The following is a 72,089-nucleotide window of genomic DNA, read 5'->3' as shown; positions in this document are numbered from 1 at the left end:
AACTATATTTCCACAATCTCGAAAGCATAATCCAAAGATTCTACAAACAAATGAAAAGATACCAAAATTTGATCGAGAGTCATACATGAAAGAGATTGATACAGTGGCAATGAGTGAACAAATGTTATAAAATGGAACATTCTTGTTGGGCCCTCAATCTACTGCCCTCGAAGAAACACCCTAATTCCAATTGAATCAAATTCAAAACAACTAAAGCAAGTTAATGTTACTGTCATTGGATACCTTGAAAAACATACATCCTATACATCCTCTAAACCTTAGTGAAAATCCTAATCCACTAACACACTAACAATTCCCTCTACCAAATTGTGACATTCCAATGAGTAGTGCAAAACCACAACACTAACATACATAAAAAAGCATTCCAATTCCTATTCCAAAGTAAAATATTGGATAGTTACCATGGAATTTCAAGACCTAAAAATAACAATTAACCTTCTTCAATAGGTTTCATATCCAAAGCTCTAAAACCGCAATGATGCCCAAAACAAACCCCAACCATAATGGAAAATCAATCCTTAGCGACATAACCATAGAAAATCATAGATGAAGGCACAACAGTCCAAAACAACAAAATTGGGCCTGGAGGTTGTTGAAGAGAGAAAAGAGGGCCAACTTCGGGGGAGAGATCAAAGTCACGAACACCAATCATCCAAGCGTGATATATTTACCTTACGAGAGACAACTAAAGAAAATGAGGGATGAAGGTCCAACCTTGCAGGACGGAAGACAAAACCATGGTGGAAACAGAGGTTGTGGAAGAGAAAGTCATTTGATGGTGTGGTGTAACATCCTGGCCGGATATTACTAATTTACATAAAATAAAGTAAAATAATATTAAATATGTCATTATTATTCAAAGTTCTTTCCCAAAACGCAGGAAAATTAAAACTTTACTAAAATGTCCCAAAATTCAAAACCATAAATAAATTCCATGTTTACATAGTTCAAAAATGATCAACTAAATATTTACAAAATAGTCAAATATAGTCTATAAAACTTCCCAAGCTAACCCCTCTCCGGCTTTAAGTGTCACCAGCTCCACCTGAAACAACGTCTGCTCCCGTGTAACGAATTACACGATCATCGCCAAACACACACAGAAAGGGTGAGCTCATATAACAATATAAACATATAATTTAATACATAGAAGTTCACTCCCAAATTAATTTATTTCAGTCAATGCTTAACCAAGAAACCTTATTGTCTTAAGGTTTCCAACCCACAATTTCATGACCGTGGACCCAGGATATATATGCTTCCACGAACCTGCCCGCTCGTGGTCCTCCCTCTATGAACCTCCTCGCTCGTAGTCCAACTCTAGGGACCTCCCCGCCCGTAGTCCAACATACATGATCCAACAACAACTACGGAACATACAAATCTCTCCGCTCGTATCCTCACACGAGAGCATCATAATATGAACCTCCCCGCTCATATTATCACGTGTTCACCACCAGCCATGAACCTACCCGCTCATGACACAGTCAAGCACCTCCTCATCCAAGTCCATATCGTAACACATTAAAACGAAATTAAGAAAAACACACTGCCTATATAAGATACATACTCAAGCTGGTCTTAGGGATTCCAATGCTTCCACGAACCTGTCCGCTCGTGGTCCAACTCTACGGACCTTTCTACCCGTAGTCCAACTCTACGAACCTACCCACTCGTAGTCCAACATGCGTGAACACCTACTATGAACCTCCCCGCTCATAGCAGCCTCAAGTATGAGCACGGAACATACGAACCTCCTCGATCGTATCCCCACACAAGAGTATAACATATATGGACCTCCCCGCCCGCATCAATCACGCATCTCAAATCTCCGTTACGAACCTCCTCGCTCATAACTAATCCAACATATCCCTAACCAAGCCCTCAAACCCATCCATGCAAATCCATTTGCAATGGATCCTTGCCCATGCATTATCGTCTGGCGTTGCTAAAGCGCCACCAGGCGAAATGGAAGTGTAGACCGCTTGGCGGTTTCATAACACCGTCAGGCATCACGACACATAAAGCTTCCCTATTTTTGGTTATTGTTTGGCAGTTCACTCTGCACCGTTAGGGGCTACACCAGTAATGTGACACTACTGGTTTTAGGTACTTTAATTAAGTTCCTAGCATCCAACAATTTAATTCTCAAACATCCAGAATCCAAAATATGCATTCATATATTTCATATACTTAAATTTATAACATCACAACTTATATGCATCATTCAAGTATAATCACACATCTATCCCTTTATAAATTCATATAAAACCATGAAAATAAAGTGTTATACCTAACACAATCATAAACAATCAAACAATATACAACCCAGGAAGAATACATAATCATTGCCCCAAAATATCATACAGACAATAAAGTAGTAATGATGATAATAATAAAAATAACAATAACAACAATAATAATGATAATAATTATAATATTAATAAAATGAAACAATAAAAATAATAATAAAATAAAATGAAACAATAATACTAATAAGATAAAATAATAATAATAATAATAATAATAATAATAATAAAATAAAGCAATAATAATTATAATAAAATCATAAATAAAATAAAACAAGTATAAAATTAAAAATAATAATAAAATAGTATAATCATAATCATAATAAAATAATTATAATTATAATAATAGTAAAATAGTAATAGAAATAATAATAATAATAATAATAATAATGACAATAAAAATAATAATAATAATAATAATAATAATAATATAAATAACAATAATAATTATTATAATACTAATAATAATAATAGTAAAAGAAAAGAAAAGAAAATAATAATAATAAATAATAATAATAATAATAATATTAAAATATAGTAAAATTATTAATAATAATAAGAATAATTATAATGATAATAGTAATAATAATAACAATATTCAAATAAAATAATAATAATAATAATAATATTAAGGAACATAATAATAATAGTAATAACAATAATAATAATGATAAGAATAATAATAATAATAATAGTAGTAAATGTTGGTAGGGGGAGCTACTTCACCTATGAATGAAGAATGATTTTGATGATGTCTACTTGTTTAGAATAAAACATAGCTTGGTCTAGTTAGGATATGCATTAGGAAAATAGCTTCTCTTTATCAGATGTATTTTAGGCCTGTTGTGTAATCTTGCATATGATTAGTTTTTTAACTAATGGATTAGCTGTGAGTATGGCACCAAGGAAGTGAAAATATACCCACGATAATCGATTAGGTAAATTGCTAATCAATTAGTGATAGCATAAAACTTTGTATAAAAGCTGTTTTTAGAATCTGTTTGGAGACAAGAGAAAATTGATAAATCATGCAGTTTTTCCTTCTGAGAGAGAATCTTCTGATAGTCACAAAGAGATTGAATAGTCTGGAAGATCACTCAAGTGCAGATCCAAGAAGATTGATGGTTGATTCTACCATGATGGGTCTTGCTTGAATCAAGGAGCTTTTTGTCAAATCTGCACAACATAGGTGTATTCGTTTCTTGATTTTGTTTACTGTATTTCTGATTACAGTTGCTTCAGTGTTTGAAGTGTGGACCTAGGTGCAATTGTGTGGATGCATTGCTCCTAGGGGGAGTTCTTGATTGGTAGATCAAGTTCTTGGGTTTTTAGGGTCTAGAATTATATAGGTGTGCTTGTAATTCTTGAATCCTATCTGTTTAGTGGAATCCTCCTAAGTGTGTTACTTAGGAGAAGACTGGATGTAGATTCGCCCTGAATCGAACCAGTATAAATTGTGTGTCTTGCTTCTTTCTTCTCTCCCATAATCTTTCTTGATTGATTTAAACAGTCCATTAACCTAGAACTGTGAAATTGATTAATTGAGCTTTAAAACCTAAAGATTCATTCAAGATTCATCTTAAACCAGATAAAAGCCTATTAATCAATTCAGATCCCTTTGTGGTTAAGATAATTAGACAGATCTGATTTTAACAGTAAACTAAAATAACAATAATAATAATAAATAATAATAATAATAATAATAATAATAATAATAATAATAAATGTGTTGGGTTTAGAAGAAGAGCTCTAAACATGTACCCTAAAAGTCGAATGCAACTAAAGTCAATTAATTAAATACCAACCTAAATTAATAAAATCACCTCTGCAATCCCCATTTATAAACCCCTTTCTATAACTATTCTCTTCCCCTCTTATATAATATATTAAAAATTATTAATTATACCACATCATAATTTCTATATAGAAAAAAAAAAACACTACCAAAGAAAATTATTAATTATTCTAAAACCTTAACTGCAGCATACCAAAAGTTTAGTTACTACCAAAGCTTAATACCCAAAAGCTACAAGTCATATATAATATCAAATACAACAAAAAAAAAAGGAAAGAAAGCCAACCACACTTCTAACCTTCTTTAAATATATATATTTATATTAAAAATAAACTATTTAGTATAATCGATACTCTACACCAAAGCAAATAATTTTTTTCCTTTTTTTTCTTTAATATTATATAAATTACCATATGATGAATGTCATAAAATATCCTCCTAAAATATTATAACATACCATAACACCACATTTATCTACTTTTTCATATAACAAAAAAAATGAAAGCTTTAGAGTTCGACCCCAAATCATGCTGTTGTAAAAGAAAAACATAAACCCTAACCTTTCCTTTGCATCATTCACCCACAAATCAAGAAAATCTCAATGCATTCATGCTATATTAGATTTTGTATCACTAAAATTCATCAATCACATACTTAACATTCAAATGAATATTTGATGATACTATATCACCATTACAATCAAAATTTCTAAAATATAAAACAAATGCATCACATATATTTTTTTTATTGTAAACAATAATTCAATCAAACAAAACTTAAAATCTTCTTTCAAAGGAAGAGATTAAACTAGTCAGCTCCCCTTACCTGGAATTCCCCCGCTCCAATTGTGCTCCTAACATTCCTTTTTGCCCCATTTTTAGTGCTCTCACATTCTCCCTTAGCAGTTGTACCAAAAACCCCTCCAATTCCCACTAACCCTCCTTTTAAATCTCATTTTCAGCCCTTAAAATACTTTACTAAGATTAAAATACGAAAATTTAAAACAAAATATTAATGGCCATCAAATGACCATTCTCCCTCATGCCAAAGAAAAGATTTGGCAAAAGGAACCTATCTCACATCCCCCAAGATTCAAACCCACAACCATATAATTTCAAAGCAAGTGTACAACCAATTCAACCAACTCACATTTCATGATAATTCCTATACATCTAGGATTATATTATCACTCATCACGGCCCAATATTTTATTAAAAATAATAAACAATTAAATTAACATATAATTGGCATACACATGACTCAAACCCAAGTCCTCTTAACACAACCAAGTACTCTTAACCACTTGAGCTAGTACTATTTCTTGTCTTCTCTCTCCACATTAATTAACTTAAGGATTCTTGTCGTCGCATTTATTAAATAAATATTTATTTTTTTTTCCTGGGTCTTACATGTGGACGAAGGCATTGCGATGAAACATGGACATTGAAGTTGTGGTTGAGAAGAGGAAGAAAATGTGCAGAGAGAAATTGAGGAAGATGATAATTTGAAAGCGTGAAATTAGTGAAGATAGGAAGGAACAAGTAACGGTTTGAGTTTGAATGTCATTCTTTGTTATGTACGTCAGTGGATGGAGGAAGAGGGAGAACATAAGCGCGAAATGAAAATGGACCAAAAACCAGGATTTCTCTCCTTTGACACACGAAAAAGCTTTTGAAAATTAAAAAAAATTTGAAAACAGTTGCCACACAAGTTTGTCAAAATATCATTTCTCTTTTTCAGTGGCGGATCTTGCTCAATAATGTTAGGGGAGTCAAAAAATATACTCAAAATTTATATTTTTAATTATTATCACTAATACAATAAAAATTAATACATAATTTAGTATAATTGTAACTACAAAACAAATTACACATATCTAAAGTATTGTTTTTTCAGATTCTTGAACTCATCAATAATTAAATCAAAACTAAAATTTTTAGCTATCTTTTTAAAATAAATATGAAAACCTTTCTAAAGAATTAATACAAAATTTCTCATGCAATTCGTTGAACCTTAAGAAAAGATCCTCTAATTGAACAATATGATCATTAGTATTATGCTTCAGAATAGGTAAAAAACTGAATTTGTCTTGTTTTCATCTTCACATGTAGCTTCCCTTTTATCACTTTAAAATAATGAATCTATTATTTTGTTCTTCATCAATATTTATCACAATCTAATACAAAATTGAGAGTTCCTAAAAAAGATTAAAATCAAAAAATAAGTTATCACAATCTAATAAAAAAATGAGAGTTCCTAAAAAAATCTATGATAATGAAATCACAATTAAAAATTAGTTATGAAAAAACACATCGTACATTACTTTTACTTATATTTTCATAAAAAATTAACATAAGAATCATGAGATAAAAAAATAATGCTAACTATTAAACAAATATTTCATGATCAAGTAAGTCAAGAGAATTACATTCTTTCTTCAATAGTGAAAGAAAACAAATAAAATGAAAGAAAAAAAAAGTGTTTGTGTCTAACTTTTTTTTTTCAAAAAAAAAAGAAAAACAGAAGAAAATAATGTTAGAAATATTAATATAATTTTAAAAAAATAAATAAAATATTGTTGTTACTAGGGTTTTAATACAATGTTAATTCCAGATTTAAATTCTATTTATGTATAAACAGTTTTTATTCTTTTCATTGATTTGAAATTAATTTTGGTTTAAATCAGTTTGATGGCCATTTACTCTTGTGTCTCCTTTTCTCACCTATAAATATCACCTAGTTTCATAAGGAATAGACACACAACAAACACTAGAGTTCTTCCTCTCAAAAGTGTTCTTCTTTTCCTTCTCTATATTATCTCTTAAAACACTGGTGTTCATAAGGTTCAGAGATCCTTCGCTGCACTCGATCGATCTGACGGATTGTTGTATCTTGGGGGAGGAGCGCATAATATTGAGTATTGCCCTATGCAGTGGGGGCGTTTTCTCTCTAAGGATAGTGCTCAGCGTGCCTCAACCCAGACTTACTTTATCCTTATCTCATTTACATATTTACATTATCTTTATATTGTTATTGTTTATTATAAGAACAATTTGACTTGATCATCTCTTTTATCCATATTTCTATATTATTTCTGGTTTATCATTATTTCTAACATTCTTAGAGAGAAAAATATTAATTATAAATATATATATATATATATATATATATATATAATTCTTTTTCTTATTATGTTTGCCATGGATATGATTAAGTCACTCTCAAGTAAGCCTGATAAGCCTGAAAAGTTTACAGGTGAAAATTTTTTCTATTGGCAACAACAGATGAGGTTTTGGCTCATTGAAATAGGATTATTTTGTGTGATTTCTAAAACTACTGATTCTTCTATCATATTAAGTGATTCTTCTTCTTCTTCTGATACTTCTGATAAAGATATTTTATGTCATGGACATATTTTAAGTGCTTTGTCTGATAATATTTATAAAATATTTTGCCACACCAAAACTGCTATTGAGTTATGGGAAGCACGTGAACTTAAATATGGATCTGCAGAAAAAGTTTTATCTAGATATTCTTGTGAAAAAGTTATTGAATTTCAAATGGTTGATAATAAACTCATTTCTAATCAAATTCATGAGTTTGAAAATATTGTCTATGACATGAAATTAAAAAATATTATTTTACCAGACATTATGCTTGTGGCTCTTTTGATCTCTAAGTTACCTCCTTCTTGGTCTGATTGTGCTTGAAGTTTAAAACATAAGCCCAAAAATTTCTCTTTTGATGATTTGCTTGTGTGTCTTCGTATTGAGGTAAAACGTCATTTTTCTCAAAATTCTGTTCAAAATTCTCAGTTTAAAGCCTTTTTTGTTGAGAACTCTTACAAGTCTAATCTAAACAATTCAAAAGACATGGTTTTAATAAAAATAAGTTTACTAAAAAACCTTCTTTCTCTAAACCAAAGAATAACTTTTCTTATAACAACAATAAAAATAAAGATAAAAGTATGGGGAATGAGATGTTTTGTTTTGTTTGTGGGCGAACTAATCATCTAGCCAAAAATTGCTTTCAGCGTCATCGCGAACCTGTGTCTAATTCCAAACCTAAAGCTAATACTATTACTATGGGTGTTGCCTCTGATTTCCCATCTGAAAGGTACCATGTCACTAGCCCTGAGTTAAATTATGTTTTTAACTCAAAAGATTGGTTTATAGACTCTGGGGCTAATGTTCATGTGTGTGCTGATAAAAAAATATTTTCTCTATATCAGGAAACAAGCACACGTACTGTGGGTATGGGAAATGGGAGCATCGCACATGTTCTAGGAGAGGATCAAGTGAAATTAGAGTTGTCTTCTAGAAATTATCTTATTTTAAATGAAGTCTTTCATGTTTCTGAAATTAGAAAAAATCTCATAAGTACTTCTTTGTTAGTACAACAAGGTTACAAAGTTGTTTTTGAGTCCAATAGAGTTGTTATTACTAAACATGGTGTTTTTATTGGTAAAGGATATATTTGTGATGGTTTGTTTAAATTAAGTCTTATGCCTTTTTCTTCTAATAAAATATATGATAGTACTTCATTGACTATTACCAATGTTGAAAGTTGTGATATGTGGCATGCTAGACTAGGCCATATAAATTTAAATTCTATTAGAAGAATGATGTCTCTTAATCTTATTCCTAAATATTCTATTGATTTGAAGAAAAAATGTGAAATATGTGTTCAATCAAAGCAACCAAGAAAAGGTTTGCATACATGCATGAAAAAGAAAACTAATCTACTTGAATTGATACATAGTGATGTATGTGATAGTAATGATGTTTTAACACGTGGTGGTAAAAGATATTTTATTACTTTTATTGATGATTTCTCCAAATATTGTTATGTGTATTTAATAAACCACAAACATGAATTTTTTGAAAAATTCAAAATATATAAATCTGAGGTAGAAAATCAATTAGAAAGAACAATTAAAATCCTTTGTTCTGATAGAGGGGGTGGATATACATCTTTAGAAATGAATGCTTTTTGTGAAACTCATGGTATTATTCATGAAACAACACCTCCCTATAGTCCTCAATCTAATGGTGTAGCTAAAAGAAAAAATAGAACTTTGCTTGATATGGTGAATGTTATGCTTACAAGTTCTGGTTTGCCAAAAAATATGTGGGGTGAAGCTTTATATTCAGCTTGTTATATTCTCAATAGAATTCCTTATAAAGATTGTGATAAAACTCCTTATGAGTTATGGAAGCAAAGAGAACCTTTACTAAAATATTTTAAAGTGTGGAGGTGTCTTGCAAAGGTTAATATACCACCTAATAAGAAAAGAAAATTAGGAATTAAAACAATTGATTGTGTTTTTATTGGTTACTCTCTGCATAGCACCACTTATAGATTTTTGGTTATTAATTCTGAAGTGAATGAAATCTCTAATAATACTATTATCGAATCTAGAGATGCAGTTTTCTTTGAAAATATTTTTCCTTTAAAAAATAAAATGACTAAAACTATTTATGATACTTCTACTTTTGGTTTGCCTTTTGGTGGTAATGTTATTTGTGATGGTTCTAGTTTTGTTTTTCCTTCAAGTGAAAATGCTAATAAAAGTATTCAAAATGAGCCAAGAAAGAGTAAAAGAAAAAGAAAAGCTAAAGATTTTGGACCTGACTTTTATTCTTTTATGCTTGAAGATGATCCTAAAACTTTTGGTGAAGCAATGAGATCTATTGATGCTCCTTTTTGGAAAGAAGCTATTAATAATGAAATGAATTCTCTTAAAGAAAATAACACTTGGTTTTTAACTGATCTTCCTCCTGGTTGTAGAAGTATTGGATGTAAATGGATTTTTAGGAAAAAATTAAGGACTGATGGGTCTGTAGATAAATTTAAGGCGAGACTTGTTGTTATTGGTTGCCAACAAGTAGAAGGTGTAGATTTCTTTGATACATATTCACCTGTTTCAAAAATCACTACCATTAGAGATTTGATTGCTCTTGCTTGCATTTTTAATTTACAAATTCATCAAATGGATGTTAAAACTGCATTTTTAAATGGTGATTTGGAAGAGGAAATATATATGAAACAACCTGAGGGCTTTATTGAGTCAGGGAAAGAAAATAAAATGTGTAAACTTGTTAAGTCTTTATATGGTTTAAAACAAGCACCAAAGCAATGGCATGAAAAATTTGATGAAGTTATTATTTCATATGGTTTTCATATTAATAATAGTGATAAATGTGTGTATGTAAAACAATATGATGATGGTGTTTATGCTATTTTATGCTTGTATGTAGATGACATATTAATATTTGGTAGCAACATAGATGTTATAAATGATGTGAAACATATGTTGTCCAGTAATTTTGATATGAAAGACCTTGGTCATGTTGATGTTATTTTGGGTATTAAGATTTTACAAAAAGATGGTGATATTATGTTAACGCAGTCTCATTATGTTGAGAAATTATTGAAGAAATTTAATTATTCTGATGTGAAACCTGTTTTAACGCCTTTTGACCCATCTATTAAACTAAATAAAAATTTAGGTGAAGGCATTTCTTCTCATAAATATTCTCAAATTACTGGTTCCTTATTACATTTGACAAATTTCTCTAGACCTGATATTGCATATGCAGTTGGTAGATTAGGGAAATATACACATAATCCTGATCATTCTCATTGGACTGCTTTAAAACGAGTGTTTAAATATTTGAAGGGAAACATTAATTATGGAATTCATTATAAAAAATTTCCTGTTGTTATTGAAGGATATACTGATGCAAATTGGATTTCTGATTCTGATGAAACAAAGTCAACCACTGGTTATGTTTTTACTTTGGGTGGAAGTGCAGTATCATGGAAATCTGCTAAACAATCTATTATTTCACGATCTACCATGGAACAAGAGATTATTGCTTTAGATACTGCTACTGCTAAGACAAAGTTTATTAAAAGTTTTCTATATGATTTACCATTGTTAAATAAACCCATACCTCCTATTTCAATGCATTGTGATAGTCAAGCTGCCATATCTAAAGTTTCTAGCAAAAACTTTAATGAAAAAAGAAGGCGTCTCAAAGTGAGACATAAATCTATTAGAAACTTAATTACTAATGGTATTATTTCTCTTGACTTTGTCAGGTCAAAAAGAAATATTGCGGATCCGCTTACTAAAGGGTTGACGCGTCAACAAGTACTTGAGTCGTCGAGGGGAATGAGACTAAAGCCCATAAATTAGTTGCAACAATGGACACCCATCTCCACATGAATGGCGATCCCATGGAATGGAGTTCAAGGGGTAACAACGAAGTTGTTTGTTGACTAAAGTACACCAATTGATTTGATTAAATGTTATGTCTCATTCCTATGGCGAGGTGTATTATAAATTGTGACAATAATAAGGTTGAGGTATATGTATTATTATGTTTTTTTTGTAAAATGCCTCTTAGTAAACCCAATGACAATTTTGTAGGGGTGTGAGTCACAAACCACCCTTTGAGGGTTTATCTAGTGAGTGTGATGGTGGGGCCGCCATTGTGAGACATGGGCAAAGTCTCTAAATGACACTCATGACACAAGATACATGCACAAGGACGTAACGTGCAACCACTGATTAGAACCTATAATGAACATCAATATTGTATGTGTTATTTACTAAAACCCGGTTACAGGGGATGTAGTTCAAGACAATCAAGTCTCTGCATTTTCTCGGGTGAAAGTTTATAAGCACTAGGTGTAAGGCTCAAACCCGGAAGGTTCCTTATACTGAAATACAATATTTTGTTTTAAAAAATAATATTTGTTTTTAATTATGTGGGGGATTGTTAGAAATATTAATATAATTTAAAAATAAATAAATAAAATATTGTTGTTACTGGGGTTTTATTACAATGTTAATTCTATATTTAAATTATATTTATGTATAAACAGTTTTTATTCTTTTCATTGATTTGAAATTAATTTTGGTTTAAATCAGTTTGATGGCCATTTACTATTGTGTCTCTTTTTCTCACCTATAAATACCACCTAGTTTCATAAGGAATAGACAAAACAAACACTAGAGTTCTTCCTCTCAAAAGTGTTCTTCTTTTCCTTCTCTATATTATCTCTTAAAACAGTGGTGTTCATAAGGTTCAGAGATCCTTCGCTGCACTCGATCGATCTGACAGGTTATTGTATCTTGGGGGAGGAGCGCATAATATTGAGTATTGTCCTGTGCAGTGGGGGCGTTTTCTCTCTAAGGATAGCGCTCAGCGTGCCTCAACCCAGGCTTACTCTATCCTTATCTCATTTACATATTTACATTATCTTTATATTGTTATTGTTTGTTATAAGAACAATTTGACTTGATAATCTCTTTTATCCATATTTCTATATTGTTTCTGGTTTATCATTATTTCTAACAAATAAGAGATGAGTCTAATATCTAGAAAACTCAAAAAAAAAATGCATCTTAATAAATATTTTTAATTTTTATTATATTTGATTTTATGTTTTATCATTTATTATTATTAAATGTTATTCTTTATAAAAAAATACCTAATTTAATAATTATAAGTTTTTAAGATAAACTACATATAATTTAAAAATTGTGGGGAGGAAATTGTTAGTTTCAATATTTGAAGCTATAAATTTTAATGCAAAATAATATTAAATTTAAAAATTGCTTAATACAAAACTTATTTATTATTTAAAAAAAATAGTTATGTATATTTTAAAAATTATACATGTGTGTATTTAAATTAAATTTTATGTATAAATATAGGCTTTGTTTATTAACCAAGAAAATAAATGTGAAAACCCACCCTTTATACTGATCAAACTATTGAAAACATCAATATTTTAGTGCCATATATCTTGCACCTTTTTTCTTAACCATGTGCTTTAGCTCAACACCACATAAACAAATATAAAAAATCTAGGTCACTTTCAATGCTCACACATCTTATCGTTGTCCACCAAATTATAAGCAACCAAAACTCTTTCTCTTTCATTCATGTGTATATAAAGATGACCTTTAAATTTTGAAAGTTTTGGTAGAGTTAGTTTTTATACATCAATAGTTATTAAATTGTTGTCTTCTTGCTATTGTTTCATTTAATAAATAAAATAATTACGTATTTTGATATAGTCTTTATTTGACTAAAATATTTAAATGTTATTATTATTACAATTTAATAATTTAATTACTTATTTAAGAAAGTTATTAGGAAAAGTTTGATTTGACATACTTAAGCATGTATTTGCTAAAGTTGATTTACTGTGTATGAGGAAGGATGAGCGAGTGATTGAATGGATTTAAATTGTTTGTTTTAAGAAATTGAACGGATTTGTGTGGTCGGATATAAAAAAAGTACTATTTTTCTATCGACGCATAATGGAGAGATGAGAGCTCATCACTTCCATTTTTCCAGTTTTGTCCATTTCTTTTCAAGGAATGGAAATTTAAAAAGAACAAGAAAAATCAATATACATCATATAATCAATTTTTCATTTTATTATATATATATATATATATATTTATATATATAATATAATGTAATAAAATAATTATAAAATAAATTGTATTTTTGTAATTTTAAATAATAACTTCAATTTTATTTTAAAATAATTTTTATTATTTATATTCAAATTTATATCACTTTTATCCTCAAGGATACAATGATAATCATATAATTTTAGCAATTAATTTTTTTTTAATTTATCATATTCGTCAAATCTTATCCAAATTTTCATCTCAAATATACTCAAATCATAATATTTATATGTTAATTCAAACAATATCATAATCCACTCTCGATCCCCTCAAATTCATCCACTCACTCTCTTTCAAATCTTTTTCCCAATGCAAACACACCTTAAAGGTTAGAAAGATATCTCCAAATATTTTGAAAATTACTATTATTTTATCATATATTTATAGTAATCATTTATTTATAGTAATCATTTTATTAAAAGCATAGTTTTAGTTATTGTTTGTTGATATACATCTTAAATACTTAAAAGTCTACATAATTTTTTTATGAAATTTTTTCCTTTTTATATATTATTACTTAATATATTGATCGACTCTTTTAAAAGTTTTTCCTACAAGAAAATTCCTAAATGATGATAATTTTAGCGATCAAATATATGTTTAGGGACTAATTTAGAAACTAATTTCTTAATTAGAGACCAATTTTTGAATAGCCAAAGGACTTTGCCCCTGCATCTATGAAACTCATAAAAATTGTTGGGTTCATATACATGATTTTCCTTTGGAAGGCGATTATTTCCATTGTACATGGAATTGACACATCTTTAACTCTAGATAATTACACCAAGAATAAGTCTCATGGATTTTTTTGCTTGTGTATTAATTGATGTTGATTTGTTATCTGAATTACCAGATTTTGGTATAAAGGTCAAGATTTGCATTTTTATACTAATGTAGAGTATGAGAAATTGTCTCTATTTTGTTCAAATTGTAAAATGATTGGTCATGACTTATATAATTGTAAAAATTAGCACAAGATGTTAAAGCTAATTCCGGTGGCGAGAAAACAATTGGTGCAAAAATACAATAACATTATCATCCTAAGGGTGACATTGCTTCTCAAGATTTGGTTCTTGTGACTCAATCTATTCTAGTAGTACAACCTGTGTTGGAGCCTATAGTACAACCTCAGTGGAGTTGGGCAGAGCTTGTGGTGGAGCCTGTGGTGCGGCCACCAGTGTAACTTAAGGTGCAACCTATTGTTGAGTCGGTGGTAAAGTCTATGGTGCAACTTGTGATGCAACAATTTGTGGTGTAGCAAGTCTAGCAGCTGATGCAACCTGTTATGGTTAAGTTTGTTATGTTGTTGCTTATTGGACAATCTTATCATGTTGTTATAGTTTAGCCTAATAATATTCATCTTATGAGTATATCTTCTTCTATTAATAATCTAAATGTTTCTAATGATAGTAAGCCAGTGGAGTTTGTTTTCTTAACTGATATGTCTTCTATAGAGGATTTCACTCCCATTGCAAATAGTTTGCAAGGCTTACAACAACTTGATTCACATTATAATAATTTTGAGACAATTCTTAATTCTTTGTTGCTTAAGGAAGTTCATCCTGCAAAGGAATTCAATTTAGCTTTTAAATGGATAGATATGGTTCATGAAGGAGAAGATTCTAATACTAAAACAACTGATGAGCCAATTCAAACTACTAGGAAGTCCCACAAGGGTAAACCACCAAAGAAAGTAAATATCAAATCCTTCAAAGCAGAGATTTCTAATAAACACTAATAATTTTTATGAGATTATGGTTTTTGGATAAAAGTTTCACATATCTGTTGTGGTTAAGTTTGTTATGTTGCTGCTTACTGGACAATCTTATCATGTTGTTATAGTTTAGCCTAATAATATGCATCTTATGAGTATATATTTTTTCTGTTAATAATCTAAATGTTTTTAACGATAATAAGCTAGTGGAGTCTGTTTTCTTAACTAATATGTCTTCTATAGAGGATTTCACTCCCATTGCAAATAATTTGCAAGGCTTACATCAACTTGATTCACATTATAATAATTTTGAGACAATTCCTAATTCTTTGTTGTTTAAGGAAGTTCATCCTACAAAGGAATTCAATTTAGCTTTTAAATGGATAGATATGGTTCATGAAGGAGAAGATTCTAATACTAAAACAAGTGGTGAGCCAATTCAAACTACTAGGAAGCCCCACAAGGGTAAACAACCAAATAAAGTAAATATCAAATCCTTCATAGTAAAGACTTCTAATAAACACTAATAAGTTTGAATAGACTGTGGTTTCTGGGTAAAAGTTTCACATATTTGATATTACTGATTAGTTTATTTCATTTGATGTTATGATCAATGGTGACAGCAGTGGCGGACCTTTGAAGGTCCGCAGGGGGGCCATGGCCCCCTAAGACTTTTTAATTTTTTTTAAAATATTTTAAAAACTTTTTAGATTTATTTTTATTTTTTTATAAAATATAATATTTAATATTAATAAATAATAAAATTAAAAATTAAACATAATAAAGAATAATAAAATTTATTGAGATATTTTTTTGTTCTTTCTCATTTTAAGTTTCTCACGTATTGTATTTATTTATTACTCTTGCATTTCTTGTTTTTTGTTTTAAAAAAGAAATAGAAAGTTAGACATAAATTCATTCTCTCGCTCTCAGTTTTCATCCGTTCTCTTCTAAGATAACAAAAAAAAAGTAACTTTCTCCTTTCTCTTGATAGGAAAATATTAGTTTGATATTTAGTTTATTTTTTTCATCTGATGAGTTTCTTTGTATATTTTTTTATGAATATCAGAAGAGAAGTTATGTACTATATGTTTTTTCATAATCATTTCTTAAATGTGACTTCATTATCACGTTTTTATAGTAATTACGTCTCTCAATTTTTGATTAGATTTTGATAAATTATTTTTTACTTATTTTTGTAAACAGGTATATTGATGAAAAAGTAAAATAATAGATTTATTTTTCTTAAGTGATAAAAGGGAAGATATCATTGAAGATGAAAATAATACAAATTTACTTTTTTTTACCTATTTTCAAGCATGATACTAGAAATTCAATTGTTGAATTAGAAAACCATTTATTAAGATTCAAAGAATTATAAGTGAAAAGTTTCATATTAATTCTTTTGAATCATAGGCAAAATGTTTCATATTAATTCTTTGGAACTTATTATAAGAAAATGTTCTCAAATATGAGAATATACATGGAAAGAGATGAAATTAGAAAAAAAATATTTAAAATGAGTTTCATATCAAATACAATTTCAAAACTATAATGTTTTTAAGGAAAAACATATCAGGATTCCAATACTAAATTATATATACTTTTGTTATATTAGTAATAATAATTAAATATATAAAATTTGAGTATATTATTTTGGCCCCTCCAAATTTTTTGATCAAGATCCGCCATTGGGTGACAGATTGTTCGTGTTTTATACTAATGCATGACATATGGATTCCAAAGTTTGTCATGTTCTTTGTGATGAAAGTCATTATGTGGATAAGTTAGTTATCCTCGATTTTGTTAATAGGGAACAACTTAACTGGTCTCCATGTATTTAACATAAAAGTAAAATAATAATTTAAAATATTAACATAATTTTATATGTCATGCAACATATACATGTCAATGTAAGAAATACCTTTTGTGACAACAATGAAATAGTTTCAAAGAATCATAAATTCTATGTAAAAAGTGGAACTCTTACGATTAAGGATGGCAACATGGTAGGACGAGGACGAGTTTTGCTATCCCATACTCATCACCATAGAAAAAATTCATCCTCATCCCCACACCCAAACCCAACGACTATCAAACTTTTGTCTCATCTATATCTCCACCGGGTAGCGGATATAATCTCGTACCTATACCCGTACCAGTTTTACTACTTCAATATTAATTTTAATTAGTTTTTATAAAATAATAAAAATTACGGTAAAGGAATCAAATATTCAATATTAGGAGGATGATTGTTTCTTCATTATCAAATACTTTAAAATAAATTATAATAGTTTACATTTTAGATTAGAATACCATAAAAAATTTCATGAGAACCAAACATTAATGAAATCTAGTTGATAAAATTTAAAAATATTTTTAAAAAAATATAAAAGAAAAACAAATATTCAAATTAAAATATACAAATAAACAAATTAACAAACAAACATTCTACATGATGAAAATAAACAACAAATCAAAATATTAAAAAATTAACAAATGTGTCTTAGAAACAATTTGAGAGACTATTGAAAGAAATTTCACAAAGGAAAACAAATGTATAATTAAGGGTATGATAAGATGAAAAATACCTTAGAGATCGAAGAAAACTTTTCAAATATCAAGATATATACTTAATGGTTGAGAAATAACGAAAATTGTTTTAGCGAAATAAAAGAGTTCTTGAAATGAAACAAAAATTATTAATAATAAGTAAAAATACTTTCTTTTTTTTATATTACATATTAAATGAAAGGTTTATGCTATTAAACACTTAAATTGAGAGTATTAAATATTTTCATGTGAAAGAAAAATATACAATAAATAAAAATATTAAAAAATAATAAAAATATTCAAATATAAGACATAATTTTTTTAATTGACATACATTATTTTAACATAATTATACATAAAGATTATGATAAAATGAAAAATATAGTAAAGATGCGAATGAGTTTCATGACAAACAAAATAATTAGAAGAAATAAAAAATAGAGGTGTATATATATATATATATATATATATATATATTGTTACTTAATTAATTGTGAATATTTTAATAATTTAAACGGGACGGAGATATGAGATATGGCAGGAACATGTATTATGGCAGGGATATGTACATTCCCATATCATCCCCATATCCAATTGTAAAAGTCAGGAATTCTCTATACCCATGTCCAGTCAATGCAGGGATTCTCCATCAAAACGGGGACGAGTTTAGGCAATACCCACGAAGACGAGTTTATTTGTGATCTCTACTTACGACGAACTTTATGGTATAAATTTCTATAATAGTTAAATAACATAAGATGTATATAAGATAAAAAAAATACCTAAAGAAAGTAGTTAAAAAAGTAATGAATTAAATATATTTTTAGTTCCTACATTTGGATGCAAAATTAAAATTCGTTTTTGTGTCAAAATTGTGATATATTTTGGTACCCAAAATGAATATTATCATTTTTAACATTTAGGTTAAAATTAACCCTTAGGTTAAAATGATTATATTAATTGATTTTTTAAATTTGTGAACCAAGATATATCACACTTTGAGAAATAAATAAATTTCAATTTTACATGTAAATTCAGAACCAAACATATACTTAACCCAAAAATAATTTTATTATTAATTGTCATAAACTATAAACTCATATATCTATCATACCATTAAGTTCATATTTAAAATAGCATATACAGGTCTATGATGAAAAGTTTTAACTTTTTTATATTGGATAGCTAGTTTTTTTTTTACCATAAAATATGATATCGAAAATATAATATGATATTAATATATATATATAAAATTATTCTTCACTTGATGAAGAAGTGGATAATGGCAAATTGTGTGTGAACATATTATTTTCCATTTACAGTAGCTACATTTCTCAGCTGTCCTCCCAATTTGGTTAGAATCAGTTAAAAGCAGAGCCCTCTAATATTAGATGTTACACAACATCAGCACAAACAGAAGTTCAGAACCAAACTGTCCTGAAGGAGAAAACGGTTTATGATTTGAATTTGATTTTGATTAATGTTTGGTTGTAGTTGGAAATGTGAATGAAAAATCGCCAAAGTTGATTTTTCCTCACGGATAATATGGACACAACCACGCCAGGCCCATCTGAAAGTGACCCCTTAAGCGACCCAAGCCACCAAACAGATCCTTGGTGGGCCCCACACAGCTCACAACGTCTCCAACACAGAAAAGAAAAACCCAAAACGACACTGCCAAATCATAAAACGCAGAATCTAGAGGGAGAAGACTTAACCAATGAAACTTTAGTATTTGATAGAGCAATTCCTGGCCACTACTTCAGATACGTTTTCACTCACACGTGTCGCACGCATGAGACCCACCCTCCAATTCTTGACCAATCGCATACCCACGTGACGTCACGTGCAATCGACCCCGTCCCATACCATACCATTTCTCTACCCATCTTACTCTGTTTCTTTTACTTTCTCGAAACTCCGTTACTGTTTTGCTTTGGTGAAGGTCCGTGCTGCTTCTTCGTCTTCGTTTTTTTTACTTGTTGCATGTCTGTTGATCAGTGAAGTGCGAAGCGATGCCATTTCGTTCTCAACTTAGTTTGATAGAGTGCGTTTCTCTGTGATCTCAAGGGAATCCAGCGATGATTGTGTTAATGCGGTGCCTGATACTTGATTCTAGTTTCGGTTTTGCGAGTTTGTTTCCTCGAATTATATGAGATGTTTGATTGGAACGACGAAGAGGTGTGTACTTTTTTTCAACATTTTACTTTTCTCTTGGAATTTTTTAGTTTAATTTTTTCGTTAGTATGTGATCCAGTTTCTAGTGTAATTTTGTTGGTATTAGTAGACCTGCTTAGGTTCTCGTTGAAATGAATTTGATGATTTGTTGTGTGTCAGTGCGTGGTGGTTGGAATATGAAATATTACTGGATTGAGGTGAGGGATGTTGTTTGTTTAGCTGTAAAATTACTTTTCTTCTTGGTTACATGCTTATTTCGTGCAAATATTGGGATGTCGTGGAGGCCTAACCCTTATCTATAGATAGGTAGAGAGAGACAAATATTGCTCAATATTAGTTTGTTTAGATGGGCACAGCGTTCTTTACACTAGTGACTTGGGTGATGACAAAGTCGTGATATGGTCAAATGCATGAGACGACCTATTAGCCTTCTGTAGGAAGAAGCCCTGGAAACTAAGTCACCATCATGACCATCCAATTTGAGATTTGGATCCAGGGGAGTGGAAGATGGCGTGGCACTAAAAAGACACTGTCATTGTAATCAGGGAACTAAGGCACTTGGCTTACTCATGAGAGCTGCTATTTTACGTGAAATATGCGTATGAATTATTATTGAACCAACCCAACTGAAACGTCAATAATAACAAGGGTTATGGTGAACCCAAAATGCAACTATGTTTATATAGGTGTTCTGTATTCTGCTACTGGACCTGAGAATAGAAAAGAGAAATTAAAATCAGTGTTTAAGCAGAGGAGAAAAGAATACTGCCAGAGAAGGGGAGAATTTTAAGAAAAGATTGTTACTAGATTTCTGTCATGCCTTTCCCAATACGAAATCCTTCCATTTATTGTTAGTTTTCTTCTTATGTGTGGCATGCCTGACATGTGCCTTTTCTGGATTAGTTGACACGTGTCTTGATGACCTTATACTCATTACAATAAGTCTCACCCCAATCTCACCGATTATGATCCTTCGTAGACTGGGAAAAATGCTTTGAGAGTCCAAGCAAGAGAAAGAACCAAATCATTCTCTAAACCGTTGAATGAAATTTTACTTCAGCAGTTGAGATCCACAGATCCACCGTGGCAGGTTGAAGAAGAATGAGAGGAGAAGGAAACATTAAGAGAAAGAGAGATTCTTTGGTTGTTGAACCTTGGAGCCACCATGCATTGCCGACAGTTGAAATAGGTAGTAGAAAGTTGTGAAGAGAAAATTGATGAACAATTTATTTTCTCGGGAAAGGGAATTTTGAGTATAAAGAATGAAAAAAGAAGGGAAGAGAATAGAGATCTCAGTTAGCAGGATCTGCAGTGGATGAGTAGAGGGATTAGTGATGGAAGTTTCAAGTATCGTCAGAGGTAGTATGAGGTCTGGGAGTGCATCCAGAACTGTGTGATGTGCAAGTACAGAGTGGTTCCTATGTCAACAGTAAATAAATAATAATCGTGCTTTGGCTGGTTGAACCCATTGGCGAGTAAGATGGATACTTTTTCACAAAAGCACTGCTTTGAAGCTTGCCTTAAGCCATAATGACTTTTTCAATTTTTATTGTAAGTGGAATATCCTAATGATAAATGCCTGTAGAAATAATTCTCTATTCAAGAAAACATGCTTGACCTCTAACCATAAAAGGTGTCACTTTTTGGCCACTGCAACCGCTAACAAAACTTGAACAGAAGTGAGATTTGCCACAGGTGAAAATGTGTCTGAAATCTATTCCAGCTTGTTGTGTGTATCTGTCCACCACCAAACAGGACTTGTATTCATCATTGTTACCGTCTGGTTTACATTTCAGCTTATATATCCAATGACATCCAATGCAATTTTTGTTGTGATGAAGTGGTGTGGTGTTATGAACCAAGTTTAAACTCTAAATCGTGTAATTACTCCTTCATAGCTCTTCTCCATTCTGGATATATTACTGCCTGATGGCAATATGTGAGTTAATAGGTAGTGGAAATTTGACAGTTTCTGTTAAATGGGGAAGGTTTAGCTTAGACAAGGAAGTTTTGGTTAGGATAAGAGATGTTGTTTGAATGGGTAAGATAGGAATAATCTTTTGGGTCGGCTGGGGTTTTGATTAGTCAAATTGATGGTCATAATGTTTGGATCGGACCTTGGATTGAAGGTGATTTTAAGTATGCTGTGCAGGTGAGTAATTGTAGGATCAAGTGTTGTTGAATGGCCACAACAAAAATCAGTAGTTAAACCAAAACGCCATCACTTATTGAATCATGTTGTTATGTACTTCAATCTAAAGTTCCTATTTCTTTTGTGGGAGAATGTGTCTCTATAGCTGCTTATATCATCAATTGACTTCCTTCTCTTGTCTTAAAACAATAGTTACTCCTTAAGCTTTTGTATCACAAACTAATTTAGTATGGGTCGATGAGAGCTTTTGGTTTCCTGTGCTATGGAGCCATGTTAAAATCACAGGGAGACAAGTTCACTCCTTAGGCATCATCTGTAGTCTTGATTTGCTATCCACTTCTTTACAAGTCTATATGCTCTAATACTATATCAGAACAAAAGCTCAGTGAAGGATGAAGTAAACAATTGAATCAAACATTTAAAAGCAAACAAAAAATGCATTCTCTCAACTATATATATATATATATATATATATATATATATATATATATATATATATATATATATATATATAGGGTGACAACTGACTGATTTATAGCGAGAAGTAACCGAGTGACTATTTAAGAACTATGCTAAATCTGATAATTAAGTGCATAAATTTAAAGGGGGAAAAGGGTATCTTGAATTTGAATTTTTTTACTACCGGTTAGGAATATCTTTGAAAGGTTTTCAGTTAGGGTAAAATCATGTCTTACTTTGAAGGGGAAAGGCCTTCAAGAATAGAATCAACATGTTTAGCAAGAAGAACTAGACAACCAATGCTAGCTAATTCATCAACAATAGACTTGATGCGACTTAAGTAATCATGCATGGTCTACGTGTCATGGGACTGATTGCAAAGATCAATACGGAGTTGACAAGCACGAGCTTTAGTTTGGTTAGAGAAATATTCGTGAATATGCTCCCAGACCTGATAGGAGTGAATGACAACAATAACACGATATGAGACACCCTTGGAAAGGGTAGACTACAACCAGGTAAGCAAGATTTGGTCTTGGACTTCCCACTTTTCATAAGTAGGATTTACAGTTCCAGAATCACAATCACGTTCAAAAAGAAACCAGGGAAGAATAACGGGATTAACAACAAACTAATGGAGTTTGTGGGCTTTAATTACAGGTTCAACTTGTTGCTTCCAGTGGAGATAATTGGAATTGTTAGAATCTGTTTTATTATTTGTATTAATTCTATCAGGATTTGTGTTTTATTATTTCCTTATTTAGCAGATTATAATTGCAGTGTATGATGGTATCCCTAAATTATAGGGATTTGATTGTCTAGGTGCTATTATTATATTTCCTAAAATAGGATTCTAGCCTTGTATATAGGAATTGTATTCTCAGAATAATATATTGAACAATTCTACCCTAAATTATGAGATGGCATCAAAGCTCTCAAATTCTGGGAGCCGCCTTTGACTGCGGACACCAAAACCCTAGACAACAGCCTTCATTGCTGCCACCATCCCTTTAAGGTTTCAGAACAGCCTTCATTGCTGTCAATCATTTTTTTTTGGGTAGTCAGCCTTCATTGCTGCTGCTGTGTTTTTTTTTCCTCTCGCAACAATCAAATTGCTATTGGTTACAATACATTGACATGGTAGAACAAACTGCTGAAGTTGTGAACACTGTGTCACAGAACACTCAAGAACAACTGCAGAACCTCAACACTGCCTACCGATTGACTGGAAAGAATTATTTGAAATGGGCCCAACTTGTTCACAGAACTTTGAAAGGTAAAGGGAAAGCTAACCACTTGACTGACGCTGCTCCTGAAGAAGAAGATCCCAGATATACAAAATGGGATGAAGAGGACTCTATTATCATGGCATGGCTATGGAACTCCATGGTCCCAGAAATCACTGATACTTGCATGTTTCTTAATTCTGCAAAGGAGATCTAGAATGCCATGTAGCAGACATACTCCAAAGCTAAAGATGCTGCTGAAATATATGATGTGAAGGTGAAGACTGTCGCTGCCAAACAGGGAAACAAGACTGTTACAGAGTATGCCAATCAAATCAAATCACTATGGATGGAATTAGACCATTACAGGGTCATAAAAGCAAAGTGCCCAGATGATTCAGCAATGCTCAAAGAGTCTATTGAGCAAGATCGAGCCTATGATTTCCTAATGGGGCTTAATTCTGATTTTAATCAAGTGAGAGTCCAAATCCTTGGAAAAGAAAAAATTCCAGGAATTAATGAAATAATAGTTATGGTCAGAAGTGAAGAAAGCAGAAGGGGAATAATGTTAGAAACCCCAACCATGGAAAATTCAGCCATGGTAGCTTTCGGATCAGCCATGATGGCCGACCAAAAAAAGGGGGAATAACCAATGTGGAGAAGAAAGGTGAAGGAGTATGGTGTACCTTTTGTAACAAGCCTCGCCACACTCGTGATAAATGTTGGAAGCTGCATGGAAAGCCACCTAGTAGAGATTGGGGATCCCAAAATCGTGACAAGGAGTGGGGAAAAAAAGGAGACAACACTAGAAAGGGAGGACAAGCACACATAGGGGCTGCAACAAATGAAGAAAACAAAGGAGGAGTGATTCACCTTAACCAGGATGAAGTAGAGCAGATGAGATTATTCCTCAACAAGTTGGACAAGTCTCCAGGTAGTTGTTCTCTGGCACATTCAGGTACGTTTGGTAAGTTTCCTTCTTTTGGACTTAATGCCTCAAATAAAAACTATCACCCATATTGGATACTAGATTCTGGGGCTACCGACCACATGACACCCCAACCTAAACATTTCTCTTCTTACACCCCTTGCCCTAGCAACTAGAAAATATCCACAGCTGATGACTCTCTGATGACTGCAACAGGTCAAGGAGAAGTCCAAATAAGCCCATCCATAACCCTTAAAAATGTCCTTCAGATTCCTAAATTGTCTGTTAGTTTGATTTCCATAAAAAAGCTCACACAAGATCTCTCATGTAATGTTATCTTTTATGACAATGTTTGTCTTCTACAGAACAAGTACTCGGGGAAGACAATTGGACATGCTAGAGAATGGAATGACTTGTATTACTTGGATCATCCAAATCTGCTCCCAGACCCGGAAAATAACACCTCTTTTTTCTTTGATTCAATAAAGACCAACAGGGAGAAGGTCTTCCTACATCACTGTCGCCTTGGACATCCTTCCTTTAGGGTCATAAAAAGGTTATTCCCTTCCCTTTTTAGCAACTTAGATGTGGCAAGTCTCAACTGTGAAGGGTGTGAACTTGCTAAGCACAAATGTGTTCCTTTTCCATTTAGTAATAATATGAGCATTTTTCCCTTCTATTTAATTCATACTGATGTGTGGGGTCCCTCAACTGTTCCAAATATTTTTGGTGCCCGTTGGTTTCTTACCTTTATAGATGATTGTACTCGTGTCACATGGGTTTTCTTACTAAAACAAAAATCCAAAGTCAGCCATGTGGTTCAGCATTTTTTCTCCATGATAAAAAATCAGTTTGGTATTAGCATTAAGAGGATTAGATCCGATAATGCCAAAGATTACTTTAATCATGGGCTTATTTCCTTTTTTCAAAAAGAAGGTGTCATTCATGAGTCATCCTGTGTTAAAACACCTCAACAAAATGGGATTGCTGAGAGGAAAAATGGGCACCTTCTAGACCAAACTCGGGCTCTTCTTTTTCAACATAAGGTTCCTAAAAGGTTTTGGGGGGAGGCTGTTCTCACTGCATGTTATCTAATTAATAGACTACCTTCTAGTATTCTAGCTTCCAAAAGCCCTATGGAGGTTTTGTCCTCTTTTTATCCTAATGTGTCCACTTCCAACCACCTTGTTCCAAGAATATTTGGGTGTGTCTCTTTTGTCCACGTCCACAGTGGTGATAGAGGTAAACTTGATCCTAGAGCCTTAAAATGTGTTTTCATAGGATACTCATCAACACAAAAGGGATATAAATGTTATCACCCCCCATCCCAAAAATTATGTGTCAAGAGATGTCACTTTCTTTGAACACCAAAGTTATTTCCACCAAACTCATCTTCAGGGGGAGACTTCAAGAAATGAAGATGAACTCCTTATGCTCCCTGACTTAAGTTTTGGACTAGAAATAAAGACTAAAAGTGTAACAACAGAAAAGGAACCCACTAAATCCACTCAAGATGGGGCTGATGTAAGATTTGGGAAAAAATTGGTTTATACAAGGAAGACAAAAGCCATTCTAGAATCTGTGCATGTCCAACAATCCAACCCAACATTACTTGAGGTAACTACCCCTAATCCTTTAATATACATTGATTTTCCAAATGTACAAGAACCTGAATCTAGTTCAACACCACTTTATGAAAACCTAGATATTCCAATTGCCCTTAGGAAAGAGACTAGGAAATGTACCACCAAGCCACTATACCCTCTAGCCAATTACCTATCCTTTAAAAACTTCTCACCTACCCATAAAGCCTTCCTCACAAGCCTAAACACTACAACCACACCTACCTCTTTATCTGAGGCATTGAGTGATAAAAAATGGAAACAAGCCATGGATGCCGAAATGGAAGCATTAGAGAAGAATAGTACCTAGGATTTGGTTGCTCTCCCAAATGAGAAAAAACCAGTAGGGTGCAAGTGGGTATATACTATAAAATACAAGGCTGATGGATCCATTGAGAGGTACAAAACAAGGTTAGTAGCTAAAGGATTCACTCAAACCTATGGAGTGGATTACATGGAAACATTTGCTCCAGTTGCAAAAATTAATACAATTAGGATGATATTATCCCTAACAACTAATTATGATTGGAACTTGCAACAATTTGATGTTAAAAATGCCTTCCTTCATGGAGAAATTGAAGAGGAGATCTACATGAAATTGCCCCCTGGATATGGTGGAAAAACAACTGCCAACACTGTTTGCAAGATAAAAAAGGCATTGTATGGGCTTAAACAATCACCACAAGCATGGTTTGGAAGGTTTACTAAAGTTATGATAGGTCTAGGCTTTAAACAAAGTCAAGGAGACCACACTTTGTTCATTAAACACTCTAAGTCAAGGGGAGTAACAGTGTTACTGGTTTATGTGGATGATATTATAGTGATAGGTGATGATGAGGAGGAGCAACAACAGTTAGGCCAACATCTGGCCAAGAACTTTGAAATTAAGACCTTGGGAAAATTGAAGTATTTTTTGGGAATTGAAGTGGCCCATTCTAAAAAGGGAATATTCATATCTCAACAAAAATACATCACTGATTTGTTAAAAGAAACTAGTAAGACAACATGCAAGCCTGCAAGTACACCAATTGACCCAAACCTAAAATTAGGAAGCGCCGAAGAAGATACTGCAGTGGACAAGGAAATGTATCAAAGGCTAGTTGGTAGACTGATATATTTATCTCACACGAGACCTGATGTTGCATTCGCTGTGAGTCTAGTTAGCCAATTCATGCACCAACCGAAGGAGGTTCACTTACAAGATGCACTAAGAATTGTGCAATATTTGAAGGGAACCCCAGGCAGGGGAATTTTGTTTAAACGAAATGGGAATGTAAGTCTGGAAGCATATACAAATGCAGACTATGCAGGGTCAATTGTGGATAGGAGGTCAACTACGGGATATTACACTTTCCTTGGAGGGAATCTTGTGACTTGGAAGAGTAAAAAACAGAACGTGGTAGCCAGATCCAGTGCTGAAGCAGAGTTCAGGGCAATGGCACAACGGATATGTGAACTACTCTGGCTGAAGATCATCTTGGAAGACTTGAGGATAAAATTGGATGAACCAATGAAACTTTATTGTGATACCAAATCTGCTATTAGCATAGCTCATAATCCAGTGCAGCATGATAGAACCAAACATATTGAGGTTGACAGACATTTTATCAAAGAAAAATTAGATAGTGGTCTGATCTGCACTCCATATGTCTCCTCACAAGAAAACCTTGCAGATATTCTAACGAAGGGGCTGAAGAACAAGAACTTTGAGAGTATTGTTTCCAAGCTGGGAATGGAAAATACTTATTCACCAACTTGAGGGGGAGTGTTAGAATCTGTTTTATTATTTGTATTAATTCTGTCAAGATTTGTGTTTTATTATTTCCTTATTTAGCAGATTATAATTGCAGTGTATGATGTTATCCCTGAATCATAGGGATTTGATTGTCTAGGTGCTATTATTATATTTCCTAAAATAGGATTCTAGCCTTGTATATAGGAATTGTATTCTTAGAATAATATATTGAACATTTCTACCCTAAATTATGAGAGGAATCATCCAATTTCTAAGCAACAGAAGTGGGAAAAATTTGGGAGGGAACTAGAACTGGGATTGGCCATGGTGAATCATCAACCAACTTGTGATATCATACTAGAATTGGAATAAACAGAGAAAACAGTGGTGTGACTGTGTCAAAACAATACTTAATATTAAGTTTTGGAAAAGATACAACTTACTTGCAGTTATGGGTGGTTACAAACTAGTGTAACCTCCAAAACTTACAAAATAAAGAGAAATAAAAAACAGAAAGAGATAAAATTGTACTACAAAACAAGAACAAACAAACAATAAACATGTAACATTAATAAATACAACCAAGGTATGTAGATAGGGCTGTCAAAATGTTGAGGTACTATATAGGCCATCAGTATGTTGATTCACATGTTACATGTGGCTAGAAAGTGGAAGTGATGGAGGGTGAACTAGATGACTCTACACAGTTCGGCATGAATCTTCTTCTTGTGTGGTCAATTAGCTATGGGTACAAAACCAGTGATACTAATAAGGTGAGATTTGTACCCTTGACCACTACCACTAATCCATAACATGACGTTAGCCCAAGTAGACTAGTTTGAACCATTGAATTGGCCAACCCAAAAAAAGAAGTCTGAACTGAAAAAGACAATCATTGTGCTTGTTACATATGTTAGGATCAAACCAATTAGAAGGAGGCAAAACTTAAAACTTTGCACACTACCTGATTTGCATTAGTAGCTAAAAGTTATAACAAGGGAGTAGTGAAGTGATCTGACGATCACTCTAATATCCATTAATCATGTTAGAAATGGAGTTTAAGCCTAACTCAACCCCACAAAACCGGCTTGTAAGGTGAGGTTTACACCATACTTATATATTATGAAATTGCCTTATCTCTAGTCGATGTGAGACTTCCAACACACCCCACTCACGCCGGGATATATACATCTCGTGCATGGAACTAGAAATTAATAGGTGGTCCGTTAGAGGCCCAATAGCAGGTGGAACAGAACGTGCAAGAAATCTCGTTAGGATAGGTTTTTTTTTTGCACAATGACTCTGATACCATGTTAGAAGTGAAGTTTAAGCCTAATTCAACCCCACAAAACTAACTTGTAAGGTGAGGTTTGCACCGCACTTATATACTATGAAATTGCCTTATCTCCAGTCTATGTGGGACTTTCAAAAAATCATAACCATATTAAAATTTTTTATGTGATAATACCAAATCAGTTGGGTGTTTTACTAAAATACACAATTAAATAGGGATAAATTAGTTGAAATGTTGAGTGTAGTTGGTAGTAAAGGTTTTGTAAATTTTGTTGTCTTTTTCACTTGCTTTGCACATTACTATTCTTCCTGGTGTCTATTTATGTTACTACTGTCAATATCTAGAGTGTACTTCTGTTAATTATTTTCAAATTCATCAATAAAAATGTTAAATGATGGATTGTTTTCAGCTAGCTAACATAATATGGGGTGAAGGAGGTGAGAGTGATGATCATATTGTGCCTTATCCAGAGGTAAACGAAGGTGTTAGCAACAAGAAAGAATTCAATCAGGAAGCTTCTACGACTAAGCTCACAGAGTTGAAGAGACCAGAGGCTAAAATTGATTTTTATGAAAGAAAGCTTAGAAGCAGTTCCAACCTTGATAATAGTGTAGAATTACCTGTCTCAGGATATGGAACACATGCTTGGCCTGACTTGTCTTTGTCCAGTTCAGCTAAAATGGATCAGGGATCCCTTGGTACTGCAGTATCTAAAAATTTAAGAGAACTTGGCAAATTCAGTTCAAGAATTGGTAAAATTGCTATTTACTGGAATTCTGACCAGAAACCTGTCAATTCATTTTTGTTTTTATGTAGGCCCCTCTGTCTGTTGATGTTTTTTCTGCTTGTCTTAGCAAATAGTAAACATGCAAGATATGTAGTTATTCTTGGCCATTTCTAATTGTACTAATGCTTGACAGAAGAATCTAAACAGAATGAAAAGGATGCTGAAATTTTCCGAAGTAGTAATGAAGGTAAAGAGCAAGGTGATTTTGTTGATTATGAATGGGCCAACATAGGAAGTTTTGATGACCTTGATCGAATTTTTAGGTAAAGTAAATTATCTCTGTTGCATTATATAATACATGTGTTATAGCATTATGCCACCAGTGTATTTAATATCATTTCACTCTTTTTACTTAATTACTGAAGTGTAAAATGGTCTAAACTTTTCTCTCTCTTGTCATCCTATTTATGAGAACTGTTAGTATTCATCACTTTTCATAACTGCTCTCACTTTGCTCAATCATACGTTTAATTCCTTCTATCAAACATGAATGGAAAATTATGAAGGTTCAACGATAAAGTAATCATTAAAAGTGAAAAAAGGGCATTAAATTTAGTTTTATTTTAACAATTTTACACTTTAAACTAGGATGACTTCATTTTGCCAAAGTTTCAATTTAGAAATCTAGTCACTTGATAGTTTTATACCCCATGGTTTTCTTCATATGGTTCATGTGATAGATAGCATCGAAAAGAAGTTTCGGAGTTCTGATTAACAGTGAATATTTTTAGACATACATATATTCTTATAGTTATTAGTCATTTATTTCACAGTGGCATCTATCTGACTGAGTATTCTCACAAGTGATGATTTTGCAGCAATGATGACCCTATATTTGGTCATGTAAGTCTTGATAATTCTAATGATCTTTGGTCCTCCAAAGATGTGAGCAACAATTCAGCACCTTTACCATTGGATACACCAAGTTCTTCTGGTGCTTTGATTAACGAAGCTGATCCTTTGGAAATCAAAGAAGAGTATGTTCAAACTAATGATGACAAATCGTTGGACCTCAGCTTTGAGAAGATTGGGATTCCTGCATCCGAAGTTTTACAAAATTTGTGCACAATCACAGCTATTGAGGGAAATGATGGAGTTAGAAGCAAGCCTACAGAAAAGGAACAACAGGTATGCCAATTTTCCCAATGATCGAATCTTTTTATTATTTATCAATTTGCAAAGTGGACTAAATGAATAATTGTTTCACTTTTCTTCTTTAGACAATGTGTTCAATAGTTGTTTATTGTAATATAGTTGGTGTTTGAGCAAAATGGCAAAGGTGGGAACCTTGGGACAATTTATGAAGGAAATAAAAGCTGGATTAAGTTTACAGGGAAACCTTTGCAACGAGTGAATCCTTTATGTTGGATGCATCTGCAACGGACAATATTGTTTTTTCTTTTATACAATAAATATGCAACTAAGGGGAAGCTTCTGCATCAATAGGTTCCTCCATTTGGTGGCCTATGGAAACTCATGCTTAGACCATGTAAATCTGATTATCGATTCGCCATAAAACCAAGGTACATTGTATACAGCAAACGGGTTGTTGCGAATCTAAAGATTAGGAGTTAAAAATATAAAAGAATCCTTAAACATTAGCTAAACTAGATCTTACCACGGGCCATATGAGGTCATTGAAAGAATAGGGGAGGTTGCATACAAACTGAGGTTACCAAAGGGCAGCAGGATACACCCAGTTTTCCACGTATCTTTATTAAAACCCACTATGGCAGCGGAAGTCAATGTGTAGCCACTTCCCAAATGTGTGACTGAAAATTGGGAACTAAATGCTCAATAAGAGGAGATCCTGGCTATCAGACAGAAGGAAGATCTAGAATGGGAAGTCCTGGTGAAGTGGAAATATATGCTAACGTGCGAAAATTCCAGGGAGTGTTTATCCCAAATGAAAAATTCTTTTCCAGAGTTTCACCTTGAGGATAAGGTGCATTTTATGGGGGGAGGTGTTGATACGAATCAAGCCCAGAACTAAGAAGATGAGAAACAAAAAGAGGTTAAAAGGGTGTATGAAAGAAAAAAATGGAAAACCATTAATTGGGGCTTACAAGCAAAATCTGAGAGGGGGAGTGATAACGGTTTTAGTGGAGATGGCAAGAGGAGAGAGAATAGCGAATCTTAGAGATCCTTTTATGGTTAGAAAGGGCAGGAGGAAATATAGGTGGAGAGGGGGGAGGAGAGAGAGAGGGAGGTTTGACAGGCTTTTTTGGCTGAGGTGATAGTGTGCTCATGACAACCATTGTTCTCCGTTTTTCTGGATTTCATACTTCTAATAAAACAGTAGCACTGTGGTGCCGGTGCTGAGTCCTTTATTTACTTCTACTTTAGATTTGTGTGTCTATTAACAAACATAGACTAAGAACGGAAAAGGATGAATGCCCTAGATGGGAGACAAGATGGAAACATAGACTAAGAATGCTACAAAACACTTTAGGTCATCTCATGGGTAAGTTTTTGAACGAAAATAAAATTATCAAAAGTTTTAGAACATAAAGAACATCTTTAAAGTTGATGGAGGGCAAAAGAGAATCATTACCTCCTCCAATTATTGGGATACGAATCACATTGGCAATTATAGTGTAGTTACCCAAAAAGAGAAACATTTGAGGTTAAAAGAGATGAATGAAGGGTCATATGGTTTGTTGCACTGGAGTCTAGAACCTAAGAGTCCTTGCATATAGTTTTAGAAGCTTTGAAAGATGAATTGAAGTTCTTACCAGTCATGGCTAGAGTTGGTTCTTGTATGGGTTAAAAGATGATCCAAAATATTCAGAAGACTCAGCTACAAAGAACTTTCCCCTTAAAGCTGAGGACGGTCGTAAAAAGATTTAGTTTCATGAAAAGTAACATATATGAATGTAAAAAACTTTCTCGGAAGATGGTTATAATGATATCTTTTTTATTAGATGCGTAACCAACGAATATGCATTTAACAACTCTAGGATCTAACTTTCCACGGATCTTGACTATGTATATGAACAGACACAATACATCCAAACACCTGACTATGAAGACTAGAGTGAAAAGGAACTGATGGAAAGAAGGAAGATATGAACTCAACCAAACTCTGACCATCTAGGACTTGAGAGGGTATTCGGTTAATAATATAGGCAGTTGTGAGGACAACCTCTCGACCATAAAATTTAGGGCATTTATTTTGAAAATAAGTGCCTATGTCACCTCAAGAAGATGCCTATTTTTTCTTTCAACAATGTCATTTTGTTGTCGTGTATCCACATAAGTAAACTAATGAACAATACCATTTTCGAAAAGGAATTTAGACATGTCATGATTTACATATTCCCTCCTATTATCAGAGCATAAATGTTTGTTTGACTTCCCAATTTGTGTTTTTACCATACGGAAGAATTTGGCAAATAAAGTAAAAACTTCAAACTTTTCATTCTTGAGGAAAATCCATGTAACACGGGTGGCAATCATTAATAAACATGACGAACCATTTAGCACCAGAAATACTATAGTTTGATGTAGGCCCCCAAACGTTAGAATGAATTAAATCAAAAGGATGGTAACTCTTTGTATTACTAGGAGGATATCGGTCCTATGGTGTTTTGCAAGTTGACATTCATCACATTTAAATGACTCCACATACTCTTTCGAAAATAAGGAAGGAAACATGAACTTTATAACGGGAAAGGAGGGATGTCCTAGACAAGGAGAAGCCAAATTTGAGAGGACTCAAAAGTAGTGCAAGATTGGAGACAAGAGATACCTGTTTGTGCACTAATACTATCTTTACTTCCTAAGTTGTTAAAACAATACAATCCTTGTTGTTCCTTAACAGTTGCAATCGTCCTCCCCGTAGCAAGATCTTGGAAAACACAATGAGTAGAAAAGAAGGTTACAAAACACTTTAGGTCATGGGTAAATTTTATAATGGAAATAAGATTATTAGAAAGGTTTGGAACATGAATAACATCTTTAAGATTGAGGGATAGCAACAAGGAAATGTTACCACATCCAATTATTGGTATATGAGTTCCATTGGCAACATTAATGTGGTTTCCGAAAAAAGGAACATATTATGTTAGAAGAGATAAATGAGGTGTTATATGGTTTGTGGCACCAGAGTCGAGAACCCAAGAGTCCTTACATAAAGTTTTAAAAACATTAAAAGATGAATTGAAGTTCTTACCGGTCATAGCTAGAGAGCTATCACCAGAAGGTGACTTTGGTGGACTCCAAAAGAGATTTCAAACGTTCAATTTCAACACGTAGTGTCTGCATCTCTGAAGTTAGAAGCTTAACATTGCTTAGTTGAACTTCCATGCTTAATTAAATAACAGGATTCCTTAGCCTCCTCTTAATTAAAAGAGAACAATAAGAAAAAAAAAATGCTCCAGATGTGGCAGGGCAATGGCAAAAGCTCTAACAAGAAAGCTCGACGACTACTCCAACAACAACTTCGACGAGGGCTAGCGATAGCTTTGGTGAATGTCCAGTGAAGGTCTGACGACAGCTTCGACAAAGGTTTGATGATAACTTTCACGAAGGTTCGGCAGCAACTCCGATAGACAACAGAGTGCAAGAACGGACAAAACCATAAGTTGGGTGCACTTCAGACAATTCTAATATTTAAAAGAAATGGGTGCACTTCAGGCAACCCTAAAAGGAACTGTAGCTAAGATGGAGAAGAAATGCAGAAGATTGTTATTCAATTAGAAAGGGGGCTCCCAAGATTGGGAGTTCTGATACCAACTAGAAAAAAAATAATATAAAAGAGAGAAGATTGTTATTCAATTGATTCATTTGAATCAATACATTAGCCTCTATATACACAGAACTCTAACACTAAAATAAAGAGATCTCTAGAATCTTCTTACAACTTCTATTAACTTCTAATAATACATTTAATACTCTACCAACTTCTAGTAATGCAATTAATACCCTACTTGCAACAATTTTCTTTTAATTTCATCCTCATATGTTTTGTTAAATCTCAGGTTATAATTGTGAAATTTTTCTTCAAGGCAAGACTGGGGCAGATTCTCAGGATACCAAACACAAATTCTTAGAGTATTGAGTAAAAGAGAAAAATTAATTATAATTACTCTAAAGTTTACAAATGAATGTAATTTATCAATTTAAGTAATATATTTTGTTACTAACTTTGATCACAAATGTTACCTTCAGCAACTATCAATATTGGTAATAAAATATTTACTATGTATATTTACTAGGGTTAGTGATAGTCGCCATGTTGCTGTTGGAATGGACAACTGATAGTTGTAACTGAAAATAAATGATACATGGGCAAATGATCCTTAGTTCATTTATATTATTGATTTCATCCATAAGTGCACCGTACCAACATTGCTTGTTTGATATCTCTAGTCCTGTCACTTGGGAACTAATTTGGTTGTTTGGTTTCTATACCTTCTCATTTTGGCAATACAATTTAGCTTCTTTAGAAAGCACCGGTTCTTTTCCTGATGGATATCTTTTTTGCTTAAACATTTTTGTGTTTAGAATTGCACTTATATTTGTCCTTTGGTGTATTTTTATTCTGATTAGATGTGTATGTCTATCATACATGGCTGAATCCCCTTGGCATAATTATGTGCTACAGCTCTAGCAGAAGATTTATACCTGTTTCCTTCTCAAAGTCAAGTAAGTATCTGATCTCTTTCATTTCATATATATGCAGGTTTTTAGGCAAAAGAATCTTTTGAAAACTCGGAAAAAATCACAGGTAAAACAAGATTTTTATGGTAATTGGTCTCCTTCAGCAGCACCGGCTAGACAATTTGAGAATGAATTATCACCATCTGTCATACAATCTTCTCCCTCTCCAATTCTTGGTCAACAAAAGCAGATCCAAGGAGCTGAAACCTTATTTCAGAATATTGTAAATCCTTATGTGGCTTCTTCTGTGTATGAGAACCTTACTAGTACATATCCTGCTATGCCAATGCTGTCGCAGACTCTGTCAGGTGATCTTAGGCAGCAGCCTGTGCTTTCTGGGTACGAAGTGTCTCCTGATATAGTGAATCCTGTGAAAAATTCTGTGGACTCGGTCAAACCTCAAATCATGACTCCTCAGGAGAAAATTGAAAAATTGAGGAGGCGGCAGCAAATGCAGGCAATGATTGCTATTCAGAAACAACGGCAACAATTGGGCCATCAAGTCCCTAGTAATACCAAATCAAGCACCCAGAAATGCCCTCCAGACATCCAAAGTCATCTCAGTGACGGGACTGATGAAGATCTAAGAATTCTTCCTGCTCCAGATCCACCTATTGAACAAGATGATTCTAATACAATGTCAGTGGCAGTTGGAAATGATTTTGTTGAAGACACCATATTGTACCAGCTTCAGGATATTATATCAAAGGTATGGTTGAATTGATACTAGCTAATATTATAATATATTTAATTGTTTCCTTGTATACTAATCTTGATATGGCTACAATGCCGAGGCAAACTTTTTCTACAGTTGGACCTCAAAATAAGACTCTGCATCAGAGATAGTTTGTTCCGGTTGGCACAAAGTGCAACTCAAAGGCATTATGCTAGTGATACTAGCAGTACAAACAAAAGTAGCAGAGACGAACTTGAAGTTGTGGCAAGAGAAGAAAGCAATACACAAAATAGGTAGGAAAGCTACCAAATGCACTACAACTTTAAAGGCCATTACTTTTGCTTTTACAAAGTGCACTTATTATCAATTCAGTATCATTCAATCATGATTCATCAACAGCAGAATAGGAGGAAAATGCCATAGGTTTATGTGAAAATTTCTGGTGTTACCGAGTTCTGTGTTTTTCCTTTTACCTCACTAATGGACAAATTTAAACACAGAAAAAGTTGGGAGTAGATTATAAGTAAATTATCTGGTGCTTGAGTTTCTTGCTATTATAGTCTTGGAAGTTCAAATCTTCCTCTATGGTGAAGTAGAAAAGTACAAAACATTGTAGATATAAATATTTTGGTTAAGTTACACCAACCCTAGCAGAGAATTTTGTTCAAACCATTACAATATCTGTCACAAGCCCAAGCCTAATTCCCCTAAAGCCTATTTTCATTAAAAACAACCAAATACATCAAAATAATCATCAATGCAAGTTGGGAAGGTGCATAGTAGGAGGTTAATAGGAGATTTGGTATGTTGGTGGAAGGGTCGCACCATAGAAAGGGAGGCATGACCATAGCTAATAGGGGTTGTTAGTCATTTGTAGAAATCTTCATGCGAAGAGGGCAAACTGCAGCGGAAAAAAATAGGGGAAAGGGAAAGAATACCAGAGCTCTTGAATTTAGATTCTTGGCTCTTGCAATCCAGCTAGAGGATCATGTTCTTTGAAATATATTGCTACCCTCTTCATCCAAGATTAATACTTCTGCTATTTGACCTTGACCGTGCCTTCAAATCAGTATTTTTTTTTTTTGGGTGGTGGGATCACATCTTCAACTGATTTTTCATCTCTATCACATTTGTCCTGGTTTAGACCCTCTAATGTTAATCTTATTTCATAGTTTCCTCTATGGTGAAGTAGAAAAGTACAAAACATTCTAGATATAAATATTTTGGTTAAGTTACACCAACCCTAGCAGAGAATTTTGTTCAAACCATTACAATATCTGTCACAAGCCCAAGCCTAATTCCCCTAAAGCCTATTTTCATTAAAAACAACCAAGTACATCAAAATAATCATCAGTGCAAGTTGGGAAGGTTCGTTGGAGGTAGAGGTGCATAGTAGGAGGTTAATAGGAGATTTGGTATGTTGGTGGAAGGGTCGCACCATAGAAAGGGAGGCATGACCACAGCTAATAGGGGTTGGTAGTCATTTGTAGAACTCTTCATGCGAAGAGGGCAAACTGCAGCGGAAACTGTAAAATAAGATGAAATAGGGTTTTGGGATTAATCTCCCTTGTGTAAACCCTACACAAAGGACAATTTATTTATATTGATAATGGGCCAAATCCCAGAAATACATAATGGGCTGAGCCCAACTATTAAACACAATATTATATCATCTAACACTCTCCCTCAAGCTGGTGCATACAAATCGTATGTACCAAGCTTGTTACAAAGATAATCAATTCTAGGTCCTCGAAGAGACTTAGTGAAAATATCTGCTAATTGATCACTTGAGTTGACAAACTCGGTCTTGATGTCCCCGGATAGGATTTTTTCTCGAATGAAGTGACAGTCAATTTCAATGTGTTTGGTCCTCTCATGAAAGACAGGATTAGAGCTAATATGAAGAGCAGTCTGATTGTCACATATGAGTGTCATTTGAGTGACATCTCCAAATTGCAATTCTTGAAGCAATTGCTTAAGCCAAACAAGTTCACATGTGGCTAAAGCCATAGCTCTATATTCTGCTTCTGCACTAGATCTTGCCACAACACTTTGTTTCTTGCTCTTCCAAGAGATCAAATTACCACCAATTGAGACACAATATCCGGAAGTAGATCTTCTGTCGGAAGGAGATCCTGCCCAATCAGCATCTGAATAACATACAACTTTTGTATCAGAGTTGGAATCATATAGTAAACCTTTTCCAGGAGAGCTTTTGATATACTTTAATATGCGAATAACTGCATTCCAATGTTCTTCACATGGGGAATTAAGGAATTGACTCACCACGCTAACAGCAAAGGAAATATCAGGACGAGTAACAGTAAGATAATTCAACTTTCCAACTAACCGTCTGTACTGTTCAAGATCTGAGAAAGGCTCCCCCTGTTTAGGTAGAAGTTTAATATTAGGATCCATGGGTGTTTCTACTGCTTTAGAATTCATTAATCCAGTTTCCTCCAGAATATCCAATGCATATTTCCTCTGAGATATGACAATACCACTATTGGATTGTGCTACTTCAATACCCAAGAAATACCTGAGTTTTCCAAGATCTTTGGTCTGAAAATGACGACAAAGATGTTGCTTTAAGAGGGAGATGCCAAGGTTGTCGCTTCCTGTGAGAACAATGTCATCAACATACACTATTAAGTAGATACATCCAGCACTGGAGTGACGATAAAAAACTGAATGATCCACTTCACTGCGAGACATGCCAAATTGTTGAACAACACTACTGAATTTTCCAAACCAGGCCCGAGGAGACTGCTTTAGGCCATATAAAGATTTGTGAAGACGGCAAACCAATCCAGAAGACTCCCCCTGAGCAACAAAACCCGGAGGTTGCTCCATATAAATTTCTTCATTCAAATCGCCATTGAGGAATGCATTTTTGACATCAAGTTGGTGAAGAGGCCATTGGCGAAGAGCAGCCATGGCAATGAATAAGCGAACAGATGCCATCTTGGCCACTGGAGAAAAAGTATCACCATAATCCAAACCAAAGATCTGTGTGTAACCTTTGGCAACAAGGCGAGCTTTGAGACGGTCAACAGTGCCATCAGGGCCAACTTTGATAGCATAGACCCACCTGCAACCAACAACAGATTTCCCGGATGGTAATTGAACAAGATCCCATGTTCCACTATGCTTGAGAGCACTCAATTCATCAAGCATGGCCTGACGCCAACCAGGGTGGGCTAATGCATCACCTAAAGATTTTGGAATTGACAAAGAGGAAATAGACGAAAGGCATGTATAGAAAGATGGAGAGATTCTATGATAACTCAAAGCAGCATAATGAGGGGAATGATTACGGATAGAATGCATACCTTTACGAAGGGCAATGGGAAGATCATACTCAGTTGTTGGAACCGGAGGAGACAAATAACTCGGCACTTGATGTGAGTCATGTGTTGGTTGTTGGCAACGATGTCTTCTGCTATAAACCTGAAGAGGTGGTCTATCCGCAATAGGTACACTCGGAGGTGGCTGAGGAGAATCCGAGGTGGCACTGGAAGTGGGCACACTAGGAGGATCACACACAACAGGGATATCTATAATAGTAGATGGTGGCTCACAACGAGAAGAGGGGTGTGTGAAGTAAAAAGAAGACTCGTCAAAGGTGACATCAGCGGAGATAAAATGATGGTTGAGGGAAGGAGAGAAACACTTATACCCTTTTTGTGAGCGGGGGAATCCTAAGAAGACACATTTGTGGGCTCTCGGAGACAACTTATCCAAGCCAGGACTAAAATCATGAACAAAACATGTGGACCCAAAGACTTTAAGAGGTAAAGGGTGAAGAGGGTCGTGAGGAAATAAAATAGAATGAGGAACTTGGTTATGCAAGACTGAAGAAAGCATGCGATTAATAAGATAACAAGCAGTAAGAACCGCATCACCCCAAAAATGTGAAGGAACTGCACCATGAATTAAAAGAGTGCGAGTTGTTTCAATAAGGTGCCTATTCTTGCGCTCAGCCACTCCATTTTGTTGGGGTGTATAAGCGCATGATGTTTGATGAAGAATACCCTGAGAAGCCATAAAATGTTTGAAGGATTGAGAGAGATATTCACGACCATTATCACTCCGCAAATTTCGAATAGAAACCCCAAACTGTGTTTTAATTTCATGAAAGAATGATTGAAAAATAGAGAACAACTCAGAACGATTTTTCATTAAATATAACCAAGTACATCTTGAATAATCATCAATAAAAGTAACAAAATACTGAAAACCTAAAGTAGACTTAACACGACTAGGTCCCCAAATGTCTGAATGAACTAATGCAAAAGGGGACAAAGCTCGTTGTGAGCAACTACAAGGAAACGAACTACGACTATGCTTTCCTAATTGACAAGACTCACGCGACAAACTAGATAACTTGGACAAGCTGGGGACAAGTTGTTGCAGTTTGGCAAGGCTGGGATGACCAAATTGTGCATGAAGAAGGGATGGTGATTCCATAGCTGCGCCAACATGTGAAGGAGGACGAAGATGATACAGACCATGAGACTCACATCCGGTGCCAATCATGTGTCTCGAACTCCGGTCCTATAAACAAATAGAATCTTTGGTAAAGGAAATAATACAATCAAGAGAACGAGTTAGTCGACTGACAGATAATAAATTGAATGGAGACCCAGGAACATAAAGAACATGATCAATGGATATGGATGGAAAAATATTAACAGTACCAACACCATGAGATGAGACTCTAGACCCATCAGCCATTGTAACTGAGGGTAAATGATCCGGACAAGACAAAGAAGAAAACAAAGATTTGTTACCAGTAATATGGTCTGTGGCGCCTGAGTCAAGAACCCAAGGACCAAGAGAATCAGAGTGAGTCAGGCCAACGAATGATGTACCTGTGCGTGCAACAGAGGCAGATGTAATGGAACTAGAACTCTGACGTTCCTCATACCATTTGAGAAAGTCATTGAAAATGGCAGGGTGCCCTGCGGTATCAGATGAAGCAGGATCCACAGTCGCTGATCGGGGAGGAGGATCAGAGTGAACTACTGCAGCAGACCGAGGAGGACGTCCATGTAGAGCATAACATTTGTCAATCTTGTGGCCTAATTTGCCACAATGGCCACACTTGGGTCGTCCCTTTCCCGGCTTGCGAGAACGATTGCGATCATCCCGCTGAGAGACCAAGACTGAGGAATCATCAGCACAAGTAGATGTATCAATGATTTGTTTTCTTGGCACACGTAAAAGGGCAGAACTAGTAGCAGTGAAGTTGGGCACAACAGGAGACCCCAAAATCTGGTCGCGAACATGGGAATATTCATCAGAAAGACCATGTAATGCCAACAACATAAAGAACTTTGACCGTTGCTCAAGTTCTTCAGCTGGAGTGGAGGCCGGAGGCAATAACTCATTAAACTCATGCAGAAGGGCATGAATTTTGCCCAAATATTCAGCCATGGGTCCAGGACTCTGCGGAGCAACAACTTTGAAAAGATCCTGACAAACACCATAAAGACGCTGAGTGTCATTGGTGTATAACAACTTGGCCTGTGCCCAAACGTCTGAACATGTTTCATATGAACGAAACATTTGTTTCAGCGAAGAGTTAATGGTGGACTTAATGACAATGCATAATTGGGCATCAATTTTCGTCCAGCGGGAAACTTCATCTGCAGCAACTGTAGTTACACTCTGGGTGAGATGATCTTCATATCCTTGACTCTTGAGCCAAAGTTTGATATCGGATGCCCATGTCGCGTAATTTGTGCCATCCAACTTGTCAATGGATAAATGCAAATTGACGTAGTTGGTATAAACAGAGGGTTCAGACAGCGGAGTGCTTAAAGATGACACACCCGAATTGGCAGCGGAAGAAGCCATAGAGGGAGAAACCCTAAAAATTCAAGGTGCTCCGATTGAAACAACAACCACAGATTCAGAAAGAGCTCAAGAAGGCGATTCAGGCGAAGTTGATCGGCGCAGAAAACGACCGGCGACGCGCCGTCACGCGCGGCGGAGAGGTGGCGGCTGCCGGAGCTTGCGGCGGCGCGTGGAGGCGCGTGAGAACTCCGATGGCGGCGATATCTGCGGCGTTGGAGTCGCCTGGCCGAGACGAACAAAACCGTCTGGTCGTCGGTCGAAACTGCAGCTCCGGTGACGGCGGCGGCGGAGGCGACGGTGACGACGGCAGAAGCGGCGGCAATGAGCGGCGGCGGGACGGTGGCTGTAGTAAACTAACCTAAGCTCTAGATACCATGTAAAATAAGATGAAATAGGGTTTTGGGATTAATCTCCCTTGTGTAAACCCTACACAAAGGACAGTTTATTTATATTGATAATGGGCCAAATCCCAGAAATACATAATGGGCTGAGCCCAACTATTAAACACAATATTATATCATCTAACAGAAACAAATAGGGGAAAGGGAAAGAATACCAGAGCTCTTGAATTTAGATTCTTGGCTGTTGCAATCCAGCTAGAGGATCATGTTCTTCGAAATATATTGCTACCCTCTTCATCCAAGATTAATACTTCTGCTATTTGACCTTGACCGTGCCTTCAAATCAGTATTTTTTTTTGGGTGGTGGGATCCCATCTTCAACTGATTTTCATCTCTATCACATTTGTCCTGGTTTAGACCCTCTAATGTTAATCTTATTTCATAGTTTACCTTATTTGATATTTCAGTTTTTTTTTTAATCGGCAATTGGTTGTTAATTTTTGTTAGAGGAAGAGTTGAACCCACACCCTCTCTTATCCTCCATTCTAAACCTCACAAAACCAATCTTATTTTTCCAAATTGTTAATAGGAGGAATCAAACCCCCGACTTTCTCCTCCCTTCTCTTCCTTTCAACCACTAAACCAGCTTATGACTCCATTTGATATTTCAGTATTATCTCCAAACTGCAGTATAACTATAAGCATGTTTATCTTGTATAAAAACAATGAATTTTAGAACCGTCATTGTTTTCACGGTATCAACCATGATCTCGAGTAGGTTGATTGCATTTTAAAGATGCTATGTATCATCACCTTGATTTAACTGTAAAGTTATGTTGCTAACTATTTTTACTGTATGAACCATGTTGGTATTACAGATATGCCAGGATGCCAGATGTTGAAACAGAGACGAATCCCATTGATAGAACCGTAGCCCATTTACTTTTTCATAGTCCTATGGAGCTAACCCAGAACTATTCTGACAAGCTTGAGTCACCTGTTTCTACTAAGGTGCAATGTGAAAGCAAAGCAGCTAACCTGGTGAACTTTCCCATGAGTTGCTTACCAGATGAGGACTCGAAAAACAATCAACAGCTTTCTCACCTTGGGCTGAAGAATTCCTGGTTTGATACCCAGTCTATGGATCAAATTAGAAACAGTCCCTGCGTAGACACTTCTGAAAATGCATCCAACACACAGGAACTTGAAGCCTCTCAATGAAGAAGAAAGAGGGCTCTCCAGATATTTGAGGGTAAATGCTTCCTTATTTCTTTCAATTATATATGTATTTACTGGTAATTCAAATGTTTTATTTTATTGTCATTCACTCAGATCATAAGCAAGCACAATTATGGCTGTAGAATCCTGGGAACCAGTTTCATGGTTATCATATTATTATCGTTTCTTCTGTTTCAAAACATGACGGAGTATGTATATCAGTATCTGACCATACTTAAGGTCGCGAGTGCTGTGTTGTTTCGTTCATAACTGCAACAAAATGTCTCGCACTCAGATGTTAAATTTAAGTCTTTGACTGACTGACTTAGACCAGGGTTTAAAGTTTGTGTCGTATTTCTGTATGTTCTGTCACCATTTGAGATTGAGTCATAAACTTGCGATTTTTTATTTGAATTTAAGTTTTTCACCGTTTCTGTCAAAACACTAACCGAGACATATCAAGCTATAATATTTGTATTCATTTTAATTAAATTTTCAGGTTGACTGGCAATCTTATATGGGACAGTTTACTTGGTTAGTCTCCCCATTTCCCTTTGATTGTATTTCAAGTCGATGCTTATATTTTGCAATGCTTTTTGAAGGCAAAGTAGATTGTTAGTGGCATTTTGATAGTCCACTCAATACGTGCTGTAAGATTAATTACCTAATTTCAGTAAACATTTTCGTCCTTGCCTGCAGCTTGAGTGCATGATATAAGCTATTTAATTCTCAGAGTTTTTGCAAGTTGTTACCGCTTTTTATGTTGTCTGACGTTGAGGACTGTTCAGGTTCTTAATATGAAAGAAATAGATTGTGGGGAGATGATGGCGATGAGGACACATGGTTAGGATTGCGTAACCAAGGTATAACCTTCCACGGTATTACTGAGGGTTGCTTCTGCATGTTTCTTTTTATTTAAAACTCTTATTCTTTTTTCTATATAGAATACGGAAAAAGATTTCCCGATACATAAATAATAAATACGTTACGTAGAAGGTAAAAGTACGTAAGAAACGTCAAGCTGTAGTCCTGCACCGCTCCTTTTTCTTCCTGCATCTCATAAAAATCTTAATCTCCAAAATACCCCTCAATTCTCCTCCTCAGCCCCTCATCCCCTCCCTCATTCGTACGCCACCCAAGAATGATGGCGGCGCGGGAAGACGAAACGCGGTTCATGTTTAGAGATGGCGTAAGCAACAAAAATCAAGAAAAGGGGCAACAAGATAAACATATGACTAGGCAACTGTAAGGACTAGGACCCACATTTTGCAAGTGAATATTGCAAAGCATGGAGCTTTTGCAAGTGAACATTGCAAAAGCATGGAACCGGACCGAATTGGAAACTTATTTCTAAAAAGCGAAATCCCTTAGACGAGGAATTGTATCATTTTGAAGAAATTAAATTACTTAATAGTTAGAATTATTTGCAATTGAATTGTTTTTATTTCTTGAATAATAAATTTAGGTGAAGTAATCGAAATGTTTTAAATTTAAATTTTTTTTTGTTAAAGTAATTTAATTTTTATTTTACGGTGAATTTAATTACATTTGAATTTATCTTAACTCGACTTTTAATTTTAGCTTAACTTGACTTTCAACATGGTACGAATTGTCTTTATTTTTTATTTAAGTCGACTTTCGACTTAGCTCAAACTTCGGTCTTATCCGATCCAACTCAACATTTGATTTGACACAGGTTGATCGGACTTAACCTTTGACATAGACCGGTCCAACTCGACCTTTGGTCTAGCTTGGTCTAGTCAAGCTTGACTTTCAACTTGGTTTAACTCGACCTTCAGCTTGGCCAAGCCTAGTCGACCTTTAGGCTTGACTTTTGATTTGAGTCGGCCCAATTTGACCCAGTTTAGCCTAGGGCCTGGTCCAAGATGGCTTTCAGGCTTATCCGGTTAGACATTTGGTCTAGTTTGACCTTTGGTCTGGTTCGGCTCCACTCAACCTTTGACCAAGGTCGGCCCGGCTCAAGCTTCAACCCGAGTTGGCTAGGTTCGATCAGGCCTGACTCGACCTTCGACTCGACCAGGCTTGACTCGACAACCCGAGCTGGTTTGGTTCTACTTTCGACCCGAACTAACTCGCCACGACCTTCTGTCTAGTTCAACTCGACATTTTGGACATGTGGAGCATGGTTCCCATTATAAGAGGAAGAAATATGTGAAAGTGTTATCTTCTACGAAATACACAATAGCGAAGGTGAGATTATCGTCAATGGAGATGTTGGCATAAAGGTCTAGAAAGTTTTGGTGAAGAGATTATAAAATTATAAAATTATAAAATTACAAAATTATAAAATTGTAAAATTATAAAATTATAAGATTATAAAACTATAAAATTCTAAAAATATAAAATTTATAAATTATAGAGTTACATGGGTAAAAATGAAGTAAAATGATAGGACAAATAACATTCACATCACTCTTTTAATTATCACATCATCTAACTAAATAGAACACAAAAGTAAAGACTCAATTAAAAGTTTTTAAACTTTTTAGAAACTTAAAATTTAATTGAACCTTTTTTAAATCTACTAAAATTTCATCTTAATTATTAAACTTATGAAAAGAGAAAAAGTCAAAATCGAAAGGTCTAAATGAAATTAATATACATAAAAATTAAAATTAATATTCTTTAATTATAAATGTTTTAATAATTATTAAAGTGTGTTGAAGACACACTTAGAAAAGCCATATAAAAAATAGATCAAATGATTTAAGACTAGCTTCTTTTATTTATTACACTTTCAATAACTTTTAGTTAGATAATTTATACTCATTTTATAACGAAAATTTCTATTAAATAATATTTAAAAAGTATATCAATATTACTCCAAATATATCTATCTAAATTAAAGTAATATATAATTCTTAAAATATATACAAATTATAGGATTATTAGCTCCTGTTATTTATTTATTTTTAAATTCCATAAGCCAGAAGATAATGCATGTTTTTAAAAGAACAAAACAAGCATAACCAAACGGCTGAATAAGTGAATAAGTAGGAGACTTACCAAACAGTCTTTCAAAAAGAGAGAGATTTTGAAGAACCAAGGTGGGAAGTCTATTAATATTGTAGACAACATTAAGAGCAATTTTTCCCTAGAATTTTTCTAGACATGAGGCAGAGATCAAAAGAGCACAGATAGAATCAAGAATATGACGACGTTTACGCTCTGCTCGACCATTCTGTTGAGAGGTGTGAGGACAAGAGTGTTGAACAACAATGCCATGTTGATTTAGAAATTGATGTAAAGAGGAATTTCTATATTGCATTGCATTGTCTATGCGAAGAGTTTTAATGACAAGAAAATTGAGTTTTTATCATATTTGCAAATGTAATATAAATTTGAATAACTCAGATCAATGCTTTAGAAAATATATCCATGTAAATCGAGAGTAATCATCAACAACAACAAACAAGATAAAATAACGAAAACCATGTATTGAAGGAATAAAGGAAGGACCCCAAATGTTAGAATGAATTAAACTAAAAGGATTTTCGAAAATAGAATCATTATTAGTAAAAGAAAGTGTTGGTTGTTTTGCAAGTTTACAATGCAAACAATTAAATGACTCAAACTTTGTACATCCTAACAATCCACGAGAAATTAAAGGCTGAATTTTGCTAACTAAGGCATGTCCAAGCCGAAGATGCCATTGGTGAGTGGAAGAGGTGATGGTAGTAGCAAACACATATTTGGAAGGAAGATGAAGAGATTATAGCTCAAATAGCCACCCTACCCTATGACCCATCCCAAGAATTTTTCTCATTTGTGGATCTTGTACCTGAACACCAGAGGAAGAGAAAATAACATTTAGCCCATTTTCACACAACTGACCAATAGAGATAAGATTAAGGGTTAAGTTTGGAATATAGTAAGTGTCAGGAAGACTTAGGTTGGAGATTGACACATGATTAGTGTGAGTGATATGCATTTGAGTGCCATTTGACATGTGAATTGATGGTAGAGAAGAAATAGGTGTACCAGAAGATAGGGATTTAATAGTAGCAGTCATATGATTACAACAAGCAGAGTCAAAAAACCAAGAAGTACCTAAGGTAGCAGACATCGCAATAGAGGTATTGGAAGAGCTAACCAGTTTGAGTAGTGCCTCAAGATCACTCATAATGATTGCACTAGAACCCTCAATGGTAGCAATAGTGATGGAGGAAGATCTAGTCCTTGAGACAGTCTTAGATTTGGAGAATCCACCCTTTGGTCTTGGAGGTTGTGTAGGACAGTGCTCAAGAATATGGCCAAGGTTATGACAATATTTGCATTCTACAGTAGGACAATTAGAAAAGGCATGACTAGTTTGATTACAATTCTTACATACTTGGGTGCCAAATTTCTATTGTGAGGATCGAGTAGTTGCAAGAGTTATATCAAATTGGGGTCTTTTATCCATATTGAGGCAAGTTTCTTCAAAAATAATCTCTTGAGTGGCAACATCCAATGATGGTAGTGGATGCCGATGTAGTAGAAAGGCACGACCAACTTCATATTCTAGGCGAAGAGCCATAAGGACTTGAATGAGATGAAGAGGATCTTCACTAATTTTGGCCCGAGATATTTGGTTCCAAAGTGATTAGACTTGAGCAAGAAAATCATTGACAAATTGACTAGATTCTTGCTTCAGAATGAGAAGTATAGTCCACAACTGATAATAGTGAGCAAGTCTAATGGTTCAATATCTATTAGCCAAAAAATCCCAAATTTATTTTGCAGAATTGTAATTAGCAAATTGAACAAGGATTGCTGGAACAGAAGTATTACAGAACCAAGTGATGATTTGATTGTTTTTATTATCCTAATCCTCAAGATAATTTGCAAATTTGGCTTCAATTTCATCTTGAGTTGTGATTGGTTGAGTGATATCTTCGGTGATAATACGCCATAGTTTGCGTCTTATAAGGAAACTTTTCATTTCTTGAACCCAAAGGTTGTAGTTGGATCCATTCAAGACAGTTTGTAATGGGCTTCGAAACATCATATTTGTCCATGATAGAAATTGACAAGTGAAATTGTGATGACACACAATCGAAAATGCAGTTGTAGAGATACAAAACCACGGAGTAGCCAACAACTACAAGGGTTTTCAATGGTGACTAGCGTTGCGTTCGGTAACCCATGGATGGATGGTGATAGTGCCGGCATGAAAACTCTTTACGATCGATGGAGAATCCCACAACGATCGCAAGTGTGAACGACAATGGAATAAGACCAGCAAGATAGGTTATGCAGAATACCCCTGATTCGAAAAAAGATGGAGAGAACCTCGCTCTCAAAAGGTTTCTTTAACGCCTTGGAAGACTGAAAGAATAAAGGTGGGTAGTGGGCACCCTACGGAGAAGTAAGGAAGGGAAACAAAAAGGAGTTATCATGGGCTCTGAAAAAAAAAACTAAAATTATGCTTTGTATACCATGTTAAAGAATATACAACATATAGAAAGAAATATTGGGTTTTACTATATATTATTTAGTGATATATGAACCACTTATATATCGTCGTCCAATATTTAATTATGAAGAAAATACAATAATATCTCCTATAATTAAGCTAAAAATATCTCATAATGTTTCATCTATTATTTTATCATAATATTACGCTAATATTATGCTAACACATTTTAAAAACCCATACCTTTATAGTAGCATACATCAGCATATTTATGAAGGAAAAGTTATGTATCATGTGTCTTTTCATAACTGATTTTTAATTGTGCTTTATTATCATAAAAAAATAGTGATGACAACTCTCAATTTTTTATTAAATTATGATAAGTTATTTTATATTATTAAACTTTTCTTTTTAAAAATACATTGATGAAGAATAAAAGAATAGATTGATTTTTTAGAAGTAAAGGAAAGTTATGGGTGAGGATGAAAAGATGGGTTCAATAACATATTCTGAAAGATAATACTAATGATTGAATTGTGCAATTAGAGGAGTCTTTCTTAATGTTAAAAGAATTACATATAAAAAATTTCATATTAATTCATTAAAACATGGTATAAGAAAATGTTTTCAAATATGAGAACATGTAATGAGTAAAAGAAATGAAATTATAAAAACTTATTTAAAATTGGAGTTTATATGAAATACAACTTTAAAATTGTTGTTGGTACTCCTAATGGTCCATATTTGAAGAATTTATTAACATGTTTGAATTATGTCAATTTTTTGTCATCATTGCCTACCGTTTTTAAAGAGATATAACATTGAAGTCTTTTGTGTTACCTTAAACATCATATGCAACAGATGTACTATGCAACACAACGGTAAGTCGCGTGAGAATCAACCATTGGACCACTATGAGTGATTTTGACAACTTGTCCTTTCTCCAGCCCATAATAACGAGCTATAACATCACTTCTTAACATGCAAGGGAGCTGAAAAAAAAAAACATTTTCATTTATGCCACTACCAATTCAAAAATAGTAACTATTTTGCATAAAATCCCAAAATACACTTCATAGTGTTTATTGTTCAACTCTTGAATCATGTAATAAGTTAACATAATAAATACCTAACCCAAAATAGTTAAATTACTAGTTAAAGTATCTTAGCAGTTATAATAATTCACCCAAATAGAAAATGTGCAAACATATGTAATACATAATTCTAAAACAAAGAATCATATGATGCTTTAATTTGTTTTTCAGCTAAAACATATCTAGTTCATAATGTATATTGTTATAAAGGTAGTTTCCAAATGCAAAATTTTCTCATAACTTTCTTATAAATAGAACAAGTTAGAAACATATATTTACCTGCTTCTCTTCCAAGCTATGCTTGGTGAGCAGTGCTTTCTTCTCCTCATCAGTGAGTATCTCATACTTTGGTCGTAAGACATGCTTTGTAATGTTAATCAGCAAATCTTCAATCTAAGGCCGAAAAAAATAAAAAAATTTATATATTCTACACTAGGACAAGATTATCATATCAAATTAATTATCGTTCTCAAGAAAAAAAAAATACATTGAACTATAAACACATTTTTTTAACAGAAATGAGGGACGTCTCTTATTTTAATATATTTTATGGGTTTAATTGTTTTTCTCTCCTTCTGTCATATTTTTCCATTTTTGTTATTGTTTTCATTTTGTTTCAAGTTTTCTAAAAATAAATTAATGTGAGGAACATGTCAAATTTTGATAACAGTAACCAAAACGTTCAGAATAAAAAATGAGTTAACACGATCAGTTTCGTCAAATTTACAGCAACTGTATTCCTCAAATATAAACATTTAAATCAGCAAGACAAAATTTTTTAAAAAAATTAAGCTTACTTTATATCATACACTAAAAAACTAAAATAATAAATAATTAAATTATGTTTTCTTTAGTGAGTGAAGCATGAGTCGGTTCGGTTTCAAAGCCATCCAATATCAAAAGATTCTCCACTTAATTTCCATACACAAAATAGCATCAATATTTAAACTGATTTTTGTAGAATGAAAAGGATTAGCTACCCTGATAATCTCAACTTTGAAGGGCAAGTTCATCAATTTTTTGTGTGCGTAGGAAGTGATTTTGCTCTGCAGAATGATTATGAGCGATTTCAAGCTTCCACCGTCGACAATCCGGCTGCATATTTCCATGACGGTTGTCATTTTTATAGTATCGGTTCCGGCAAACGCAACCTGAACCTGCAGGCCAAAACGATGAGGAAAAATACAGAGAAGGAAAGATAAGAGAAGAGAGAAACGTGCGTACAGTGTTGGAAGGATTGGAGAGATGCGAAACGCAGAAACCGAGGGCTTCGTGGTTTGGTTGTTGGCCGAAGCGGGAACGGAAGTCGCTGAGCGAGGAGACGAGGTTGGCGTGCTGAACGACGTCGTAGCCTCTGTCTGCCAGCATCTCCAACACCGTTCCACGACTCAGGAAGTACCGGCTGCTCTCAACGCTCCCCTTGTCTATCAAATTTGCTATGCATTCCATTGTCGATGCTGCAAAATTCAGATGCGTTGCAAATGCAAATGCAAATGAAATTATCTGTCGTTTCTGTTTCTCACACTTTTCTGTTATGGAGTGAGCGAGTCAGTGAGGTATATATATATATATATATATATATATATATATATATATATATATATATATATATATATATATATATATATATGTGGGAGGGAAGACGAAAAAGCACGAACCAACCAGTTACATGCCACTGGTGTGTGACCCTCTCTCTCTTGCTCCTAAAGTTTGTTACATTTGCTTTTACTTCTTTTTTTTTCTTCATCTACCTAGAGAATGTTTTTATCAATAGAAAATAAATAAGGCGATACACAAACATGAATTTTTAATCTTACTATAGCATGGTTTTCAATTTTATTTTCGTAAGTAACATGTACTCTATTTTATATTTACTGATATAGTATAATTCTAAATTTGGTTAGAATTTGATTTTTGGAAAACTACACTATTATCTGATTTTTGTGTTTTATTTTCTTTAACTTTTAATTATTTAAAAATAATTGTTCAAAAAAATTGAAATTAATTATACAATATTTAATTAATCAGATAAATTATTTTTTAAAAAAATAAATATATTTTAAGAAATGTTTAGAAATAGATGTAAATAAATAAGAAAAATATATTTAGGAAAACTATATATAAATGTATAAATGGATATAAATATTTAGAAAAATCAAATATAAATAAATATTCAGATAAATATATATTAAAATCAGATAAATAAGAAATTAGAAATACATATATTTTAAATCAATTTAAATTACTAAAATTTTTAACTGAAAAATTTTGTACAAAAAAGAGATGAAGATTTTGTAAGAGTAATATAATGTACATAACAACCCTAAAAATATTCTAAATGTAAGAAATAAGCATTCCTTATCGATTTCTGCATAAAACATACATTTATCTCTAAATAAATCGATCACAAGCATAATATATAATTCTAGATTTTTTATTTTATACATTGACTTAGACATAAGAAATCGTGTACCTATAAAAGTATATTGTATCAAAAGCTTTGACTCCCCTTAGCCTAACAAAATTGAATCAAACTCATCATAAAAAATTCCTTCAACTCACCCCACTTATACCACACTCTAAATGAGTTTGTAAGCCTAATAGTATAGGATAGTTTATGACCAACACATATCACTGGTAAATGCATAACACTAAAGTAGCAAGGATTTGCACTTCTTCCTTAAAAGTCAAATCCCCAAAATTTTAATAATCAAACCATTAAACAAAATCTTCATCTTACCGTTCCATTAAACCACTCTCACTTTCATAAATTCGTTATCTTTTCCATCAAACCAAATTTTCCAAATTATCATCACATTCAAAATCACAAAAATCATGTATTGGCAAACTTGCTCAGCGTGACCAGATGCTCGCTCATTAAGTAAAAGTCTCACCCAACGAGTTGAGTGTTGGAACAAAAATACAAATTTATTCACCCAGCGAGAGTAGACTCGCCCAATGAGGCCTCATCCCCTGACTCCATCAAACTCGAATTTGATTGTCGCTTAACGAGAGTTTGCTCGCCCAACAAGCAAGCCTACCCTAACTTTTCCAAACTCGAATTTGGCACTCGCACAACAAAAGGAGAGCTCGCTCAATGAGTTTGCATAACTAGATCACTAAATATGTGCATTTTTTGAGTGTGCGAATTACCCAAATATACTATCTTATGCTTAAATCAACACATTAACATACCAATTTTGATCCATTACACTTCTAGCCATGCTAATTCACAATTTAATTAAAACTTTTGCATCTGCACATCAAAATATGACAACATCACATATTTTTCATCACATACATTCTTCATCCCAAATCTACTAAGTCTAAGCAACAATCTAGCAATTTAGATTCAATTACCCTCATATTAACTAATCAAAACATAATTCAAAGCACAAAGACATTAAATTGACTTCCCTTACCTAAAACAAAGAAAATCCCTTTTACTCATACCGTTGCTTAGAGCTTTTTATCCATAATATCACAGAAACACCCAATCAGGATCTTAATTAGAGTTCTAAGCATCACATTATGATTATAAAATAACAAAAGTTCACTAAGAGCAATCTTGAATCACATACATTGCCCTATACCTCGTATTCAACTCAAGAACTAAAATGTCTAAAAGAGACAAAACAAGGACGTTGTCTCACATTCTTCGTCGAGCAACTTTGTCCAATGGTAGCAATCATCTAGCAACCCAATTGAGGGTTGTCGGCAGCAAATTGTTCGAGGTTTGTGCAGTTTAGTGAGGTTTGTCCTTGAGGTTTGTGCAGTTCGTCCTTCATCTGATGTTCATGCAATTCATCCCAACATCGACTGAGCTTCGTTCAGATCAAAATGCAACCAAAAGTCATTGCAGATAATGTGGTCTGGGTCAAATCCAGTGGGCTTTGCGCCTGGCGACACTGAGTGAACTGTCAGGCGGTCTGCAGCTCGAGTTCGTCTAGCAACGCGGGTGTTGCGCCAAGTGATGTTCCAGGTCTATCTTAAGTATTTTCACACGACTAGTGGCGATGGTCTTGGGTATAGGATATGCTGAGATCATATTACGAATGGGTGGTTCGTAATGGAGATTGAACGTGTGATGATCACAAGTAGGAGGTTCATGATGGTAGAAATCTTGTGTGAGAATACGAGCGGGAGGTTTGAGATGGTTCCACATGTGTTGGACTATAAGCAAGAGGTTCGTAGAGGTTGGACTATGAGTGACAGGTTCGTGGAATCATGTGATGTCCTTAAGGCCATGGACATATGGATAGGGTAGGAGACCATGTTTCCTAATGCATAATGAGAAAGGTTCTAACAAGGGGTAAGTGGTTAAGTTAGAATGCTTTGGGTGAAGGTTTATGATATGTTTTATTATGTAGGTTTACTTTCATTGAGTTCACCATTTCTGCTTGTGTTTGTCACACGGGAGTAAATGATGTTGCAGGTGAGGCATAGATCCGGAGTGGAAGCTCGTTCGGGATTTATTTAGAGAATAATATTTCTTTTATCATGTATTTCTTTTAATTATGGTTTTACATGTCAGAACTTGTAATAGTTAAACTGAATTATGATTTTTGGATTTAGAGGTGTTTAATAAAGTTTTGAATTTCCCACAGTTTTGGAAACTTGATCATTAATTGAATTTATTTCAAATTATAAGTTATTTATTTAAGTAATATTTGCCTAAGATGTTATAAAGGATAGAAGAAACATTTAAGTTTACAAGGAAGTTTTGTTGAATAAATTTAAATGATAGTTAATGTTATTGGATAAACTTAAGTGAGACTTAATATATTAACAATTTTAGGGTGGAAAGGCCAAGAATTAATGGCTAGCATTATGTCTTTACTTGCAATAATTAACTGCCTTTAAGTAGGGATGACAATGCAAAGCATGCCATGTGGATCAATCTGCAATAAAATATGAGGGGTGGGCTAAGTATTTTAGCTTGTTGGCCCGCATAAGCCCACCTCACATAACCTGCAGCCTGAGCGAACCAATGACGGGGTTGGTTTGCATTTGGCCCGCATAGTTCACATTAACTTAGATTCCTAAAATTTAACGCTATCAACACAATACCTTATGTGTGTTTCTTCTAAGCAACTTGCTTATTCATGTTTCTTCTATAGTTCATCCAAAAGTAACTCTATCATTCATGTTTCTTAAGTTGTTTCAGTCTAATTTGAAGTCATTTCTATTTTTAACATACTTGTACTTAAAAATTAGAAATTATAAAATTGTAAATATTACTAAAAAAGTTAAAGAATTTATTATTCTACTAATTTAATTAATAAAAATACATTATTAAAATCATGGGCCCTAATATTTTACAAAATAAAAAATTACAAAATAAATAATTTTTTATGCAAGTCTTAGGCTGACTTGCAAACCTGCAGGCCAAATGTTTTACTGGTGAAGTAAGAAAATTAGCATGCATTTTTTATGTAAGACAGACCAATTCAACTAATTTTTTACAAATCAAATGTAAAACGGGACAAAATAGAATAAAACGACCCTCGTTATCATCCCTATCTTTAAGACTTGGAATTAAAAAGTCAAATTTTAATCTATAAATTGATTGATGAATGAAAAATGAATTACAATATTCTTATATATAAAAGACTTTATGTGATCATCCTCCTTTACAATCCACTGAATACATATAATTAGAACTCATTTAGCTCATAACATTTGTAAAAAGAATCAATCCTTTATTCTAATTAAATATTATTCAAAATCTATAAATTTAGAGAAGGCATACAATCATAACCAAATTTTAAGTATGTGATAAAACAAATTAAAATGATCAATTTTCTTAATTAATCCGGTCAAAATTGATAACAAAAATATAAAAAAATAATAATAAAATCTTTAAATAATAGGAACTTACAGTAAAATGATCGAGGAAAAAAGTTTCTTGATTCTTTAATTATTGTGAGCTACAATTTAATTATGAGAAAGATGAAGTGTGAAGAGATGAAATTAAAGAAAAATTAGAGTGAAATGGAAAGGAAAAAAAATTAAAAAAGAAAAAGTGAAAAGGGAAGGGCACGATTCTCACACCTTGTTTAGTAGAAAGGGAACAAATAAAGAAACAAATTAATTAAACACAAATAATAATGGATTGTTTCGTATTGTAATTAATAAAAAATTATTGATATACATTTATATAATTGATTATTTTAATTTAAGGCGTTTATAACTGTTTTATTTTCATTCAGCTATGCGAAGAAATAAAAGAATATTGTATATTTTTATCAAAAGATCTTTGTGTATTTTTTTTAACTTTTTTTTTGTCGTGTTAAAAAGCCATGTCAGTAATTTTTTATTTATAATTTTATTAAATATTTATAATCACTAGGGAAAACATATATGCCAGCTTATATATATATTTATATTTTTATTATATTAAAATAATATAATTTAAAAAATGTGTAATTATGTAAAAGTAATATGAAAAATATTTTAAAATAATACAAATTAATATATCGATAACAATATATAAAAATATTTTCTCTTTTTTATTTACATTTCAAAATTTCAATTTCATCTTTTATAATATAATTATTTATTAAATTTTTAAAGATCCACGTTTATTTTGACAAATTTTTATTAAAACATGTTTTTTCTCTTTTTTTTATATTTATCAATCATTATTTTTTTATATTTTCTTATATATTTCACTTTATTTTTAATAAATATAATTTTATTTTATATATTAACTTAATAAAATTTTAATATTATTACTTATTTATATAATATTATATATATTTAAAAAATTATACACATAGATACTAGTGTATATATATATATATATATATATTTTTTAAATAATGTCAAAAAAAATTATTTGATAATTATTTATAAAAAAGAAATTATTGAGTTACTGGGAAAAAAATCAGTTACTTATTTTATTAAATAGATAAACTATTTTTTATTTATTAAAATATAAAAAATTTCGGTCCAAAGATAACATTGACATTACTACACGGTTATCTTATTATATATATATATATATATATGTATATATATATATATATATATAAAATTATATATAAAATTATATATTATATAATCATATACATTAATATAATTGATACGACTTTATTAATAAAATAAAATATTAAAACATAAATAAAATTTTGAAATAAAAAATTTAATAAAATATTTTTACCTTAGGTAACCACAATAACTAAAACACATGTTTTAATATGAAGTAACGTAAACATATGTTTATCAGAAAAAAAAAATATATATATATATATATATATATATATATAATTTTTTAAATATAATGTCAAAAATATTATGTGATGATTATTTTAAAAAAATTATTTTATTACTGTGAAACCAAAAAAATATATTATTCACTTACTTATTTTATTAAATAAAAAAAATATTTTTATTTATTAAAAACAAAAAATTTCAATTCAAAGATAACATTGAAATTCCTTAACGGTGTATCTTATTATATAATATATACATATTATTGATGCGACTTTAATAACATAATACCTTTTTACCTAGATCGGTAGTTTCTCAAAATTTATTAGAAAAAACTTGGTTAACCTATCATTCCCCTTATTAATAACACAAAACATTAAAACATAAATAAAATTATGAAGGAAAAAATCTAATAATTAAAAATACGTTTTAAGATGGAGTGACATAAACATATGTTTGTGAAACAAAAAAACTAAAATATCCGGTTCGGTGGATGCATAATAAAAGCCAAACAGAACCTAAGGAAGAGGAGGGACATGGAGTTGGTTCACAGAAGAACACGAGGGCAATGATGGATGACCCACCACTGAAGCAACACTTGAAGAGGTCGCAGAGGACAAAGTCCTCTTCTTCTTCTTCTTCTTCCCATATCACCAATCTCGATGATGGATGTCTTATGCACATTTTCAGCTTCCTTCTCCCTATTCCAGGTATAACCCCTTCTATCTCCTTTTTTTCCCCTTTGACCTTCTAATCTTTTTTGTCTAAAATTTCATTCTTTTTGCCTAATTCAACAACACCCTTGTTTTTGTTTTGTTCAATTTTGCTACTTTGACGTGCCTTGGTGGGATTTATGGTACTTAACCTGCTTTTGAGCTGGCAATTAGCACCGTGAACTAGGTTTTGTTTTTCATTTCTCCCCCTGTTTGTGATTAATTGGTGTTTATCATTTTTTCTATTGTTTTCGTTTTGTTGTGTTATGAGAATGAAAAGCTTAAAATTTGATACCTCAACCAACTGTGTGTTGGGTTATGGTGTCAAAATTTGGAGCCTTAAGATGGATAATTGTGAAATAAATATACAACCATGCTCATGTATAGTTTCATGTTATGCAAGTTTAGTGAAGCCTCTGAAATGAAGTTAACCACTTACCATCGCCATCCTTTTTGGCATGATTGTAATCTGTCCATAGTTCTCTGTCATCGAGCTGTTTTTCTAGCTAGTAAATTGGACCTGCATCTGTTATTTGATGCTGAATGCATTCATGTTGGAGAGTGTTTCCTTGCTGATAAATCTATTTTGGCTCAATATTGTGTTTTGATCCTCTCTATCTCTCTCTCTGTTTGGTTTTCTTGTTCAGACCATATATGTCTTAAGGATATGACATTATTATTTTTGAAGGTGAAAGCCCTGCTGCAACGTTACCTTTTCTCTTGCTCTGCTGTCTTTTCTCTATTATTTCTGCTTGTTTTAGATGATGCTATATCCTTACTCTCTTGGTCCTTACACTTGGATCTTCTCATCAATTAATTTTCCTTCTATGAAAAAGAGAAAAAATTAAGAAATTAATAACATACTGCAGAGTATTCTCTATCACAACGTTGCTATTGAGTTTGCAGATCGCTTTAATACCGCCCTCGTTTGCCACAGATGGAAGTATTTGGCATGTCATCCTCGCTTGTGGCTTCGGGTAGATAGATCAGTGAAAGACTCATCCGAACCTGGTGTTTTCCCCAACATTGAAACTGCTGTTGCTGCTTCAAGGCATGTAAAATTAATGCTATTTGTGTATGATTTTAGATTTTTCTTCAGGCTATGGATTCTAACTGTCACTTTCTTTTTTATAGACCAGGTGATACCATTTTAATAGCAGCTGGTGGAAGCCATCATGTCGCAAACATTCAAATAAGGAAACCACTTTGCTTAGTGAGTTATCCAATTTGTGTGCGTGCGTAGATTATTCTACCTTTAGTCAGATTTTTTAATCTCATCCAGTTTCCGCTAACAACCATCCTTGAGATTAGGCATTTGACTTTTAGAGTCTATCCAAAGCTAACCAAAGGTGCTTTTTTAATGGGGTTTCACTGGTTGAGATATGATAGGAACTTGGGTTTCTGGGATGCCTAAGTCCCACATCGAGCGTATTCGATGCTCCAAGTGTTTGGTTCTCCCTCCTTAATAGTTTGCTTTTAAGGTTGGGTTCTCCAAGTGCTTGGGTACTTAACAAGATATTTGGATGGATATTGGGAAACTTTATTGTTTGTTGCATCAATTTTCACTTTTATTGTTTGCTGTTTTGTTATTTTTCTGAGTAATGAGGAGGATTCCAATCTCTTAGTTTTTTGTTTCACAAAAATAAGACAATGATTGTACATCCCTTCTGATCTCTATAAGGTTGTCCCAATTAGTTTAGGTCAACTAGTGATGCTGCAAATAAGTAGATTTCAAAAATTTCTATGTTGTGGATTGGATTTATTATTGGCTCTAGATCAGGAGTTGTTTTCATTGGAGTATGGGTAAAACCACATATTGGAGTGATTGAGTGACCAAATTGGCAAAAAGAACATTAAAAATGGAATCAGAATGCAGAACAGAAGCACAGCAAGAATGTTCAGACTCTATTGCTAACAAGAAGAATTTTCTCAGACTCGGATGCGTCTACCATCACAATGGATATTAAGAAGCACTATTTTCTTCTGCATCCAATCGCCCAAAAGTGGTTGAGGTTGATGACATGTTTGGCAGTGCTCTTTTCATGAAGATGATGCTCTTTTCATGAAAATGATGCTCGTGCTTTTAATCTCAGTGGAGAGAAAATGGGGAGCTAAAACAAGTTTTCTAAACAAGAGTTTTCATTTGTTATTGTTTTCTAAAATGATTTTTCAGAACTGTATTGAAATAATATTACTAAAAGGACTTAAACAAACAGAGTGCTATTGGTTTCATGTCACTGGTTGTACTACCTTCTCGTTATTCTAATTCTCAAGGAGACATTAATGATAGAAAATCTCTCCAAATTTTTGGTTTTCCCAAATCAATGTTGTTTGTTCAGATTGGTGCAGGTGAACTTCCAGACGACACAACACTTGTTTGTTCTCGAGGCTCAGACAGGTTTGCTTTCCTTTCATTTAAACTTTGTGTAGTGTGTTCTTGTGAGGTAGTAGCTAGGAACCACTTCTATGCTGCTGGTTTTCAATGGATAAGATTCATGGCCAAACAGAAAGTTCTATATCCTCTTACAATGAATGTTAGTTCATAATATCTGTAGCCATCTCAACCATTATCCAGTAGCTTGGAAAGGACTCATGGAAACAAAACAAGCTCTCATAGTCCCACGGTGATTATAAGTGTTTGTTTCGTTAGTCCTTGACCTCAGCAAACGTTCCTTTTTAAGTCCCTGGCTTTACAAAATATCTTTTACTTTCATCATTGATGATCATTACATTTTCCACTGACATTTTGCAAATTTTTAAGGGATAAAGTGCTTTCAGCCAATGCCATTTTGCAAAGTTAGGGTGTATTTGAAACATTGAACTGAACAGAGGTTTTACATTTTTCAATGCATTGAGTCAAAAGTTGTTTGTTTGGAGTCCAAACACCCTTAAAGATTGAAGTACAAATTTCACAATATCATCATGCACTATAATGTTTACAATCTTGGTCAACATTAATTTTATCCCTTGAAAAGTACCACCAGCAGATAATGTAATCTTCAACAACACTTGGTATGTGTTTTTTGTTTTGTCTGAGCAGTGCACTAGAGTTCCTATCTACATGCAAATTAGCAAACTTAACTGTGAGGGCTGAGCTTGGTTGCTGCTTGCTACATAGAAAGGGAAGGTTAACTATAGATGGATGCATACTTCAATGTGAATCTAATCCTCTGGATTATCTCTCATGTCCCATTGTGAGTACAGCCAGTAGTAGCAGTGAGGTGCTTCCTTCACAAACAAAGAGTAACAGTGATGGTGTCTTTGTTTCACAGACCCGAATTGAAGGGGGTGCCAAAGCTGTTCTAACAAGTGGGGATTTGGCTTTGCAACGTGTGAGAGTGATTTATGCTCGAACTTCACTTCTTTTCTGGTTTGATGTAGAGCAGATGTGTGATCAAATTGACCATGACAAGCCTCTCTGATATCATTATTTGTTCTGGTTACCTACACTTGTCTGTAACTTTAGTAGTGATTATGGTATTTTCATTCTTTGACTTGTGCTCTTTTGGTTCTTGTGATTTACTATTAGGATGTCTTGTAAGAACAAACATTCAGTTTACCATGTTCTTCATAATGAGTTTTCTACATTTAATGCAATAATTTATAAGGCAAGTTACTCTTTCATGAGATTTAATATGTGATGGACGAATTAGGATATGATATATTTAGAGGTTTATCTCTGTATATATATAACTCACATAATAAAATAAATGCCAGTGTAATAATTTTTTTAAAACAGTACTAAAATTGAAAATCATTGCTTAATATGGTTCAAATTAAGAATATTAAATATGTTAAACTCAAATGTATATATATGATTAGAAATATCAGAGTATGGTTTTAAAACATTGTTATATATTAAGGAAAACAATGAATATGATTCAGATGTTGTATGTACAAAGGTTGGAATGATCTGACACTGTTAAATAAGCTTGATTTTATCTCTTATATTGTTTGGATTGACAAGTTGTATACTCTCTTTTTCTTAATTAACACAAGGCAAATGCATTAGTAATATGAATAAAGAGATATGATATATATTCAGATTGAAGCTTTTGAGGATTTGTCAACCTATTTCGAAGCTTTTTAACTTAAGTTATTTTTTCTTGCACAAAGAATTACCTTCAATTAAAGGTAGCTAATAGTTTACATCTAGTAATTTAATTTGACTTGGATGTATTGAAATGATTGATTGTTGGGGATTGAAAGAGAGATCGCTTTACATTAAAATTAAATGTTTAATTACTCGGATGATAACTACTTTCGTTTTAGTACTCGTTTTTAAAAATGTGTCAATCTAGTTCCATTTTTTGAAAAAGTGTCTTAATCTGGTCCCTTTGAGACAAAAATTATTAAAACCGTTAACTTAATTCATGACTTTTACCACTAAAATTTAATATAAATATCAATACTTAATTTTGTAAGTTATTTTAAATATCAATATCGTTAACCGTATTAATAATTTTTTGTTGAAAATGACCTAATTGAGACATTTTTTTTTCAAAAGTTGGGACTCAATTGATACCTTTTTAAAAACGGGTATCAAACTGACACATCTAAATAAAAGTGGTATCTTTCGACTAATTAAACCAAAATTAAATAAACTTATGATTTGAGTTACATATAACTATTAAATTGAATTTGTAGTTTGAATTAGTTGCTTTTAGTTCGAATCAAGTCATATGCAACTCAGTATATATATTATAGAATGTTTTGGATGTTTAAATCATGTGAGACAATTTGGAATTAATAGATGTGGTATTTATCAATTGGCCGTAGTTGAAGTTTAAGTAATGAACAGTTATTATTTATACCAAACATTAATCACGTACAAAAGTTTTATATTAAATATAATAAAATATTAGTTAAATTTATTTATATTATTAGAAAATGAGGATAGATAATGTTTTGAAGATTGACTTATTCATTTGCTCACAGTACATGTAGCTGTATAAAAGTACAAATATTTATTACTGATTTCAAGCCAATTTTTTTCAAGTAACAAGTATTACCAAAACAACATGGTATTATTTCACCAGTTTTAAGACAAAATTAGTTTAACAGATAAAATTTTATTTAATAATAATTTGCAAATATTTATTGTAAGGCCCAATTTTATTTCCCTGCCCTAATGTTTAAGGGTTGACCTTAATCTGTTGGGCCTAAGGGCTGTCCATAGGGTGCTAAGGTCCTAAAGCTGCTAGGGTTTCCCTTTCAGCCTCACTCTTGCAAACAGATCCTAAATGTTGCCTTTCTTCCGTTCAGAGCTCTGCTAGGGTTAGCCGTCAACTCTCTCCAAGCGAACTCCGACACTTACACTCCATGTAAGTTACTTCTGAGCTCGTAGTAGTCTTCCTCTAGCTTTATTTTGGCGTTCCCTTGAGGCTCATCTCAATAAACCGTTCTACTCTGTCTCTTTGTTTCCTTTCCAGCTACTTATTTTGTTCCTAGAGCTGCTGCGCTCTTACGTTCAGTGTCGAGGTTGCGTCAGGATAGTCTACTAGCTTATTTCCAGGTAAGGGAAGCTAGAAACCTTTCTATTTGATGTGATTGATGTTTGATCTGCCTTTGTTCTGTGATTACTGAGCTTGTATGCTACTGTGGATGCATGTGCGGGTTGATACTATTGTTTGGGTATTAAAATCATACCTTTTGCAGGATGAACAATGGCGAGACCTGTTATTCTCGCCCAAGCGACCCTATCTCGCCTAGGCGAGACTTGTAGAGGACAAACCCTAGCTCGCGCTCGAGCTCTCGCTCAGGCGGAGGGTCTTAGTTTGAGCGAGGCACTATCTCGCTCAGGCGAGAGACACTCGTCTAAGCGAGAATGCGTGGGAGCTCAAGGTGTCTCGCTGCAGTGCAGCCTAAGCGAGGGACCTCACCTTTGGGCGAGGAGTGGGCTTGCTTAAGCGAGGGAGGGCTCGCCTAAGCGAGTGCGCGAAAACCTCCCAGGGCCTCTGTCGCGATCTGGCCTAAGCGAGGGCCTGTCGCTTAAGCGAGGGAACTCCTCTCACCTAAGCGAGGGCTTTTGGCTTGAGCGAGATGTGTTGTGGGCCGCCCTGTTTTCTCCACTTAGGTGCTATAAATATTTTGGTTGATTGATTGATGTGTTTTAAGTATGAGGTATGAGAAATGGCATGGAATATATGTGGTATGAATTGAATTGATAATATTGGTGTGACCTTAGCATGTAAAGTGAATGAGATGGATGTTATTGAAATGACAATGGTATTAGTATGAGACGAGACTCTATACTCACGAAATTGGTGAATGAGATGGCATGGTTCAACATGGAATACAAATGGGATGTGGTTACAAATGTTGACACGAGGTTCGAATGGATGATTATTGTTACTTGGTTGTATGAATATATTTGGTATGTGTCAGTGCGTAATTCCTTGGAGTCTCTAGGTGAGACTTCAGGGTCGTGCTTCAGTGGTCGGAACGTAATTCCATGGCTCTTGTTAGTGGGTGCCCATGGTGGTGCCCCATCTATATAATTTGGTAAGGATTCAAGGTAAGGATTGCATCCTGACACTCTAAAGAATCAGTTAGTCTCACCTAGAGCAGACTGACTCTTGTGGTGAGAGTAGCAGGAGGCCCGAAACTCATTAAGGGCTAACCTTGTGCGTGGGAGAATTGATTCATTGTAACACTTGTAACACATAGCTCGGGGGTGAGCAGCTCGGAGGTGAGCAGAGGTATCCACCACAAGTGCAAGCATCCGCTGAATCCGACCAGATTATATGTATCCGGATGAGTCGAGTCGTAGTGTATTGATGGAATGTTCATAACATGCTTGGATGATGTATGTGTTGTTGACTGTGAAAGTATGCCTGACTTCATGATAAAATCACTTTTGGCTCTAGTTTACCCTTCTGTTGTTTGTTGTGTGTTTTGTATGTGTGGTTCTCTCTTTTGCGATGATCATCAACTTGTTGATGTGAGCAGATGTGAGGAACACCCTTGGTCATCAAAGAGGTGATGGTTCCGTTGCTTAGTCATCTAGATCTTCTACTTTTGGTTTCTTTTTTGGGTTATGGTCCATGTACCAGCTTAATTCTTAATTTCCTATTTTGTTTCTATTGAACTTTGTATTAGTTTAGTTTTGGCATCGTGGTGTGTCTTGGATAATTGTAAAGAGTTAGGTTTAAACTCCGAGACTGTGCTGTTATATTTTATTTGTGTGACGCTTTATTTTAATTATATTTATTAATTAAATGGGATGTTACATTTATTAAGCACAATATCAACTAAAATGTTAAACAATATAAATTAAATAAATAATAAAAGTGATTTCTAATATAATAATAAGTTGAAAATAGTAATTTATTAAAAAAATAAAATGTGAATCACACAAAAGTGTGCTTACTTAAAACATAATATGTAAAAGTTCAAAAAAATGAAGATTAAAATTTCATATGCATTTGAAGACAATCCCCTTCTTAGAACACGATTTTAACAGCTGAAATCTTACATTCAACTGTTTCTTGTTTTTAAAAGAAAAGAAGAAAAAAAATAGGTTTATAATTAGGTTCCTATATTTAGGATAATAACTTACTTATATTTGTAAATAAAAAACTTAAAAACTAAGTTACCTTCTAGAATGTTAAAATTTTGTCAGTTATATTTTGGCGACATTTTTCCTTTTCAGCTTTTTAGACTCCTCTTACAAAAACTTGTTTTTTTATTTCATAATAATAAAATTAATCATCTTAAAACCAATTTTTAATAATATTATCAAAACACAATTATAATATCACTTAATAATAATAATATAATTATTAATATAATTAGTTATTGAATTAACCTAATTTTTACCAGCAAACATTTTCTTAAAAATTTCACATTCACAAGAAATAATAACAATTATTATTATATAAAAGTTGTTCCAAAGTTCATCTTATTAAATTGATTTTATAAAATTAAATTAAACCTAAATTTTATTTTCTTTAAGATGATATTAAATTATATTCTAATTTACTTCATTGAACTTATCATGTATGTCATTATCTCACATTTCAAGATATCCGGTTCTTATCATGAAAAGGGGTTATAAATCTCATATCAACTAACTATATAACTAAATTATAATATATAAATACAAACTTCACTTAAACTTTATTTTCTTAAGTCATCTTTTAGTTTTATTAAGTAAAATGTTTTTTCTTGTCCAAACAAGAAGTTAGAGTCCCAAAAACAACTGGACAATAAATTTGTATACAATGTCTAAGAAGCTGTTATAATTTATTAATTAGTAAACAAATACTAGTAAGCCTAAGTGAATGGCCATGACCAGACAAAAAATTGAAATGACTATAGGGTTATATCCGTTAGAATCTTCCTATATATTTTTCCCTGTTATAATTTCTCCACCCCAATCCCCAGTATCATACAAGATTATTTTCTTGTACATATATCACTATCCCGCCATTCTCAGAGAACACCACAAACAACCTGAAAATTAAGCACCAAATGTCATTAAATAGACGTTCCTTTAAAACAAAATCCATTGCAAATATTAGTGCAAAATCCTTAAGATAGTTGGATAACAACAAAGTTAATAATTTACTGTTTCTGTAAAAAATCATCAATAATATGTTTGTAGTGAAGAATTGCATGTTGAATTTCTAATTAAGATGCTTATTCAAAATTAACCCTCGTAAAAAAGAATGAAGACTGGTGAAACATATGGAGCATACAATTATAGAAAGAAAGAAACTCATCACTATTACTAGGTGAGTTCCGTGCCTTGTTTCATTGACTATCTATGCTCAGAAACCAAGTTCTACACATATGTTTTCTATTTCTAAATTCTGTTTCATCAGTACTCTAAAGGAATAAACTAGACACATACAAAATGCAAACATAATAAAAAATTTAATAGATTGCTTACCGTTATAGGACCAAACATTGTGGTAGCTGAACTCAATTCCCTGTAGTAGGTCTCTGTTTCACCACCAAATCAGCGGCAGAGTAATAATCAGCTATCAGCCGGTACATATATGATGGGTTATGCCCTCCACTGAGAAGTTTCAAAACCAGAAAATGGAAGAAAAGGAAAAGATTAATACATATATTTTCTCAAGTCAACAATGAAGCAGAGCTAATTTTCTTGATTAATTCCAGTTTAACTTACGTGCCAGTAATGAAGAGACTAACAAGGTCTGGTGGCACATAATCAAATGCTGGATTAACAACATGAAGAGAACCAACACCAGTTGCAGAATCCATCAAATCTGAGAATTCTCCAAAGTCTAGTAGTTCGGATGGGGATCTCAATTCATTCAGTAGGACATGAGGATTGTGAGGATACAAAGGGCACAACTGTCAATAAGATAAATCAATTTTCAATAAATTCAAATAGTCAAATAACATGCAGCAGATCACAACTTAATTCCATATCAGGATGAGGTAACAAGGTTTACGTACTTGCAATTAAGGGGCACACACGCATACTTGTGTGTATCTAGTAGTTTTATTAGATATACATGCTCTAAAATTGAGGACACTTCAGCAGCACATATCGGTGAAGTATTAAAAGTATCAAATACGTTAACAAATAAAAGTATTTGTGCTTCGTAGATCTAGATAATTCATTGATATATCGATGAAGTAACCTAGAGTATCAAGATTGGATGTGGATATATGAAGCATATTGAAGCAGTGGTGCATCAAAGTGTATTAGTGATACCATCATGGTGTAGTATATAAAAGTATCAGTATCATATACGGACACAAGTTACATTACAGCCACAGTTAATAACTGTAGATAACCATCACAACTGAACAGCTTGGCTGATAGAGACAGATAACAAATTATGTCTACTGCAGCTAATATTAGCTATACCATAACATAGATCTATTTCAAAAACTCTTTTATTCATAAATTCCAAAGTCTATCATTTATCACTTCATAATAAGTTGTCTAGATAGCCTAAACAAGGACAAAGGTTTAACAGCTATGGAACATTTTAGATTGATCATTCATTGCCAATTAAATATTTCTATGACTATCCTCAATTTCTACATTTTTAAAAATAAAAAGATCAGGTTCAAAGTTGTTCACAGTTAAGACTTCATTTTAATTCAAATCAAATTATTACGTTGCCTAAAAGTTGGTTGAACTATCAATTACTGTATGGTAATTCATTTTGAAGACTTTGTATAATATCTAAAAACACTGCAGTCATTTATTAGATTATTATATTTTAATTTACAAATTTAGCAAAATGTATATTATTAGATCAATAAATGCACAGACACATAACAACTAGTTCTAAAATCTCGAGTTTAAAATATAAAATATCAAACTCCTTGCCTCCAACAGATTTGGCAGTAACCTATCCACTCTGTTTCCATACATAACAGAATAGGAAAGAAATAATGGAGACATCAAATGTCATAAGAATTGTTGTTTCCTTCAACATGACATATGTAAGGGTGTTAGAGATAATATATTAACAATTTACCTTATGACTCCCAGCAAGTACAACAAAAGGAACAGCATGCCTACGAGCTGCAAGTGCAACCATATGCAACCCAATTGGGGCAATTACTCCACCATTAGCCATGACGGCATGAGCACCAACTATAACCTAAATAATTATAAGCTGAAATCAATTTAAGTTCAGCAAAAGAGCCTTGATTCAAAAATTTACATCAGAATCACCTACCATATTCACCCTGGAAATCATAGCAAAACTTGCAGAATCAGCAATGACTGTGGTCTGTAAGCCTCTAGCAGCCAATTCTTTTGCAAGGAGATGTCCCCGATACCTGATTGCATATGCAAATAACATTCAGTGGTTTCTGGAAGAAGACAAACAGAGACTTTCTAATAAACCAGAATCATGCCTTGCAAATGTTAATTAGCCATAACTACAAACCTCGGGGCACCTTCAGCAACAAAAACCTTAAATGATCTTTTTTTCTCCTTTGCAGCACAAAGAAATTCGAACACTGTTTTTGAACTGCCTAGCGTCAATATTACCTCACTGAAAAGTAGCAATTTGTAAGCAAATAAGAAAAAGAATATAAGATTTTTATTTTTTCTAAGAAATAAGTAAAACAAGATCATAAAATCAAGACATAATCACATCCATCAACAGAGTAATGTTTATCTTCGTTACTTAGACAAAATGGATGTAAGAAAATAAATAGTAGAAAAACACAAGAATAAGGTATGGAATCTAGCGTTAGTCATGTAGATCAAGCAACACGAAATAAATTAATTTAATCATCATTTTATTTATTCTATTACATCCAAGACCAATAATGCAGCCCCAAGGAAAGGTAAAATAAAGCACAAACAGACTACAAGGGAAGTTTTAACTATACTTTAGCTTGACAAACTCTACCATTTAATGGTTAAACCAAAAATAATTGGAATCTTCCACTGTGTTAGTCCTCGCTTTGTCAGTCCAATCTTTCCCTCACAATCGATGTAAAAAGAACTCAAAGAAAGTGTTAGCGACCAAGAATTGAAAAGAGAAAGATAAGAAAGGTTTTTTATTGAATAAACCAAAAAGAGCAAAAAATAGGAGAGCACCTAAAGCTCAATCTACAAAATGCACCTCCTTTTCCTCTCCTCTCCTTGTTTCCTATTTATATCTAACTAACACCTCAAGTAACTGACTCTAACTATCTTAACTAATTTCTCTTCTCCATGTATCCTAACAATACACTCCTCCAAAAATCAACCTTGTCCTCAAGGTTTGAACACTGGAAGCTTGATCCCATGGCTCATCTTCATCAATGTGTTATCTACCCTTCCTGATAGCATTGTAATACTATCTTATCATAGGAAGGGAACCCTGATATAGTAAAATAAAGGGAAGGGCAATTAAGGAAGATCCAAAAGGTTTATGAGAGGAGAAAGTGGAAACCCATTGCTTGGGGCCCACACACAGATGCGCCATGATTCTGTTGTAACAAAATATTACACGTGTCTGAATGGGAGGGAGCAGGGGAATAAAGGAGTGAGGGTCAATCCTGGGAGGGGAGGAAAGGATTGGGAATGTTTTGGGGCAAGGATAGACTAGAGGCTAGTCTGGTTTTGTAGGAATGAGGTTTTCTAAAGCCTCTCTTGTTCCTGTTATTTGAATTATACATTGTCTTTCTATTCCTTTATCTTACTGCTACATTAATCTTATCAAACCCACTGGCTACTGTCTGAATGGGAGGGAGCAGGGGAATATAGGAGTGAGGGTCAATCCTGGGAGGGGAAGAAGGGATTGGGAATGTTTTCGGGCAAGGACAGACTAAAGGCTAGTCTGGTTTTGTAGGAATGAGGTTTTCTAAAGCCTCTCTTGTTCCTGTTATTTGAATTACACACTGTCTTTCTATTCCTTTATCTTACTGTTACATTAATCTTATCAAACCCACTGGCTACTGCCTACAAATTCAGGTCTGAAGGCTTGGGTGCAGGCAGAGATCAGAGTGGTTTTTGTATAATAGACTCTGAACCCAGGAAGTTGGAATCCAAAATTCCATGTCATTGATGTTCCAATCATTATCAAATCTAAGTTCAACAATGAATTCTTATTCATATTATGTAAATCTGATTTTGGGGGAAAATGTTGCTTGGCTGCATCTCCACCTTCAACTCTCTTATTTGATAACTCTATACTTGGGTTATCAAGAAATTGACATTCACAGCCCATAATCTTCACTCTCTTTATTGATGCATACCCTTCTTCCTCCATCATTTTTTTTTTCTGTTACAAATCTCACTTCTGTTTTGGTTTTTTGTTCACTACAGAGGGTTTGATTCTTCATTGCTGACCCTTCTCCCACATCTATAGTAATCTCCATATTTCTAATCAAGTCCTTTGGATCCTGTTGTGGAATTTGATTTTGAATGTTAGATTGCAGTCCTGCAAAGAAATATCTCTGCAATTGATCTTCTGGTGTTTGATTTGCTTGTGACACCAACCATGAGGAGTCATTCCCTTCAAATATGGGTAACTCCACTGTTTTAACCCAAGGTCTCAACAATTCTTCTCCCTCCTCACCTAATCTACTACTTTGCTGATATCCTTCTTCCTTCTTCTCTTCATCATTAACCAAGTACTCTCCTCCTTCATAGAGTTTCTTACTTTTCTTGATTTCTTGTAACAGTTCTTTGATGTCTTTCTTTCCTTTCTTGACATCTTGAAAGTTACTCAATCCCCTTCATGTCCCGTAGGGTATCTTTAATAGTAGACAAATCTGTCTTCATCTCTACAATCACTCTTACTTGCTCACTGGCCAATCTTTCCAATGAACTCACTCTACTTTCCATAATTCCCCCTTCTTCGGATCCAACAGGTCGGAGCAATATGTTAGGAACCAAGAATTGAAAAGAGAAAGAAAAGAAAGGGTTTTTATTGAATAGACTGGAAAGAACAAGAATAGGAGAGCACTCTCTCCTTCAATGGTTTTCCTTCACAAAGAGCTAAAGCTCAATCTACAAAATTCACCTCCTCCTCTCCTCTCCTTCTTTCCTATTTATATCTAACTAAAACCTCAAGTAACTAACTCTAACTATCTTAACTAATTTCTCTTCTCCATGATCCTAACAGAAAGTACCAAGTATTGAATAAATGCATTGTCTCCTTACATTGCCACA

General features: G+C 33.5%; 4 protein-coding genes across 11 annotated transcripts in view; 2 read left to right on the top strand and 2 right to left on the bottom strand.

Annotated features, from left to right (window-relative positions):
• Positions 1 to 19,596: 19,596 nt before the first annotated feature.
• Positions 19,597 to 44,734, top strand: LOC114173722 (protein LNK2-like). 5 transcript variants are annotated; one of them, XM_028058306.1, is made up of 9 exons: positions 19,597 to 19,839; positions 19,965 to 20,075; positions 29,898 to 30,240; positions 30,409 to 30,538; positions 31,094 to 31,403; positions 35,962 to 36,648; positions 36,751 to 36,908; positions 43,697 to 44,070; positions 44,151 to 44,478. In XM_028058306.1, the coding sequence occupies exons 2-8, from the start codon at positions 20,052 to 20,054 to the stop codon at positions 44,037 to 44,039; spliced, it is 1,995 nt and encodes a 664-aa protein (XP_027914107.1). In that variant the 5' UTR covers positions 19,597 to 19,839; positions 19,965 to 20,051; the 3' UTR covers positions 44,040 to 44,070; positions 44,151 to 44,478. The 5 variants fall into 5 exon arrangements, with proteins under 5 accessions (XP_027914107.1, XP_027914115.1, XP_027914100.1 ...); XM_028058323.1 differs by lacking the exons at positions 19,597 to 19,839; positions 19,965 to 20,075 and adding exons at positions 24,468 to 24,867; positions 25,203 to 25,393; XM_028058314.1 differs by having other exon boundaries at positions 19,751 to 20,075; positions 30,412 to 30,538.
• A 4,084-nt stretch (positions 44,735 to 48,818) lies between these two features.
• LOC114164174 (DNA-directed RNA polymerase V subunit 5C-like) lies at positions 48,819 to 52,099 on the bottom strand. 3 transcript variants are annotated; one of them, XM_028048746.1, is made up of 5 exons: positions 51,774 to 52,099; positions 51,530 to 51,706; positions 50,829 to 50,942; positions 50,296 to 50,447; positions 48,819 to 49,397 (listed from the first exon to the last, which is right to left on the bottom strand). In XM_028048746.1, the coding sequence occupies exons 1-4, from the start codon at positions 51,996 to 51,998 to the stop codon at positions 50,322 to 50,324; spliced, it is 642 nt and encodes a 213-aa protein (XP_027904547.1). In that variant the 5' UTR covers positions 51,999 to 52,099; the 3' UTR covers positions 48,819 to 49,397; positions 50,296 to 50,321. The 3 variants fall into 3 exon arrangements, with proteins under 3 accessions (XP_027904547.1, XP_027904540.1, XP_027904555.1); XM_028048739.1 differs by lacking the exon at positions 48,819 to 49,397 and having other exon boundaries at positions 50,152 to 50,447; XM_028048754.1 differs by lacking the exon at positions 48,819 to 49,397 and having other exon boundaries at positions 50,152 to 50,447; positions 51,530 to 51,700.
• Positions 52,100 to 58,235: 6,136 nt separating this feature from the next.
• LOC114164133 (F-box protein SKIP5) lies at positions 58,236 to 62,099 on the top strand. 2 transcript variants are annotated; one of them, XM_028048681.1, is made up of 6 exons: positions 58,236 to 58,474; positions 59,384 to 59,528; positions 59,612 to 59,690; positions 60,817 to 60,875; positions 61,518 to 61,671; positions 61,750 to 62,099. In XM_028048681.1, the coding sequence occupies exons 1-6, from the start codon at positions 58,258 to 58,260 to the stop codon at positions 61,897 to 61,899; spliced, it is 804 nt and encodes a 267-aa protein (XP_027904482.1). In that variant the 5' UTR covers positions 58,236 to 58,257; the 3' UTR covers positions 61,900 to 62,099. The 2 variants fall into 2 exon arrangements, with proteins under 2 accessions (XP_027904482.1, XP_027904474.1); XM_028048673.1 differs by having other exon boundaries at positions 61,518 to 62,099.
• Positions 62,100 to 66,662: 4,563 nt separating this feature from the next.
• Positions 66,663 to 72,089, bottom strand: part of LOC114164126 (translation initiation factor eIF-2B subunit beta-like) — a 7,702-nt gene continuing 2,275 nt past the window's right edge. Inside the window, exons 6-11 of the mRNA XM_028048661.1 lie at positions 69,367 to 69,474; positions 69,154 to 69,256; positions 68,950 to 69,075; positions 67,617 to 67,804; positions 67,374 to 67,502; positions 66,663 to 66,934 (exon numbers count right to left, since the gene is read on the bottom strand). Coding sequence (XP_027904462.1) covers positions 67,406 to 67,502; positions 67,617 to 67,804; positions 68,950 to 69,075; positions 69,154 to 69,256; positions 69,367 to 69,474 — 622 coding nt within the window. The 3' untranslated portion in view covers positions 66,663 to 66,934; positions 67,374 to 67,405. The remainder of the gene's footprint in view (positions 66,935 to 67,373; positions 67,503 to 67,616; positions 67,805 to 68,949; positions 69,076 to 69,153; positions 69,257 to 69,366; positions 69,475 to 72,089) is intronic.

The sequence above is a fragment of the Vigna unguiculata genome, chromosome 1 (genome assembly GCF_004118075.2).
Source record: "Vigna unguiculata cultivar IT97K-499-35 chromosome 1, ASM411807v1, whole genome shotgun sequence".
NCBI classification, from domain to species: Eukaryota; Viridiplantae; Streptophyta; class Magnoliopsida; order Fabales; family Fabaceae; genus Vigna; species Vigna unguiculata.
This window is presented reverse-complemented; position numbering and strand designations above follow the sequence as displayed.

Coding starts and splice junctions, on each gene's coding strand:
- LOC114164174 (XM_028048746.1), bottom strand. CDS start 51,998: ATGGAATGCATAGCAAATTTGATAGACAAGGGGAGCGTTGAGAGCAGC. Junction 51,707..51,773: donor TCTCCAATCCTTCCAACACT/GTACGCACGTTT, acceptor TTTGGCCTGCAG/GTTCAGGTTGCGTTTGCCGG. Junction 50,943..51,529: donor TCAAAGTTGAGATTATCAGG/GTAGCTAATCCT, acceptor TTTCGGCCTTAG/ATTGAAGATTTGCTGATTAA.
- LOC114173722 (XM_028058291.1), top strand. CDS start 20,052: ATGTTTGATTGGAACGACGAAGAG. Junction 20,076..29,897: donor TTGATTGGAACGACGAAGAG/GTGTGTACTTTT, acceptor GATTGTTTTCAG/CTAGCTAACATAATATGGGG. Junction 31,404..35,961: donor CTACAGAAAAGGAACAACAG/GTATGCCAATTT, acceptor ATATATATGCAG/GTTTTTAGGCAAAAGAATCT.
- LOC114164133 (XM_028048673.1), top strand. CDS start 58,258: ATGCATAATAAAAGCCAAACAGAACCTAAGGAAGAGGAGGGACATGGA. Junction 58,475..59,383: donor CTTCCTTCTCCCTATTCCAG/GTATAACCCCTT, acceptor TTGAGTTTGCAG/ATCGCTTTAATACCGCCCTC. Junction 59,529..59,611: donor ACTGCTGTTGCTGCTTCAAG/GCATGTAAAATT, acceptor TCTTTTTTATAG/ACCAGGTGATACCATTTTAA.